Source organism: Globicephala melas, chromosome 5 (genome assembly GCF_963455315.2).
Source record: "Globicephala melas chromosome 5, mGloMel1.2, whole genome shotgun sequence".
Taxonomy (NCBI): domain Eukaryota; kingdom Metazoa; phylum Chordata; class Mammalia; order Artiodactyla; family Delphinidae; genus Globicephala; species Globicephala melas.
In genome coordinates, this window is record NC_083318.1 from 3,151,914 (window position 1) to 3,207,640 (window position 55,727).

A 55,727-nucleotide genomic window follows, 5' to 3' on the forward strand; every position below is an offset into this window, starting at 1 on the left:
AGAAGATAAAGGTAGAGACGATGGCTGGGAAGAGTAGAGGGTTTGCAAAGAAGTCCTGGGGCCTCGAAGAGGCTGAGAACACACAGGTGAGCCTGGACTTGGAACCATGGAAGGGAGCCAGGTGCAGGAGGAGGAACCGATGCAGGAAGCAGCACAGCCCAGCAGGGATGCCGCACCCCTGGGTGACCGTGGGAAGGATTAACCCTCAGCATGTCAGGCAGTGGAGTTGCTCGGTGTCTCAGGAATGCAGGTGGGCCTGAAGACAGGAGTGAGGATGCTGGGTCAGGAGGTCGGGAGGAGTGAACACAGAGAGGGATGCTTCTTGCTCTCTGTGGGACCAGCAGAGCAGGTCTGGACTGGAGGGAAAACAGGCGCCCAGGACTCCCTGCCCCTCAGTACACTGCTTCGCAGACTCCCTGCCTCTCAGTACACTGTGGTCTGGGTCATGACAGATCATCTAACAGAGTGGTGGTCTTCATAGTTTCATTTCAGTGAACGTAGGCATATACACAGGGTCTTGTTGGCCCCTGGCTGGTGCGGCCCTGGGTCCCTGAGCTCTTCACATGCACAGTCTTTTGTCAGGAGATTTGCTCAAAGCTCAGCCCTGGCTGATGGAGAGGGGGGCCTGGGTGGCAGACAGGAGGGCGGGATGACACGCTGTCCACGTGTGTGAGCAGGTTGCAGGTGGCGGGGAAACAGCTGCGCCTAAGCTTGACCCCCAGAGACTCAGACATATCCATCCCAGCCCAAAGGCATGCCAGCTTTGGGGCAGGAGCCCCGGGAAAGCTGTGAGCCAAGGGGAGTTGAGAACAGAGCTGGGTCTGTTTGGAAGTGGTTCATCTTCTGAACAAGGAGTTGGGGTACAACAGGTCTGGGTGTCTACTCTGGGCTGGACACTGAGACACGTCTGTGCATCAATGAAATAGAAAACAATTATACAATGGAAAGGGTCGACAAAGTCAAATCTTCTTTAAAGAGTAATAAAATGTATTATCCCCTGGTAAGACTAATCAGGATAAAAAGAGGGAAAGCACAAATGGTGATGTCAAGAATGAAAATGGGACATAATGGGAGAAACAGAGGCCATTAAAGAAATAAAAAGAGGAAATTATGAACAATTTGGTCAATACTTGCAAAATTTAGATGAAATAAACACATTCCCAGAGAAACACAACTTGCCTAAGTGACATAAGAAGAAATGGAAAACTCGAATTGTCCCTAATACACTAAAGAGGTTGAATCCATAGTTCAGACTTTCCCAAGAAGGTTCTTGGAGAAAACTCCAAGAATAGATGTCATGACCAGAAAATTCTATCACCATTTAAGAGAGAAATAATGTCAATCTTATACAAATTTTTGTAGAGAACAGAAAAAGATTAAACACTGCCCAAGTCACTTTATGAGGTCAGAATAATCGTGATAGAAAACTCCAAAGTGAACACCCGGAAAAAGGAAAATTATAGACCAACTACTAATGAACACAGAAAACTCAAACAAAATCCAGCAAAATATTAAAAAAGGATATTACACCATAATAAGATTTTGTCCAGTAGTGCAAGGTTGGTATAGCATTTTAAAATCAAGGTATTTCAGTACAGTAACAGAGCAAAGGAGGAAATCATTTAATCATTTTAGTAGAAGCAGAAAAGGCTTTTGTTAAAATTCAATATTCATAGTTTTTATTATTATTGCAAACTAGCAATAAAAGGAAACTTTCTTAAGCTGATAAAGATTAGTATAAAAACTTATAGGAAACATTATTTTTAATGGTGAAGTGTGGAAATCTCTTCTTTTGAGATCAGAAACAAGATTAAGATGTCCATTATCAGTTTTTCTACATAACACTGAACTAGCGGTTTTAGCCAGTGCAACAAGGCAAGAAAAACAAGAAAAACAAGTAAAATGTATTAAGATTGAAAAGGAAGAAACAAAACTCATTATTTATAGATGATGTTATTGCATATGTAGAAAAATGCTCTCTCTATATATATTGTTAGAATTGACAAGGTTGCTGGATATAAGCGCAGTATACAAAATTATTGAAAAATAAGAAAAAAACCATAAAAACAAGGCTATATATCAGCAATAGTCAGAAAATTAAAAAAATTTTTCAAAGATACTATTTACAACATCAAATGTAAGCTATCTACACAGAAAACGATATGACATTTTTGGAGAAATTAATGGAAATTGAAATAAATGGAGGAATAGCCATGTTCATGTAGAAGAAGCCTGGATGTTATAAACGTCACCTCTCTCAAAGCTGATCTGTAGAACCAGTGCCATACTAATGAAATTCACAAGAGGTGGAACTTGACAAACTTATTCTAGAATATATGCAGAAAAGCAAAGAGTCAAGGTCATCTAAGCACCCTTGAAGGAAAAGAACAATGTGGATGCTTGTACTGTACTCGCTAATAAAATATATCCTAAAACTAAAGTGATTTTGACTGGAGGGTGTTGGGACAAGGATAGAGGGGAAGAGCCATAGGACAGAAGAGTCCAAAAACAGACCAGGCATATATGGGGGCTTGGGCTCTGACAAAGGGAGAAATCATTGCATTTTATGGGACAATGATATCTCCACATGTCCAGATGGAAAAGGATGGGACTTGACCTCTCCTTTGCACCACACATAAAAGTCAGTTCCAGCTGGATTATGGATCTAAGTGTAAAATGTAAAATAAGAAATCTTCAGGAAGCTATCAGGAAGGTAGGGATCCTGAGGTAGGAAGATACTTTCTAAGCCAGATATAAAAAACATTGGCTAGGAAGGAAAAGATGGGTAAATTGGGCTATTGAAACAAACCTCATCAAAGGATACCGTTTGGAGAGTGGCAAGGCAAGCTACAGAGACAGAGGAGGTATTTTCAGCACACAAATCCTGAAAAGAGCTCATTTCTACAGTGTATAAAAGAACCACCAAGCGATAAGAAACAGGCTGTTCTGGAGAGTAACGGGCAAGACGTGAAACGTCCTGCACCAGAGAGCACAGCTAAATGACCGGCAAGTGTTTGCAAAGCTGCCCAGGCTCCCAGGGCTCACAGATTTGCAAACTGAAATCCAGAGCGACTGCTCCGTGGCCACAGAATGCCTCACATTCGAGGCTGTGGCTGCGTCAGGCGCTGGCGAGGGTGCGGAGCAGTGAGAAGTCTCGTCCACGCGGGGGGCGGGGGGGTGCACGTTAGTAAAACCACTTGTTTTTGTTTTTGTTTTTGCGGTACGCGGGCCTCTCACTGCTGTGGCCTCTCCCGTTGCGGAGCACAGGCTCCGGACGTGCAGGCTCAGCGGCCATGGCTCACGGGCGCAGCTGCTCCGCGGCATGTGGGATCTTCCCGGACCGGGGCACGAACCCGCGTCCCCTGCATTGGCAGGCGGACTCTCAACCACTGCGCCACCAGGGAAGCCCAGTAAAACACTTTGAAAAGCTTATATTTCTACCCAAATGGGATATGGGATACACATATACCAATGGGATATACGTGCACCCAATGACCCAGCCACTTCGCTCCTAGAAAGGCACCCAGCAGAAATGTTTGTCCAGTCGCTGGAGACATACACACAGGCTCACGGCTGCTTGGAGATGGGGCACAGCCCCGAGCTGGAAACAGCCCAGGTGTCTGTCACCAGGAGACAGGTACTCGTGGACCGGACGCTCTCCAGTGACGATGAGCATCAGTGACTAAAGCCACACATCACCGTGGATGAGACAAGCAGCATATTTGGTAAAACACACGAATGAGGACACATCGTGGGATCCCCTTTTTTTTTTTAAGAAGATGTTGAGGGTAGGAGTTTATTTATTTATTTATTTTTGCTGTGTTGGGTCTTCGTTTCTGTGCGAGGGCTTTCTGTAGTTGCGGCGAGCGGGGGCCACTCTTCATCGCGGTGCGCGGGCCTCTCACTATCGCGGCCTCTTCCGTTGCGGAGCACAGGCTCCAGACGCGCAGGCTCAGCGGCCATGGCTCATGGGCCTAGTTGCTCCGCGGCATGTGGGATCCTCCCGGACTGGGGCTCGAACCTGTGTCCCCTGCATTAGCAGGCAGATTCTCAACCACTGCGCCACCAAGGAAGCCCCGGGATCCCATTTGTAATAGTGAAAGATGCACGTGAAACTCAACTTGTGTTTAGCAATGCAGGCGTAGGTGATAAAACTTTAAAGCAAAGGGAGGAAATGATGACCCTAAAGTGAGGAAAGGAGGCGGCGTCGTGGGAGGGACTGCAGGTGCTGTGGGGGCTGTCAGGCTGCCGCTCTTGACAGGCGGTGGTGGTGGTGTGCGTTTGTTTTCAGATGATGCACTCTACCGTAGGCGAGGGCCCTTTTCTCTATGTGTCACACTTCACAGGAAAAATGATTCTGAAAAAACAAAAACGTTTCAAGCACGTCCTCTCTCCATTTACCCACTGCGCCGTTTTTAGAAAACATTTACTTGAGGAAACATTTCAACCAAAACGAAAAAGACATTGATAGAAGAAGACGACACGGAATTCAAGAAAAGTGGGTATCCTGACATGTGGAATGAAAAGAGATGTGCACAAGGACACGGCACACCACAGAGGTGCGATGGGAGCGGGGCGATCGCGTGCGTGTGTGCACGCACATGTCTGTGTGTATATTCACGTGTGTGCCCTGTGCACACTCATCTGTGCTGTGTGTGTGCACACGTGCCTGCGTGTGTATATTTACATGTGGCCGTGTGCATAGTCACGTGTGCAGTGTGCACGCGTGTGCTGTCACATCTTGTTCTGTTTACCTGTGTTTGGAGGGGCCGGGGCTGTGAGTCTGGGAGTGTCTGCAGAGGTGGATCAGGGCCAGACTCTGCCCTCGCCTCTGGACCTGAGAAGACAGAGGGCAGCCGTTTGTGGGACAGCGTGTGGCTTGTGACCACCGTGTGTAGAGATGACGGACGTCAGAGAGGACTTGGGCAGCCGGAGGGAGGAGGGCCCCTCTCAGTGGGTGAGGGGTGAGGGGTGAGGTGAGCGGCTCACCACCTCTGAGGAGCCCTGGAGGGGTGGCCCCAGACTGCGGGGGTCTCCTTTGAAGTGAGGCGAGGGAACAGGATGGAGGCCAAATTGAGGAGGACGGTCCATTTCCCCGGGAGGCTCTCCTGGCCGGAGGTGTCCCCAGAGCCTGGAGCGGGTCCCGGGTGGAGATTGGTGACTCCGGGTGTGTAAAGGGACAGCACGTGGTCTGCTCCATCACACCTGCGGGTGTAGGGAGGCTTGTTCCCGGGGCTCAGAGAAATCCGTGGCAATGAGGAAATTGGGGCCATTCTCTGCCCCCCCCCATCGCCCTTCCCCTCCCCTCCCCAAGTCTCCACGCCCCTGGGTATCTGGCCTTCCCTGATATGGAACTTGGGGACCTGGCTTGCAATGACGTGGCAGGCACGGGCCCCCCACTGTTAGAGCTCAAAGGACCTCGGTTTCACGAGCCCCACCTGAGTGGAGTGTTTTCCCTGAGCACCTGCTCTGCTGCGGGCCCCGGGCTGGCTCTGGGGACGTGGCTGGGACTTCAGAGAAATTCACAAACTCCTGGAACCGGCCTTCTGGGAAAGGAAGCGGTCAGTACACAACTGAACAGTGGGACAGACTGGATGCGGGAAGCAGGGACTTCCCTGGGAGCTTGGTGTGGCCAGGCTTCCTGGAGAGAGAGGATGAATGGGCTTTAGAGAGGGTTCAGGTTCCTGCTGTCACGAATCACCATAAATGCAGCGACTTCAAACAATGGAACTTACTGTCACAGTTCTCCGGGTCAGTGTCACTGCTGAATTCCAGGTGTGTGCAGGGCTAGTTCCTCTGGGGGCTCCGGGGAGAACCCATTTCCCCATCTTTTCCAGCGTCCAGAGGCTCCCACAGTCTTCAGCCCCTTCATGTCACCCCAACCTCGCATCCATTGTCTGCCCCTCCTGCCTCACTCTATAAGGACGCTGTGGTCATGTGAATCCCTGCCGGAGAATCCAGGGTGACCTCCCATCTCACGATCTGCACCTGATCACAGCTGCAGGGTCCCTCTGGCCACGCGAGGTGACATGACGGGTCCCGGGGGGTATGACGTGGACACCTGTGGGACCATTTTTCAGCCTACCATGGAGGGGATGGTCAGTAGAAAGAAGCAGGCACAGGGCAGCCTGGGAGAGCGTCCAGGGAGAGCGAGCGGCTCGCACAGAGGCAGGACGGGGGAAAGTGAACGGAGGGAGATGAGAGCAGAGCCAGATCCCGAAAGGCCTGATAAACATGCAGGAACAGCGGGGCAGCCATGGGGGCTGCGGGGAGGCGGGGAGGCGGGGTCCACACCTGTGGTGGAGGGCAGGGGGTGACTGGAGGTGGGACCCACCCTACGGAGACACAGAGCTGGGCAGTGTTGGCAGGTGGGCCCCAGCCGGGTCGCCCCCAGGCACGGCTCAAGGCGGGGGTATCAGTGCCCGGTCCTCTGCTGTTTCCCTCGCACCTGTGACCCCTTCCAGAATTTCCGTCCTTGGCACTGTGTTCTGGACCCACTAATCCCGGAGGGGCCCACGGAGGAACTCTGGGAGGAAGATGTCATGACCTGCAGGTCTGTTGCTCACAGAGCTCCTACCCCGGAACGCTGGCTCTGGGAGCTCCTGGCCCGGCCCCACGTGCTCGGGCACATGGATGTCTGTCCTGCTGCAGCTGTGGCCACAGCTGTCTGCTCCGGCCCAGCCCTGTCCCCTGCAGGCCAGCCCCCAGCTCACGTGTGACCCCAGGTCCTTTGCCTCTCTGGGCCTGAGTTTCAGCCTCTGTGCGATGGGTTGTTTGGTAAGCTGTGATGCCCCTTCCGGTCCCATCCTTCTAGAACTCCAGGTGTTTAGGGAGGGACCCCGAGGCTAGAAGTGGGGGTCGCCCTCCCCACGGGGCTCTTACCTTCTCAGCATCTTGTTTACAGCTCCTGGGACGCAGAGCAGGGGGTGGGCTGTGAGCTCAGCCACCAGGGGTTGCGTCAGGAGCCTGGGGCTTGCACACGGCTTGGGCGGCAGCTGGCGGGCTCTGAGAAAGCTGTACTTCTCCAGGGGCAGCTGGAGCAGCCGCGGAGAGGCCAGCTGTGCCCAGCGGGGGCGGTCAGGGCTGAGTGGCTGGCGGAGGGCAGAGGCCTTGACTGCCACAGAGCCCACCGCCGCAGGGCCAGCTGGGGTGGGCGAGCAGGCAGTGCCCAGCGTCAGGCGAGGTGTCCCTCCTCCCGGAGGTGGCATCCACAGGCCTCCCTGGATGCAGGAGCGTGGAGTCAAGGGCCCTGACAGAGGTCAGCCAGGGAGGGGCTGAGCCGAGCCCACGGCCCAGGCCCAGCTGACGCCTGCGCTGCGAGCCCCACCTCCTGCCTCCCGTTTCACACGTGGACAAGCTGAGGTCACGGAGGGAGGGGAGCCCTGTCACCCAGGGAGCCGGTGGCGGGGAGCAAGCGGATGTGAAGTGACATTTTGGGCACTTTGGGGCCAGACCGTGCGTCAGGAGCCTCCCGTGTGACAGTTGTTTTCGGCGGTGCCACGCCGCTTGCAGGATCTCAGTTCCCGGGTCAGGGACTGAACCAGGCCACCTAAGGGAACGCGCTGAGTCTGCCCTATGTGACGATTAATCCAGTGCTTACTGCAGCAAAGCCGCTCTAGGGACAGATGGGTCTCACCCGCCCTCTCTGGGCAGCGGGGCTGCGTCCCACGTCTGCCCCCTTCCTCCCTCCCCTCCAAACCCGAGGGTCTCTGGGTGGCAGTGGAGAAGGAGGGTTGCTGATGAATTGGTCACCGTTGCTGCCTGCAGACGCCACGCCCAGGGAGCCCAGTCCACCCCAGCTCCACAGCTCAGGGGAAGACGGCTCCATGAAATGCCCAGAGGGGGCCGGCGACCCGTCTGGGGCACTGCAAGCGTGTTATCCGACTGGATCTACTGGGCAAGTGCTGGGCACGCCCGACGTCTGTCTCTCAAAGTCTCAGGCAGGAGGGGCTGTCGGTTTCCCCCACGTTGCCCCACCTCTGAGGTCACCTGCAGCTGCGAGGGCTGGGCTCGCTGTCAGCGTTACCTCCAGGACCTGCGTCCCTCCGCCTTTGGCCTGGGGGCTCCCCTTGGGCATAGCCCCCTGGAACGAGGGAGGGTGGGGTCTGTGGACGACCACCCCGCTTTCCATTTTGCACAGCTCTTCGGAGGGTCTCGGCCGGGTCCGCCCCGTCGCCCGAGCCCACCAGCTCAACACCGCAGGCCTCCGTCGGCTTCTCTCCCTTCCCCACCCCCGCTGCTGTGCTAAGGGCTGGATTGCGTCCCCCAGATTCATACGCTGAAGCCCTACCCGCAGCGTGATGGGAGGTAGAGTTGGGGCCTTGGGGCTGAGCATGGCTCGGTGAGGGTAAGGACTCCATGGTGGGATTGCCGGCCCTGTGGGCAGCCCCCCGCCCCGTGTGTGCACAGAGAGCAGCAGCCTCGCCAGCTGGGAAGCCGCTCCCGCCAGGAACCGAATGGATCCCCTTGATCTCGGACCCTAGATCCCTCTCGGATGCCTGGCCCTGGTCAAGTCTGAGGCTCTACTCTCAGCGCCCTGCTTCCAGCTCACCCTCTGCCCAAGTCCAGGCCCACGCACCAGCTGGCCACACTCAGCATCTCCAGTGGCCGGCCATGTCCTGGACTGCCGCTTCCACAGCCTTCCTCCTTACTCTCAGGAGGGACCAAGTGGCCGCTGGGCACGTGCTCAGAACGGCTGAAGACGGAGAGCAAGGACCACGCTGCGCGGACCGTTGCAAGTGTGCAAAGCAAGGGGCCTGCCCGGTGGGAGCGAGAGCAGAGACCCCAGAGGGTGGACAGACTTCGGACGTTCGGGCTGTTCTCGGTTGAGGGGTGGGGTGGCACGGGGCCTGCTCTGTGGGGACGCTGTGGCCCACCCACTCTGGATGGGAGGGGAGGGATGGGGGCTGGCTGGGAGGCAGGCAGCCCCGCGGCGTGGGCTGAACCAGGCTCTGGGGCCGTGCTCTGACGTTTTCGGAGGATGCTGGCACTGGGATGGGCTGTAACTGTGGAGTCCAGCTCAGGGTAGACGGGAGGGGGCGGGCGGACCGGCGGGCAGTGGGGACCACGGCTTGGTAGGGGTTGGGAGGTGCCTTGCAGGGCTGCTTCTATGCCTGGCCCCCTCCTTCCCCAGCAGGGCCTGGGTACGGCCCAGGAGTGGGGACTGAGAAGGGTGCTTAGTTCACATCATCTGAGCCCTGGGATTGCAAAACTGGGATGGTGAACCAGATCCCAGAGCCCTCATTAAAAAGCCGCCTGTGACAGTTTCTGGTTCTCTTCTGAGTGTGGGTGCTGAGTGATTCTTGGTCCGATTTCCCTTCCCCCAGCCAGCCAGCTGGCCACACTCAGCATCTCCAGCGCCCGGCGTGCCTGTCTCCACGCACCTCCCGTGAGCCCTTCTAGGTACTGAGCGTGATTCCGGCTGCCGCCATGGCCGTCTGAGACCACCTCCTGCAATTCGCCCCGTGGCGGGTCATTTAAGTCTGGACCTACTGAACCCCAGGCTCTCGGAGCTCGGAAAAGCTTGCAGTCTGCAGTCTGAGGTCACTCCCCCGCCCCACCCCCGAGGCAGAAGGTGGCAGCGGTCACACAGAGGCCGGCTGGCGGCAGACCCTGCCGCGCTGTAAGGTTTGGAACCAAGGGAACTTGATCCTTCCGGGCCGGTGGTCCAGAACACAGGGCTGGGCCCCTCCCTCTCAGCCCTGATGGGCGCCCCTCACCCTCACAACCCCACTTGTGACCCTGGGAGCTGGCCCTGGGCAAGTTCACAGCTCCCGCCATCCCTGGGCAGCCCCTGCGGTGTCCCTGGGCAGCGAGCTTTGTCTCTCCTGTTCTGCCTCATTCCCTGTTGCTGGGTGGTCTCTGCAGTGAGGATGACACAGCACAGATGCAGGGAAGCCTTTATCACACGGCCTGGCCGGGCACACACTGCACGCTCAGCGGACTCGCCGCTGCCAGCCAGGCGCCTCTCCAAGGGCTCTGCCCGACTGCCAGGAGTTCGGAGGTCTCAGGACCCTGCTGCCTGGGGGGAGAGGCCACGACACGGGGAAGGGAGGGGTCTTGCCAGGGACCGGGGGGCTGGGAGCAAGTGGGGAGCCAGGGCTGAGTGGTGGGGCGGCTGGGGCGTGGCGATGCCTGGGTGCTCCAGGCGGTTAGGCCCGGGTCTCTGTGCCCACTGATGTGTCAGCTCTGGGTCAGGAGAAGCGGCACAGCGGCGGGTGGGCTGCCCCAGACGCCCCTGCTGGCACAGGACCATGTGCTTGTAAACTTTAATTCCCATACAGTAGAGAAACATACAGTACAAGCAACATGGGGGACCGGCTGCACCTGGAAACAGGCTCCCCGCGGAGAGGGGGGCACCTCGCCTGCTCCTGGGCGATGCCGTGAGTCCCGCTGCACAGAACAGCCAGGGGAGGTGTAGCCGGCTCAGCCCTCCCCTCCCCTCCCCCCCGCAGGTCCCAGCTTCCTCTGCCCTCCGCCCTCCACCCCAGGGGCCCCTCCCGGAGGACGGGCGGTCTTCCAGGGGGTCAGACACGCTCTGCTCCCTGCCAGCTTCTCTTGTGCCTGGGAAGGCGGACCTCATCGCCAAGCCCTGGGGCTTGGCTGGACGGCCAGGGGACATCCCGCGGTGCCAACTCCGGGCCAGAACCGCCACACCTGACTCCTCAAGAGGAGCAGATTAGCCGGGCAGACAGCCCTGGTCATTCAACATGGTGGGCGCTGTGCTATTGGGTGTGGGAGGCCAGGGAGGCGCACCTGGGAGAGAAGGAGGCTGGGGGGCTGAGACCTGAACAGGTGAGAGTCAGTGAGGGGAGGGGTGGGGCAGCGGGCATTCCAGAGAGAGGTATCCTATCAACAGGTGCAAAGGCAGGAAGGCGGGAGAGAGGATGGGACTTCCTCCGGGCAAATAGAAGAGTTTTCTAGATCTGGGAACTTGGAAGGGCCCTCAGGAGCATTTGGTGGGCGGGGGGAACATTGGGCTGCCCCCAGGGGCACCGTGATGCTGGGGCCAGTCCTCCCAGAAGGCTGAGATGCGGGCCCCTGGCCAAGCCCAGCCCGTGGCTCTGGCCCTGGACGGCCGGGAGGAGGCCTCTGGCTCTGCTGAGGACCGACCTCGGTCCTTTGTCCTGACCCCAAGGGAGGCAGCGGCTCCGGGCGGAGCCCGTCTGCTGGCCCCTGTCCCGGCTGCAGGCTCCGGCGGCGATGGAGGGAGGGGGCCCCACCCTCACAGGACGACCTCGGGCACGATGCTGAAGAGCAGGTCGTCGTTCCCCCGCCGCACCTGCAGCAGCAGCGGCGACTCGGTCAGGACGGCTTCCTGCAGCTCGCTCGAGTCGGCCAGAGGGCGCCCGTTGACCTTGACGATGATGTCGCCATCTTGGATGCCCCCTCTGCCAACAGGAGAGACACGTGGTCACAGCACCGCCCCGAGAGGCCCGGGCCCGGGTCTGGGCACAGTGGGCTTTAACAGCAGCACATTAGGAAAATTCATTTCAACAGGGAAGGACACGGCCCTGACCGCAAGGCTCTCACAGCAGACGGGAAGCACTGTCCTGCAACGGACTAGCGCTTTCTCGGTCTACTTCTGTACATCAGAAGGGCTGGGGTCACGTTCTGGCTGCAGCCTCCCTCGCTGGGCTGCCTTGGGCCAGGTGCTCTGCCCCTTCGAGCCTCTGTTTCCACATCTACAGCCCTATGTGGGAACATGATTTGCAAATTACGAGGCCCAGGGGGTTGATTCTAACGTAAGATTTTCCCATCAGAGACAGAGCGAGCTGGGCTGGCCCCCCCTTTCTGCACCTGACTCGCTGTGACCTTCCCCTCCCCCCAGAGGGCGGGCGGGGTGGCACCGTGGTTAGATGCATGAGTGATAGCGCCCAGATCCACACACGTGGGCCGTGTGACCTCGGAGGAGCGACTTTGCCAAGCCTTAGCCTTCCCATCTGAGCAATGGGGCGAGAGCAGCAGCCTGCGTGTCCCGGGCTGCAGTGAGGATTGACTGAGATGAGGCACGTGGAACGCACAGCTCACAGGCAGCCTTGGCCGGCGGCAGCCACCGTCGCCGCCGAGCTCCCGTCTGGCTCTGGGGTGCCCTGCGTGCGGCCGCTCTCGGTGACCGCCGTCTGCTGAGTCGCGGGGTGCGGCGACTCGGAATAAAGAGCCTGAGCTGCGGTGGTTACTCTTTGGCTCTCATGGATTCACGGAGCGGTATTGCCACAATTCTTACCGCAGGTCGGCTGCGGGCTGAGCACGTGTACTGTGTTCACGGCGGAAGGACATAAGGGGTCCGCGTCTTCCAGCCCAAGACACAAAACAGAAAGGAGGCGTCCTGTTGGGTTGCAGGGGCCCCGGGGGCTGGGGGGCCCACCTGCCCGGCTCCAGTCAGCACTCTGCCCTCACCCTTTCCAGCAGCCCGAGATCTCAGCGTGGACCATCTCCAGCTCCCGGGGTTACAGTTAAAAGCGGGATCTGCTGCAGCCCGCCCACTGCACAGATGCAGCCCTGAGGCAGAGGAGGGGTAGGCCTTGCTCAGAGCTGCTCCAGGGCACAGATCAGCCGTGCAAGTGCGTCAGACCCCACCCACCGCACTGCCTGCCTCAGCCCACAGTGCTGCAACAATTGACCTTTCTCTAGTAGTTGGTGGTTTCCAAGAAAACAAGGCTTTATCTCATCTGATCTTGACAATGTCTCACGGGACAGGAACAGTAGGCTGAATCATGCCCGTTTTGTAGATGAGAACACTGGCCCAGAAAGACCCAGGGTGGCCCACGGGGCTGGTGAGAGCCAGGCTGACGCAGCTCGGGGTGACCTCTGCTACTCTGTCTCCCCAGACCCAAGGAAAGGACGTTCTGGGCCAAGGAAGGGCACGGCCTTCGCCTCCCCAGCCTGCCTCTGGCCTAGAGGACTGGCCGGAGTCCCACCTGCTACTCCACATTGCGTCATGCTGCCAGGAAGCTAAAGGTCGTGCGCATCAGTGAGGCCCAGCCCAGGCCCTGCACCCACCTGCCCAGCCTCCCTGCTTCCTCCGGTGAAGCCTACCTCTGAGAAGGTGAATTTGGGACAACCTCTTGCACATAAATCCCACTGCTGACCTCCGGGAAGTCTGGGTTGCTGGCCTTCAGTTCCTCCACCAAACTGAAAAGGCAGTTCCACGGTTAAGGCACTCCTTCTGAGCCTCCAAACGGACTCTTCCTTCTCTCCACCACCCGGGCCAGACCAGGCGTCTCCTCTGGGCTCCCACCTTGCCCTGTCCTGCCATTGACCACTCTGGGTTGTCACTGATCCTTGCCTGTGTCCCCTACTCAACACAGGCTCCTCAAGAGAAACCTTGGTGAAGGTGGATGGTCAGAAGTGTAGAGAGGGGAGGGTGATGGACAGACGGATGGGAGGATGGGGGGGAGGAGGGATGAGGAAGGAAGGAAAGGTAGAGGAGGATGAACAGACACTGGGTGAATGGTGCTGTGGAGAGACAGACGCCTGGACGGACGGTGTGACGGATGAGCGGGTGGGTGATAGGGAGACGGAAAGAACACCTTTAGAAGACAAATTGGCATATCGGTCTTGATTCCGAATTGCTTTCAGACCTATTCCCTAGGTGAACAGTTGCTGAAACAGGAAGAAGGTCATTTTAGGGACTGAGTGGGCAGGAAGGTGAGTCAGGTGAGCTTACCTCTTCCCAGAGCTCCCCAGTGCAGAGACCTCTTCCTTCTTCAAACCTTGGACCTGACGTTGCATTTTCCTCCCTTCAGCTTCCTTTCCTTCCTCTCTCTCCCTCCTCTTCCCCACCCCCTTCTCTATTTCACTCACTTAGTATTTCCAGGCACCCACTCTGCTGTAGACCGGGTCCTGGGAGGGGTGGGGGGAGCAGACAGATGAGCAGGACCCAGTCCCTGCTCCCAAGGAGCTCATGGTCAAGGTTGAGGACGGGCGATTCTGACACCACGGGACCAAGGCGATGCTGGCGAGGGAAGCACAGCTTTGCAAGAGAAGAGGAGGCGCCTGGGGAGGTAGAATAGTGTCCCCCCCCCCCAAAACTGATGCCCACCTAGGGCCTCAGAACGTGTTTGGAAATAGGGTCTTTGCAGACATGGTTGGTTAAGAATCTCTAGATGAGATCAGCCTGACTTAGAGTGGGCCCTTAATCCAATGGCTGGTGTTTTAATAAGAGAAATAAGAGGGAGACTGGACACAGACACACAGGAAGAAGACGCCATGCGATGAGAATGGCAGAGCCTGCAGTGATGAAACTACAGTCCAAGAAACACCTGGAACCACCGGAAGCTGGGAGGTGCAAGGAAGATCCTCCCCTGGGGCATCCGGGGGGAGCGCAGCCCTGCTGACACCTTGATTTGGGACTGTGGGCTTCCAGAACTGTGAGAGAATGAACTTCTATTGTTTTGAGCCTCCGAGTTTGTGGTAATTTGTTATGGAAGCCACAGGAAGCTAATCTGGGAGGCTTCCTGGAGGAGGGGCACCTGAATGGAGTCCTACGGAAGCCAAAGGAACCTATCAGGCAAAGGGGGAAAGGCATTCCAGGCAGAGGGACCGGCCTGAGCAAAGGCTCAGAAGCCTGAGTGTGTCTGGCCTGCCGGAGCACCTGCGGGTGGCCGGGCATGTTGGGGCCAGGGTCTGGGAGGAAGCTCGAGGTGAGGGAGGAGAACGGAGGGGTGGCAGGGGGCAGCGTCCTTCAGCACTCACCTGGGTGTGATGGTCCGCATTCGTATGCCAATGAAGCGCTTCTTCCAGTCTAGAAACCGAGCACGTCGGGACTTGGTTAGAGCCTCCGTGAAAGTCTCTGTCCCCGCCAAGGAGCCGGGCAGGGGCAGAAGTCCCCCACCCCCTACACCTAGTAGAAGGCAGCGGGAGCCGCCTTGCTTGGACCAGCCCAGCCCCCTTGTGATCAGGCACCTGGAGTTTCCTCTCTCTAACTGGCTGTTCTTGAGGGGCTGGGAGACGTCCTGGCTCTAATCTTGTGGCTTCGTGCCCACCCTCACCCTCTCAGGCACCATCCAACCACCTCAGCTCTGACATCTGCTCTCCTGCTCAGCCCCACGTCCAAACCCCAGCGCACAGTGGGGCTCTTCTCTCCAGCCTCCAGCCCACAGGGTCCCCAAAGTCACCTTCCTCTGGTCTGAACTAGTCACCTTCCCCAGCCTTCTCCACAAATAATATATTAATTGATAACACCCAGTGAGCTCTGACCATGCGGCAGGCCCTCTGGTTGGAGCACTGTACACCTAATAGGCTAAGATGGTACCTCTATGCTCCCAGCTGCCCCAGCCTATGACTTAGACCCAGAAATAGAATTTACATATTTTAAACCATAAACAAGTTTCAGTACATTTTTAAAATGTCGTATCATAAAAATATGCTCTCTGGCCACAATGGAATGAAACTAGAAATCACTAATAGAAAGGTATCTACAAGATTCCCAATAACTTAGAAACCAAATATATATTTCTAAATAACCCATCTTTGTTTTGTTTTGTTTTGTTTTTGCGGTACATGGGCCTCTCACTGTTGTGGCCTCTCCCGTTGTGGAGCACAGGCTCCGGACGCGCAGGCTCAGCGGCCATGGCTCACGGGCCCAGCCGCTCCACGGCATGTGGGATCTTCCCGGACCGGGGCACGAACCCGTGTCCCCTGCATCGGCAGGCGGACTCTCAACCACTGCGCCACCAGGAAAGCCCCTTTGGCACTATTTTTAAAAATTAATTCAAAGCACATAATAGTCCTAAGTCTAAAACCTCACAAAGTAAAACTTTTGGAAGAAAATGTAAGAGAAAACCTTCCTGGACCTTCGGTTAGCAAAGATTTCTTTGATATAACACTAGACTCACAACCCATTTACAAAAATTGGTAAATTAGACTTCATCAAAATTTACGAAACTTCTGCTCTTAAGAGAATGAAAAGACAAGCCACCAGGAGAAAATATTTGCAGTTCATTTATCTGACAAAGGGATCCTGTCCAGAATGTATAAAGAATTCTCAAAACTTAAGAACACGAACAACTCCAATTTTAAAAATGGGCAAATTATGTAAACAGACATTTCACCAAGGAAGATGGATGGATGTTCCAGATGGTGGAACCCTGGAACATGGGAGATGTTGGGAGATGTGGGAGTTGAGGTCAGAGCACATGGGAGCCCTGACCCCATCGATCTGCTGGGCTTTGGGTTTTGGGTTCTACTCCCAGTGAGGTGGAGCCTGAGGAGGGTTTGCACAGAGACACGCCACGGTCTGCCTTAAATTTTGCAAGAACCTCCTCTGGCAGTGGGAAGAGTCTGTGGGGGGCAAGGGCATGGACAGAGGAGCAGAGAGGAGGTGAGTGTCCCTGGTGGCTGGCTTGGGGGGTGGAGCTGGAGATGGCAAGAGAGCAGTAGGGGACGGACTGATCCCCAAGATAGGGCCAGCGGGGCTGGCTGATGGATTGGACGCAGGTGGAAAATCTGGAAGGATGGAGCTGCCGTAACTGAGAAGGGGAATGGGGATGGGAACGCACAGCTTGTGTGTGGGGGGGTGACAAGCAGTTGTACATCTGAGACTAGGGTTTGGGGAGGGGGTCAGGCTGGAGATGTAAATTTGGGGGAGTCACTCTAGGTGGCACTTAAATCCACAAGACTGGATGAGGTCCTCAGAGGAAAGGGGTGGGGCCCGGCACTGAGGCCTCAGCCCTCCAACCTGCTCCCGGCATGAGGACCGGCCACTGGTCAGCTTCGCTCACAGCCCCAAGGTCACGCTTACCAAAGAGGAAGAAACCCGCGGCTTCGAGAAGCGTAGCCCAGGGTCACCCGAGGCCAGTGGCTGTCCTGTTAGATCTCCTGGGGCAGGAGATTCCTCACCCTCCACCGACCCCGGAGCAGCGGGCCACGCCCACTCGCGGGCTCTCCAGAAACAGAATCATAACTGCAACCCTTCGTCTTCCCGTCCTTATTGGAAAATCACCTAAGTGATGCGTGTCGCGTGCTGGAAACAAGGCTTGGAGGGAGGCTGGGTGCCCTGTTTCTTTCTAAACATGTCACGGAACCACGCTGACCCAAAGTGAGGCAAGTCCATCAAAGACGGTAACAAAACAACAATGCGGGCGGGGAGGGCAAGTGATGGCCTGAAGGGGGCGGATGCTCTCGGGGAAGGAGAAATGCACCCAAGGGTACATTTTCCACGGTCAACCGTGCGCCCCATGAACTGACTCTCACTTCAACAAACAAACAGACACGAGAGCGATGCTCACACCTGGGCTTCTCGGCATCAAGACTAATCTCTGATTTGCCCAAGGGCCCCCATCCCAGGAAATGCCCCTCACTCACCCCACCGTCCAGCGGGTCCTATTGGCTCCAAGTTCAAAATAGATCCCGGACCCAACCAGCCCTCAGCCCACAGCTGCCACCCCCCGAGCCTGGCCACCAGAAAGGCTGCTGTGGGCCCCTAACTGGTCTCTGGCATGGACTCTTGTCTCCCCAAAATGGACTCTGTAGATTACTTTGTATCCTGCAACTTAGCTGAGTTTTCTGACGGGATCTATTTGTTTTGGGGTGTTGCCTTCAGCATTTGCTATATAGAGTATCATGTCATCTACAGAGTGACAGTTTTCCTTTTTCCTCCGCCACGAGATTCCTCTTATTTCTTTCTTTTTTTTCTTTTTTTCATTTAATTATTATGGCTAGGACTTCCTAGACCATGTTGAATGACAGTGGCGAGTGTGGTCAGGGTTAGACTTATGTGTAAGCATAACTGGCCCTCTTCCCCTTCCTCCCTCTCCAACTCTCTGAGGCTTCCAGGAAGGACAGGACAAGTCCAGGGTCACACATGACTCAGGGAGTCGAGCTGAACCATTGTTTTTCTGCCCCTCAGTCCTGGGCGTAAGTTTGCGTACCTTCCGGGCGGACACACCTAGGATGGCCCAGCCCACTAACTCAATCACCCGCTGTGGGTACACGTTAGTCCTAAGGCTGGCTGAACCCCCAGACACTCCTGGGGCCACTCTTACCTTGAAAGTCCCCCAGAGGCCTCTGCCCCCCAACCCCTAGATGGAAACAAGAAGTGCACCTTAACTAACATTCCCTCACTGTAATAAAAAGATGTCAGTCTTAAAGAAATTTAGATTAACTGGGTTTGGATGATTTGGTATTTTTATTTAAAAAAAAAAACCTAAAAGTGAATATCAGTCAATTTCAGAAGGCTTTAAAATTATAAATTCAGTCAATCAGCTAAAACTTGTTGGGCTCTTTCATTAGTCCACATGTCCTCAGGGAGGTGACAGCTCTGGGGACAGGGGACGAGTGTTCCCTGGGGCCTGGGGGGAGGTCAGTGCTGATGGGGACAGTCCCCGTACAACAAAGGATGGGGATAGTCCCTGTACAACAACAGAGGAAGAGAGAAAAAAGAAGAGGATGTTATCACCCCACTTCCAACAAATCAGTCACCTCACAGCTCAATCTGTGCCAAGTACAGCCCCACTGATTTCCAGGAAGGTGGCCAAAGTCAAAGGCACCCCTGGAGCAGAGGAAAATTAAACTGGAAAACTTGGTTATTAGAGAAAAAACCAAGCGTGGTACGAAGGTGCAGCCCTGGATCAAGTTCTGAGCTTCCTAGCAGCCAAGGAGAAAAGGGCTCAAGAGGTGAGATGATCCCCTGGCCAACAGAAGCCTTCAGCTTCTTTAAGGAAGACTGGCTGTGCCCTGGCTTCAGGCTGTCTTCACATAAGGGACACGGATGAACCAAACGGGGTCCTCAACTGCGGTTCTTCATGGGACCAGTCCTCTTAGCCCTGGTCTGGGCTGTACTGGAGTCTGTACACTTGGCTGGTGGGGGCGTGCAGGATGGGGCAAGCATGAAGAAATCCCCCTGCCCTCAGTGGACTGCTGGCGAAGGGGCTGGGAGGAGACAGGGAGCAACGTGAAGGTGTGAGCGGTAGGGCTGAGTCAGGTCTGGGCGCTGGCCACGAGGGGTCATGGGAGACAAATTGGGCGGAAGGAGAAGTTGCTCAGGTGAAGAGAATGGTGGGAAGGTGGAGGCCGCCAGGAAAGGTCCTGAGATCAGAAACGTGGCCCTCCTCTGGAGAGTGGCTGTGACCACCGACTCTGGGAAGGTGGCTGGCCTGTCCTTACTAGGGACAGGGGACAGTCACCTGGCCTTGTCAAGGCCTCTCCCAGATGGATGCTCGTGGCCATCTGGGAGCAGGCAAGGTGGGCGGGACGTGCCCGTGTGGATGGGGGGAGGAGATGGAGGATGAGAAGAGGGTAATGTCCAAGGATCAGGACCTCGGGCTCTGCTCCCCCGGAGTAGAGCCTACGCTGCCCGGCAGTCTGCATGGCCAGAGGGCTGAAAGAGGGAGGACTCGTGGATGGGCAGGTGGATGGCTGGAAGGAAGGAAGGGTGAATAGGTGGATGGATGAACAGAAGGAAAGAGGGATGGAGGGAAAGAAAGAAGGAAAAGGAAGGAAGAAAGGAAGGCTAGATGGATGGATGGATGTATGAGTGGGTGCACGGATGGGTGGGTGGGTAGAAGAATGGATGGTTGGATGGGGGGTGGGTGGGTGAAGGGGTGGGTGTGTTGGTGGGTGAAGGGATGGGTGTGTTGGTGGGTGAAGGGATGGGTGTGTGGGTGGGTGAAGGGATGGTGTGTTGGTGGGTGAAGGGATGGTGTGTTGGTGGGTGAAGGGATGGTGTGTTGGTGGGTGAAGGGATGGGTGTGTTGGTGGGTGAAGGGATGGGTGTGTTGGTGGGTGAAGGGGTGGGTGTGTTGGTGGGTGAAGGGATGGTGTGTTGGTGGGTGAATGGATGGGGGGTGGGTGGGTGAAGGCATGGGTGTGTTGGTGGGTGAAGGGATGGGTGTGTTGGTGGGTGAAGGGATGGGTGGGTGGGTGGGCAGACGGGTGGGTGGGTGGGTGAGTTGATGGAAGGAAGGAAGCACTGGGTTCTGACAACTACAGAGCAGCCCAGACAAGCGAAGCCCAGGTGCCAAACCCCTGGAGGTGGGAGGTGAGGTTGATGCTCGCCAGCCAGAGGGGCCAGTCTGGAGGGGTAGGGGTGAACGCGGCCATGAAGTGGAAGTCCTGAAAGAGGCTGAGGTATCCCGGGCCGGGGGTCTCGGGACATCAGGACGGGGTCAGGAGTGAGCGTGGGCACACAGCACCGCAGGATCTCCTGGCCCGGCGGGAGGCTGTGGGCTCAGCCCTGGGACAGCCTCCCTGCCTCCACGTGGGAGCCGCGTACCTTTGCCGTGCTTGTCCTGGAACTCCGTGAGGAAGCGCGTGATGCGGTCTGAGGGGATGGCGAAGGAGATGCCGGCCGCAACCTTGAGCGTGTTGATGCCAATGACCTCGCCGTCCTGGGCAGGTGATCAGAGCGGGTGGTCACTCGGGGAGCCCAGGCGACCTCTGCCCTCAGCGGCAGAGCGGCGTGTCCGCGGCTCGGCTCCCAGAGGGGACCCTGGCCATCAGCACCCTCCCTGAGAAGCTCCGAAAAGGTGCTCTGGGGTTCACACCTGGGTCAGGGACCCCCACCTCTCCCGCCATTTGCCTCCAGAGCTGACCCCGCCCCCATCGCTGGAGAGTGTCGGCCGGGGAAGCTTGCAGTCTGCCCCTGAGAAGCAGAGCCCACTGACCGAGGACACCCCCAGGCAGCATTCCAAGGGGCTGAGGCCAAGAGGGACGTGGTGAGGACTGTGGGATCCCCCATCCCCGCCTTCTAGAAGCAGGGGGCGCAAGTGGGCCCAGGGCCGCCCCAGCACCCCCCTCCTTTCTGTCCCTTTGGAGCTGGGCTCCCACCCTGCCCTGCCCTGCCCGCCACGAGGCTGGCGTAGCTTGGCCGGATCTGCAGCCTGAGGCCTCTCTCCTGGACCTAGCCCCTCCCTCAGCCCGGCAGGCACCCCTGCCCTGGCTCTCCTGTTCACCTCGGGGGTGACGTCTGCACACGACACCCAGGCCACGGCCTGGCCTGGTCACCAGGGGTCCCCTCTGGGGCCTGCCGCAGAGCTTTGGACAAAGGCATACTTCGCCTGCCTGGTCCCCCAAGTGCCCGTCCCCACCTGTTCCCTAGGAGCCGTGAGGTGGGAGGACCAGGCCAGGAGAGGATCCAGGGACGGAGAGTCTCTCATGGGCCCTGTATGCCCATCCCCCTCCGCCTGGACCACAGGGCGTGGCCTCCTGAACTCTGGCCTGAGGTCCTCCCACACGAGCTTTCCTGAACACCAGCGCTATGGCCTCAGCACTGCTGGAAGAGCCTAGGGCTTGTCAGGGCGCGGGGAGACGCAGCCTCCGCGTCAGGACGTGGCGCACCAGCCTCCCTGCACTGTTTCCCACCTGTTGCTCCAGCAGCGACACCTGCCTGTACGCCTCCACCCCGTGCCCGTGCTCTGCCCTCGCCCTGGAATATCTTTCTCCTGCACGTCCCCATCCACCCAAACCCTCCATCTCCACAGCCCAGACGAGATGCTCCCGCCTCCAGGAAGCCCTCCCGGATCCCACGTCAGCTGCCAGGTCCCCTGGCCCGGTGTCCCTCTGGAGCCCTCCCTACTCCTCACACCGTGCTTGGGTGTGTCCCTCCTGACCCCGTCCTTGGATGGGTCCCCTCCCGAGTACTGCCTGAATGGCAAGGCTAAGGCGTTCCCCTGGGATCTGGCACTGGGGGAACAGGCATCTGTGTCTTAGAGAGGGCTGGACCTCAGCTGGTCTGGTCTATCCTTACACGGCCCAGACGCAGGGACCAAACCCAGGGAGCCTGGGTGCCGAGGTGCGTGGCACGCCCATCTCGTCTCCTGTCAACACGACAACAGGGGGACCCAGAGGGGGTGACTCGTCCCCAACCTGTGTCCCCTGCCCCAGGTCCACCACAGGCACACAGCCCCGGCCTGGGCTGCTGTTCTTGGGGTGTCCCTCACTCCTCTGACAGCACCAGCTCCCCTGGGGGTACGGGGCAGCACATGCTCGGGGTCACATCCTCCTCCTGGGCCTCCAGGCTGTTGGCCGTGTTCTGGGTCCCACGCCTGCCTCGAGGCTGTGCCCCACCCGCCATGTGAGCAGAGCCCCCGAGAACCCGAGGCCCCTGCTCTAGGGGACACTTACCAGGTTCACCAGCGGTCCCCCGGAGTTCCCGTACTGCAGGGGGAAGCAATTCGACATGAGCTGTGCCCTGAGCCCCCCGACCCCGAGGGCTCCTGAAGCTTTTTCTTCCAACTACCGTTCCAACCAGCACAGAAACATGTAATCGAATGTCATCCCCCGACAACGTCGAAAGGCCTCATCACTGTCTCCCATTTCATAGATAAGAAAACTGAGGCCCACAAAGGCCAAGTGCACGGCCGTCTGATCATCAGGGTCTGACCTGCCCAGGGCTGTCTGCACAGACCTCATGGGCTCCCTGCAGCCTCACATCCACAGGGGGAGCAGCAGCTGGCGGACGCAGGATGGGGCACCATTTCTCACCCCGCCAGCCTCGAGGAGTCTCTCAAAGACTAACGCTTCCAGAAGAGGGTCTGAACCATGGCAAAGCCAGAGAGGCAGGCGCCGGGCGTCAAAGTGCTTTGTGAATGCAAAAGTTGCCATCCAACATGATAGTAATAATAACAATAATAGTAATAATCAATGTTGGCCGGGCTGTGTATTTGGGCAAAGGTATTCCAGGGGCCTTGGCTACGCCTCTATATCCCTGAAGGGCTGTCCCGGCCCAGGGCAGCAGCCTCTAACTCCCAGGGCCAGCCTGGCACCCATGGGTAGAAGTCACAGGGAGTCAGAGCTCCAGAGCCCGTGGGTGCGTCCGGGGATGGAGAGGGCTCTGGGACAGGGCCCCGTGGCTATGGTGGACGCTCACGTTGATGATGGCATCCGTCTGGATGTAGTCCATGTCTGAGTCCCGGAGGCCCAGCTCCCGGCCGTCCCGCTGGGCCGTGCTGACGATGCCCGTGGTCACGGTGTTCTGCAGGGCGAAGGGGCTACCAATGGCCACCACAAACTCGCCGGGCCGCAGGTCTGCCGAGTGGCCCAGCAACAGCGCCGGGAGCTTTTTCTGGGGGGAGGGGGGAAGGACACGGGGAGGGGGGGCTCAGCTGTCGGCCTTTGGTGGGACCAGAGCCAGATCACGTCCAGGCCCCCGGCAGGGTGGTCCCTGGAGCAGCTGGACAGAGCCATCAGTCAGGGCTGCAGACCAAGGAAAGTCTGGCTGCCCCGTGGTGGCCACGAGACCCAGGGCTGGCGTTCACAGAGCAGGGGCTCAGCCCCCCAGTAACCACAGGTCTCCCTAGGGCGGGCCTCAGGGGTCTGTCATAGGGAGACTGCACAGAGGGTCGAGTGGGGTACGGCCTCCAGGGTCACTGAGCCCAGTGGTTCAATGGTCCCAGATCCCTCTGAAAATCCGACAAAAGCCATGGACAGCAGCGCCCGGAAAATGCACACACTGACGTGTGGAATGGGGTCTGCGCGAGCCCTGGAGCCCAGTGGGGACCCACGAAACTGGTTTTGGAATCTGATGCAGCTCAACCTGACCTCCCAATACAGACACACAGGGAAGCTGAGGCCAGACAGATAAAGTGACTTAACCACGCTCTGCATCCCCGTCCCGCCTCTGCACGCCGAGGACACCCGCACTCTCCTCTCCTGTTTTCTCCTGGAGCCAGCGGGGCCTCTCTGTCTGTCTGTCTGTCTGACTCTGCAGCTGGACTGGGAGCTCTGAGAGGGGCCGTGCCTTATTTGTCTCCATGTTCTGGAAGCTGCAGGGGGCAAGCTCAGAGGAGGAGATGCCCGTGAGCTTGGAGGGTTTCCTGGTTTTGATGCTGCACCCCTCATGTCAGACGTCACCCCGGGGGGAGGGGCGGCACGTGGGACCCCTCAGCACCACTTCTGCAGCTTCCTGTGGGTCTGTCCTTATTTCCAGATAAAAGTCTTCTCTACAAGGTGCTGGAGTTTCCCCACCAATGGTGCGTCAGTGACAAAGGCAACTGCAGGAAGCAAACTTCCAGGTGAACTAAATAACATGAAATCCATGTGCTGATTGTGCAGGGGAGTAAAGCTTCTAAACTACACAATGGAAAAAGGAAGAGAAGCCCCGGAGATGGCCGCGCTCAGATCCCAGGGCCCTCGGCTAACTCTGGAAGTCGGGGGGCAGGCTCCCGCACCGTGGACCCTCGGCACTGTGGGTTCCATCTGGCCTCTGCTCCCTGCTCCCATGTCAGGAGTCTCCCCTTTTTATGCAGTGCCACCACGTCAAGTAAGAATTTTCCCGTTTTTCATAGCAGCTCTCGACAAAGGTGGAAAGGTAAACGCCTGTAAACGGAGCGAGGGGACCTCCGGGCGGGTTAAGGTGACCCCAAGCGGCTGTGCCCACGTGGGAGACGTGGGGTCTCAACGCGCCACCTTCTGTGCTGCTGGACGGCGAAGCCTCAGTGAGTGGCACGAAGGGTCCCAGGTGGAGGAACGGGGCGCTGCAGTCGGGGTGAGGACCCAGAGGGACAACGCGGGTCGGCAGCTTTCCCCAGAGCTTGGTGTGATGCCACGTGCAGGGCTCGGAGGCTAAGAGGCAGACCTGCCGTCATGAGAACCGCTGCAGGCGCTGGGCATCTCTGGGCACCGGGGCACCTGGGTCTTACTGACTCTGCTGGCATCTTTGGCCCCAGGTGGCCGCTGGGGTGCGCCCCTGCCCCCCCTGGGACTGCAGTGCCTGGAAGGGGAGAGACCCAGAGACAGCCAGACCTAGGGTCTCATCCAGCTCTACCTCTCCCCACAGGGGTCCTTGGGCAGGGGTCGCAAACTGTGGCCCTTGGGCAAATCCAGCCCAATCCAGCAGCCTCTTCTGTAAATAATCTTTTCTTGGACCACAGCCCAGCCAGCTGGCCTGTGGCTATTTTCCCAGTCCAGTGCAGAGCAGTTGCTACAGAGACCACAGGGCCCGTGAAGACTAAATCATTTACTACCTGGTGCTTCACAGAAGTGTGCCAGCCTCTGTCCTTGAGCACATCCCTCCTCCCCCAGCCCCAGTTTTCTCATCTTTGAAATGGACATGGTGTTCCCAGACTCAATAACTACTGGGAAAGGGCTCAAAAGTGGGCAAGGGTCTCCGTTAGGATAGCGGCGTGGAGCCGCTAAACCTCCTCTCCCGTGATCGGGTAAGAGGACACCTCCGTGCAAAAGACCGATCATCTCAAGTGCTGGCAGCTTTATTCAGAGAGAGCAGAAACCAGGTTCAGACTCAGGCAAGCTGGACTCGCCAGCCCAGACGGGCCGCCCCTCAGGGGCCTCACGGCGTAGGTAGGGCACAGGTCACCGTCGGTGAGCCCGCAGTGGCCCACAGAGTCGTGACCACAGCGCTGGACGACAAGAAACTCGCTGGAAGGAGTCTAGGACTTAGCTGAGTGGGCCCCTTGGTTAGACTGACCTCGGGCAATCACCTGACTCCCCAGGCCTCAGTTTCCCCTCTGAAATAGCCGAACACTGGCTCCCCTCCCGCCAAGGGCTATGGTGGGGATTGGGGGCTGTACACAGGCTGGCCTCCCAGAAATGGCCAGTGGGAGTCACGGAGGAGCACTGTGGCCCCGGGGTGGGTCTGCCTGCTCAGCTGGGGTGCCGATGTGGAAGTGGGGGGATGGAGGGGGACAAGTATCCCAAGTGCTCCCCACTGGCCTCTGTCACCCCCACGGGGACAGTGGCATCCCCAGGAATGGGCCCGGGAGGGACAACGGAAGTGTCCTGGGCCTCGGAGACCCTCCATGTGGGAGTGGCTACGGGCGGCACAGAGCCAGCTCTGCCCTGCACGGGCGGCTCAGGGGAAGCGCAGGGCGATGTCCGGACGCCCGGGTTCTAGTCTGACTAGACCCAAGACTGGGGACATATCGCCGGTCCCCGGGGGTCTCAGTTCCTCCGAGCGTCCGACGGGAGGGCTGGGCCAGCGCGTCTCAGAGCCCTGGGGTCCAGGAAGGGCTCCCCTCCCCCGCCGCCCAGGAAGGGCCCCCCTCCCCCGCCGCCCACTCACCTTGGGGTGGATCTTGATGGTGGCGATGTCCGACTTCTTGTCGATGTCTTTGATGGTGGCCTCGTAGGTGTCACCGTTCTGCAGCTGCACCTTGAGCTGCTGCCGGCCCGAGACGGTGTTGGTGCTGGACACCACGTGGGCGTTGGTGACGATCAAACCAGCCTCTGACATGATGAAGCCTGAGCCGCTGGACAGGGGCACGTTGCGGCCGAACAGAGGGTGTCTGCAGGGAGGCGAGCGGCGGGCGCTCAGGACTGGGGCGGGGGTCGGCCGCAGCGGTGGGCCGGGGTCGAATCCCAGCTGTGCCACCTCCTGGCTGTGGCCTCGGCCAGGTCATAAAGTCTAGACCCGTTTCACGGCCACAAAGAGGGGCCCACGATCTGCGACTCGCCATCCGCGAGGATGAGTCAGGAGGCCCGTGAACGTCAGACCCGTGACGACACACCAGGCGCTTCCTGCCCTGGAGCCAGACAGACCATGATTCTAACCTCAAGTCCAGCCCCCACGCACATCTGCCTGACTGTGGGCAGGAGGCCGGCCCCTCTGAGCCTCAGTCTCCCCATCTAGGCAATGGGCTAACAACACCGGCTCCACTGAGCCGGGGGCCTGCAGGCAGTTGGTCAACAAGCAGGGCTGCTCCTGGCATAGGGAAGATGCAGGATGTGCACCGGGCCTCCGTGGACTGTCACACAGCAGGTCCCCAGGGAATGTCAGTGTCCCAGATCTCTGGCTGCGTGGAGAGAGGGTCTAAACACTGAGGGGAGCGTGCTCCCACCTCCCTCGGGCGCCTCCCCACTGCTGCCTACCCTGAAGCCCCAGCTGGCGCGAGGAGCAGAGCTGGCGAGGCTCCGTTCCGTGAATTCCATGCCACGTGCCTACAGGGGGAGCCCTGGACGTGGCAGGGCAGGGACACCGGCCTTAGCATCTGCCTCCGTGAGATGGGATGGAACAGGTGATGCAGCTGGCATGGAGCCCGAGTCAGCATCCTCTGGTGGGGGACAGCACCCCGCCGCGGCTGGAGCCCTCAGAGTAGCAACCTCAGCTCCCAGGATGCCCGACACAGCTCGGGACGCCCCCCGGGAGGGGGGTCGGTCGCCTCTGGGACCCCAGGGCAGGGACTGCGTGGAGCAGATCATCGGGGCCTGAGGCTGCTTGGCAGAGACAACGGGAGGGAAGGAGCAGGGATGGCAGGGACGTCTCCGGGGAGTGGGTCTCTAGGAGGTGCAGAAACACCACCTCAGCATCAGCAGGACCGGGGACAGCTAATGTCACCAAGAGCTCCCTCTGAGCCACGGACCAAGTCATTTCGCGCTCACAGCCGCCCTACAAGGTAGGCAGGTGGGGAAACAGGACCAGTGACATGAACCAGCTGCCCGGGGCAGGCAGGGAAAGGGCACAGCAGGGGTCTGAACCAGGCAGCCTGGTCCCTTGGCCCCTCTGCAGGGTGACCAGAGCATCTGTCCACTCACGCCAGCAACCAGCTTCTGCCCCCGCCTCGTTCCATGTGGGCCCCTGAGTGGCAGCCGCACCTGAGCCCCGCGGGGCTGCCACGTGTAGGATTTGTCGAGTGTCTGCAGAAGGGCCCCAGGCAGCCCAGGGCCTCCTCTCCGGCTCCAGGGTCACAGCCAGAGGCGCATGATTTTCTGGTGTCCGGGATCTCGGCCGCCTTGGCCTCACCACGCGGACATCAGCCTCCAAGGCTGACATGGAAATGGCATCACCGCCTGCCCTGCTGGTTTGGGGGTCTGCTGCCTGGGGCTTTCTGGAAAGACGCTGCCCCCTCCAAGCCACCTGCAAGGCCAGGGACGTGCCACTCACATGTCCAGTTGTCATATCCTTAATGACACGACTCAGGGTCTGGGGCCCGTGGAAAGGACAGTGAGGGGTCAGCGTATCGCAGGGGGATGGGCTCAGCTCTGAGGTCCAAGAGACTTGGGGCAGCTCTGCAGCTCTGAGCCTGGGGCAGTTCCCCGGGCCTCTGTTTCCACATCCAGAAAATGCGAACGCGGGAGCCCGCCTTACGGATTCATGGGAAGGTGCATAGGCTGTCAGCGCTAAGGGACAGGCTGCCTGGTCTCTGCCTCTCCTTTAGGAGGTGGGCACACGGCAGGGCTGTTTGGAGCAGCATAGGAACTGTAGGAAAGGCAGCCCGCGCGGCGATGGGCACACAGCAGGCGTCTGACGACATTGCTGAGCTCACACCATTAGTCTCCCCCGCCCCACCCCGCATGGAGCATTCAGCGGTGAGCACGGTCCCTGCCCTCCAGAGATGGGGGGCAGTCCTGCCCAGTGACGAGGGCTCCCACTACCCAAGCTCCACGGCCGGAGAGCCGGGGGCCCTGTGCTGGGGCCAGGAGTCAGGGCACGAGCAATTCTGCCCACTCCTGGGAACCCCCAGGGCCACCTGGTCCTCTGTGCCTCAGGTGGGCATAATGACACTGGCCGGCCTCCACCACTTGGGGAGAGTGCTGTGAAGACAAGCAAGGCCCTGGGGTCGTGGTCGAGGCCTCAGTGACCGTCCCCTCGGGCAGCGTGGCACACGCTGCCTCCGACCCCAACAGGATGGAGTGGGGTTCTGACCCTGTGTGTCTCATCTGGGCTGCTACTGGCCAAAAGGTTAGGAAACCCGATGGAAGAAACACTTTAAATTTGACAAAAGTCACGCTCTTCGTGTCTTCTCTTTGGGGGGTATAAGTCAATTTGGGACTAGACCCCAGGATTCCACAGGAGCCAGCGGTTTGCAGTACCCCTGTGACACCTGAGCAACCCCCGACCTCCCACCTGCTCGTTCCGCAGCCCGGTCACCTGAGAGGTGCTCTCTGTCTCCTCAGGTGAGGGGGTCAGGGAGGGGGCATCCCCCGCAAGGGCACCAGCAGCTCGGCAGTCTGAGCGAGGCCCGCCGGACCCCACGCCCGCTCTGGTTTCTGCTGCCCCCCAATGCTAGAACTGAGTCTACATTGGGCCCAGCAGATGTGGGGGAGACCTTGGAGGGGCGAGAGGGGCTCCACGTACCTCAGGAAGAGTTCTATGTGGACCACGGCTGGCGCGATCTTCTCCACCACGTCAGCGATGAAGTTGAATTTGTACCGCGCACTGGTCAGCTGGTGGAGACCTGCACTGGCAGGAAGAACCAGGTGCTTTAGTGAGGCCCAGACATCTGGGAAGGGGGGCTCACTTGCCCCACGGATGGTTAATGCTGAGCTACCTCATCTCACATCGCCAGGCCGGCCAGGAGGCTCAGAGAGGTCAGAACACTTGCCCCGGGCCACACAGCACTGACGTGACACTCAGGCTGGATCTGGGCTAGTCCCCCTGGGCCGTTGCCCTTTCTCTCAGATACAGCAACGTCCTGGCGTGAGGAAATCGACCCTTCCCTTTGCCAGCTCTGGCCTGTCCCTCCAGGCCTTGGGCTACTGCAGTGGCTGGACAAGGTTACAGCAGAAGCCCCTGGGTGGTCCCTTCTGAGCTGCACGCTCCTGGCCATGGTGTGGCCCCCATCTGGGCCAGGTCAGCTGCCGCTGTCTGAGTCGCCAGGGCCCCGACCCTGATCTGTGCCTAACTTAGCCAGGCCCCAGGCTGGCTCACCAGGCAGCTCACGACCTTCCCTGGAACATTCGGCGGCTCAGATTTCTGCTGCCGTCAGCAGTGAAGCTGCTGCTCGCCAGGACCACAGGCCCGAGACGTGTGGGTGGCACAAGGCCCACACCCCTCTGGTCTCCCTGTTCGGGCACGTGCTGGGGTCTCCCAGGTCCCCGCCAGAGACCGGCGCTGTCTGGAACCCACGCTGCCCAGCCCTGCTTGTAAGGGCTCCCAGGGCCTGAAATGAGTCCTGGGCTGAGCACCATTGGGCTCCAGCTGTGTGGCTTTGGGCAAGTCACTTACCCTCTCTGGGCCTCGACACCTCACCTGAACTGTGAGACCAACGGTGCCTCTCCGCCCCCATCCCCCAGGGAGCTGTGGGAATAGGCTGTGACTTGCCAACTGTAACGCTCCCTGCCTCGGCAGGGGTGGGAGGGGCTGGGGCGAGCCCACCACCCACCGCTCCCTGATGTTGGCGAACAAAGAGGGCTCGGCCCGTAAGGTCCAGCTTCGCAGCTGGTGTCTCTTGATGGTCTCTGGGAAGTGACTGAGCATCAGGATCTAGAGAAAATCTGGTTTTCCTGGTTCTCCAAAGGGACGGGAGGGAGCAGGCTGGGTGCAGCACAGGCGCAGGGGGCAAGGCCACAGTAGGTGCCGCATAAACATCGTGGACAAATGCGGTCCCCATCCGCAGCCCGACTCATCTCCCCAGCTGTCCAGGGGGGCAGCCCTGGCAGGGGTCATCAGCTCCATCCTAAAGGTGGGGAAACCTGAGGCTCAGCTCGAGAACCAGGCTCCTGACAGGGGCTGCAGGGCTCCCTTCCTTAGGGCCCTCCCCTCCCCACTGTGGCCCCCCAAGGCCCTGACTGAATTAAGCCTGAGCTGGGACTCGGGGCCCAGAGGAGAGCTTGCCTTGGGCTCCTCAGTCCGGGGAGGCGAGCAGGGCCCACCCCACGGATCCTGTGATGTCTGTCTCTCAACCAGCCTGTGGGCGCCGGTCACGGCGGGCCCAGCCCCCTGCGGTCAGCCTGAATCAAAGGCCGCCTATCCGGGGTGGCTGGAGACTGGCTGGGAGACGTGGCCCACTGCCGGCCACCTCGTGGCTCCCTGATGATCAAACTGCGGCCGCCAGGGACCACCGTGCCCAGAGCCCTCCTCCCAGAGGCAAAGCCCAGTGGAGGGATGGTGTCTAAGATTCAGAGGTTGTGTTTGTGGGCAAGGCCCATGCCGGGCCACGGCTCTGCCTCTCCCAGCACACGTGGGTGTCAGGCACGTTTATTTCCACGTGGATAGCCAACAGTCCCTGAAACTCTGGAGGAGAAGCTACCTGTCAGCTAGCCCGTGGGGCCCGAGCCTAGCTCTGCCGGCCCAATCCCAAGGGCACTGGGAACCTGCATTCATGCTCTATCTTAAAGGCACAGGGAAGGAAGCCAGCCACCAACCTTGTTGCCCCTTCCATCCCCGGCAGGGCCCTGGTGACTTCCAGGTTCTGCTCTCTGACAAGAAGCTCCCCTGCTAGGCAATCCCCACATCACCAAGGTCCCGGAGGACCCCAGGCAGTGGGGAGGACTCGGCACCAGGCCTGGATCTACTCTGGCCAAGGCTCGGGCCCACCATGCCGTGCTGGAACGGGCAAGCCCAGGTGGGTGAGGCCAGGTGTCGCCCCTCCCTGCTCTGTAAGCCGTGGGGGCCACTTACCCCCAGTCTCTGCTCCATCACCCACCATTCCCACGTGGACCACTCCCCAGTTTTCCCTACCACGATGCTCTGGCCTGTCCTGGATGCAGCTCAAATCTCACCTCCTCCAGGCAGCCCCCCTGGCAGTCTTCTTCCCGCCCTCCTTGGGGCTCCCAGCATAATGCCTCACCCACCACACTCAATCTCATAGGGATGCTGAGTGCCTTCCGTGTGTGTGCTCAGTGCTGGGAACAGGACAGTGACCAGCCAGGCACAGCACTGCGTCACCAGTGACGGGACAAGGGGAGGCCCAGGGTGAGATGGGGGAGTCCAGTGGCACCCCTAATCCAGGCCTGGAAGAGCACACCAGGAGGGGAACAGAGATGCAAAGACACAGCCTCACGCACGAGGGCAGCTATGGGTGGATTCGGCTGACTCCAAGCTGGGCCCAGTGTGAATAAGACAGAGGAGGGGTGAACACATCAGATCAGAAGAGGCTGCGTTGCCACGCGACTCCATCCCAGATCTCAGGGACTCCAAAGCTCTAGGCGCGTCTGTCCAGCCCCTGGCTGACCCAGCGCAGGTCCCGCAGGCTGAGCGCCCCGAGCTGCCCAAGCGGCCGAGGAGCCGACCTGGCCACCCGCAGATCTGGACGGCACAGCGGCCTCCCACCAGATGCTTTTCTTTCCAATGTGGCCTCTCCAGAGATCACTTAAAATAGGTGACCCTCAATTTCATGATTTAAAAACGAAAACCCTCTGGAAAGTATTCACAGGCCAAAGGCTGGCGGGAAACACATCAGAATATTTCACGGTGGGTATTTCGGGGCCAGAGGTGAAGTCACGAGTGGTTTTGTTTTCTTTTGTGGATTCTCCAAATGTCCTCCCGTGAGCAAGTTAGCTATAGAAAGAAACAGAAGAGAGAGAGGAAGGCCTGGACGGGCTGTGAGCTGGGCTGGGGTGTGAGACAGCGAGAGGCCGGACTGTGTTTCCCAGCATCCCCGGCAGGGCCCTGGTGACTGGCGGGCTGTGGAAGCTCCGAGGGGAAGCCGGGCTGGGCTCACCTCCCACCCAGGCACCAGCTCCTCCGGGACACACACATGTCCGGATTCCCCGATAGCCCAGCTGTAAGCAGCATACGTGAGCCCCCAAGGCAGCCCTTGAGAGGGGGCACGGGAGGGAGGGCCTGACCCTAACCCAAGGACGAGGATGCTCCGCTTGACCCCATCCGGCCCAGCACACAGTAGGTCTGCAAACACCACCACAGAGAACACTGTTCAGCCTGTTAACCAGGTTTTGGGGGGAGCAGCCTCACAAGAGCAGCGTCAGTGTGTCCCAGGAAACAGGCCAGAGACAAAGATGGTTTAGGGTGGAGACAGGCCTGGAGCTAGAGCCCCAGGTCCCATGGACTTCAGAGCGCGCGCCCGCCCTGACCCCACGGCCTGGGGCTCCCCTGCGGAGCTCCTGGGTCAGCCGGCGGGTGACACAGGCCCTGCCAGGCCCTGTCTCTTTAAGCTGGCGAGGTGGGTGGTGGGGAGGAGGTGGGAGGCGGGCAGGGCCTGCTCCCTGGTCCTCTTCCCCACACACAGATGAATCATCCCATGAATCAGTGGGAAGGGAAGACGTGGTTCCCACTGCCTCTTTCCACATGAAAACCTTGGGCCCCACGGCTGGGAGGCAGACGCTGTTTATTTGGGGGTTTTGACAACCCCCATCCCCGCCCTCACACTGTCCTGGAGCCAAAGTTCTGAAGTCAACAGTCAGTCTTGACCAGACTCAGCTGTTAGCATTTCTTTTGTTTGTTTTCAAAAATGAGCTGCAATCCACAGGCTTTGGAAGTTCTAGTCAGGAAGGACTCGACACAGAGCAAAGCAAACAAGGCCAGGTGTCCAGCGGTGGCGCCCTCCCGCAAGAGGAAGGGGCACAGCCAGGGCGGAAAGGGACGGGGAGAAGGGCTGGCAGGGAGCCAGGCGGGGCCCGGGGCTCCACCTCCCACATGTCTGCGTGTCAGGGCTTCCGGCACAGCGGCAGACTCTGAGAGAGGACCCATGATGTGTCAGCTCTGGACAGTCACAACTGCCATGGCACGGATGGGGAAATCGAGGCCCAGGGTGGGACAGTGACTGGCCCAGACACCCCACAGGGCCACTGATCCTGCTGCACGGGTTGTGTACTGCACAACTCCAGGACCATTCTTAACAAACATCACAGCGTGACTACCTCCCTTGGAATTGTGCAGTGCGCAACCTGCACAACCGTGTGCATCACCCGTCCAGCACACGATGGGCAGAGCCAGGACCGAGACCCAGTTCTTTCCTCTAACTCTGAGGTCACTGCCCCTTCTTCTATTGCCTCCTGCAATCAGAAGACACCGCCCCCCCATCACCCAGTAGTTAGGTAAGAGCTGGGAATGGAGGGGCCATCCGCAGGTGCCCACAAGGTCCCAGGCTGCGCCCATCTGTCCATAACACTGACTACAGCCTGTAGGCCAGATGGCAACCTCTCAGCAGGGCTTACAGACCTGGGTGTCCAGGTCCAATTTACATCTGCAGCCTTGCTACTGCCACACGCCCCCGACCCGGTACCCTCGGCTCTGGTTCCCCAAGCATGTGTGCTCTGAGTGTCCCCCCAAACCTTTGTAATCAGTCCCTCCCTCAGCACCGCCAGGCCCAGGCCAACTCACCTCCCCTGGGGAGCCTGACCTGACTCAGTGGGCTCAGTGACCGAGCTCACTCGTCTGGGGCCCAAGGCACCTGGTGACCCCTCCCAGACCTGTCCTTCAAGACTGTCCCCGTGGGCTGGGCGCCCCTGACCCACAGTGGTGAGCGGAGAGCAGCAGGGGAGCAGGGGAATTACCAGGGGCTCCCCCACAGCCTCTCGCCCTCACCCCAGGCCCCACCCACCACCCACAAGGGGCAGGCTTCAAAGCCCCAAGAGCCGTCTTCCGGGTCTGATTAGTTCCCAGGACGGCTCCCTGCCTGTGTTTTTCTTTTTCTTGAAAACATGCCTGTCCCCGAGTGAACTGTCTCCCCCCAGCCAAAGACAGCGGTTACAGCTCCCGGGGGGTGATGCTGCTGTCCGCGACCCCCAGGCTCCCGTCTCTGGAAGCCAGGGCTGAGGGCTGCAGCCGGAACTCCCTCTCTGTGAGCCACGCCAGCCGGGGTTCTGGGCACTTATGATAGCGGGGAGTTCTCACAGCAGTTCTGCAGGGCAGGAATCTTCACCCATTTTACAGGTGAGGAAAAAGGCTCCGAGAGGTCAGGAGACCCGCCAAGGCCTGCAGCCAGGTCCCAGACCCCCGACCCCCGGCACGGCTCTCTCCCCGTGCTGGTCCTCAGCCAGGGGCACTGGCTGTCCCACCCCCAGAAGAGCCCAGCCTTGGCCGGTCCTCAGCTTAGGGGCCAGCCTGGCTTTTCTGGCTGTGAATCCCACTGGGGTTGCAGCCAACCCTGTGGAGGAGAGGGCTCGGCTATCAGCTCGTTTGTGCTTTGTCAAAGGGGCCCCACAGGCCAGGCAGGACTCCGGGATGCCCACAGGGCCGCCCAAGCCACGGAAGCCAAGGTGGGGTCAGCCCCTGGTTCTCCTCTTACAGGAAGCCCTCCCTGCCCTGACTGGTCCGTCAGCTGACTCGTCTGGGTTCAGGCTCCTCAGCTGTGACGTGGGTACTAAACGAGGCCAGTGGAACCCCCGTGGGCAGGGCCTGGCACGTGGCAGCCGCTCCACAAACACTGCCCTCCAGATCCTTCCCGTCCTCCACTGCCCCACCTTCCTCTCACAAACTCCACTTATGTCAGATACGTCCATTTGTCAGGATTTAGGTTTATTCCCACTAACGCCTATTAATTAATGCTTACATCGTGCAAAGCACTTGAAATTCATTATCTCGTTGATTGTCAATGACCCAGTGAGGAGGATCTGTTGTCCCCATTTCACAGATGAAGAAACTGAGGCGTGGAGAGCTTAGACTTGCAGCGTCTCTCCACGGGAAGTGGTAGAGCTGGGACTCACCCCTGAGCAGCCGGGAACGGAACTGGGTCCCAGTTGTGGCTCTGCCCATTATTTGCTAGAGGGGCTAGAGAATACAGTTGGGCAGGCTGTGCACTGCTACCCTCTGCACCAGACCGGGCGTTCAGTTTGGGATGCGCACACACCCACACGTCCTGGCCACATCTTTGCTACACTGAGGACAAGGGGTCTGTGATTCTATTCTCTTTCCAACCTGTTTATTCAACACCCTTATCAAAACCAAGCAGGGAGGCCACTTCCTCAAGGTGCTGGAGGCCTGCCCGGGGTACAGGACACTAGACGCACAGGCAGGAGGACCCGGGTTCAGCACAGCTGTCCCTCCCCAACTGGTGACCTTGGGTAGCCCGCTATACCTTGATGAGTCTTTTCTTCTAAAGGGCCGTGACGAAAACACCCAGACACGATGCGTGTTTAGCCCAGAGCACAAGGTCTCGCCCTTGACCCTGGTAAAACCTGGTGGCTTCTCACCCTCAGGGCAGGCCCAGGAGGAGGCCGCTTTCAGACCCTCTGGCAGGACACACCGGCTCACCTGGTCAGCCGCTGGCTACTCCGTCATCCAGTTTGCATGAACCCCAGGCTTCCAAGGAGGCCAAGTGACTCTCTGCTTGGCCTCATTTCCCCAGAGCTCCCGGCAGCTGAGAGGTACATACGTGTCAGGCCAGGTGGACGCAGCCAGTGGGTTGAGTCTGCCACACCCTTGCTCCAGCTCACCCAGCACAGTGCTCGCAGTGTGACCAAGTCAGGGCAGTTCATCCCCAGAGCGGCTGGGCGTCTCTGCTGGGTCCCCTCGGACGTGGACTTGAAGGCAAGGACGGACCTGGATTTGGACTGGGTGGGGGTGGAGCTCCACAGGCCCCACAGGTCATGGCGGGGCCCCCAAAGCCTGGAGAGGTGATGAGCCTGCTACCCTGTCCCAAACCTAGGCCACCCCTTCTCAACGACACAAACGGAGCAATACTGCTGCCAACACACGGACAGGGCTACTCACCAGCCAGGCTCTTGTCACAGAACCCCGTGCCCCACTAGACACCCTCCATGCCAGAGTCCCCCACCAGAACCTGACCACAGCTCTCCGAACCCGCTGCTCCAGGAGAGGCCCCGCCACCCACCCTGACCCCCTACCCCCATCAGTCATGAGATACTAATGCTTCTGGAGCCTGTCCCCCTCGGCTGTCCCCCTAGCTCAGGCCTCATCAGTTCTTCCTCCTCAGGGCACCAGCCTCGCACTAGCTGGGCCCCTGTACCCACTCTGTAAACCTGTTACCCATAAGCCTTCAGGGGTCCCTCACCTCCTAAAGATGGGTCACCCTCACAGCTCCTCCATCTGGCACCAGCTTACGCTCAGCATTTCCTGCTGTCCTCCTCAGCACAGGCTCTCTTTGCATCAACCTCTCCATGGCTGTTTAGACGCCACCTCCTCCAGGAAGGCTTCCCTGATCTATGTCTTTCCCCATCCCGGAGATGGGTTCTCCCTCCCCTGAGTTCCACACATTGTCATCTGTCCCTCACAACACAGATGAGCAGGGATTTCACAAGGACTCAGCTGGTGGGGGTGATGGTGGGCAGGCTGCAGAGGCCAGGACGTGCTGAGCCTGCAGGCTGCATCAGAAGTCCCGCTTGGTCCCAGCGCCAGTGGTCCCAGAGTCACAGAAGGGCTTTGGGCTGGGGAGACGTGCGTCTCATGCCCGCCCCCTCGGGCCACCGTGTGGAGGTGCATGGGAAGGGGAGAGGCCTGGGAAGACAGACTGGACGGGGTGCTGTGGGATCCCAGTGCACCTCCAGACCAGCTCAGTGAGCGTGGAGGGCGAGGGTAGTTCCCAGGCCAAGCCCTGGAGGGAAAAGCACAGCTGCACAGCACCCCGGGCCTTAAGCTTCTCTTGGCTGGACGCCTCGCTCTTCACGAGTCCCCAGGAGCTACCAGATGCTGCAGTTCAGCTCTGCTGTCTGGGCAGGGGGAGTGAGAGGAGTGCGGATGCCTGATGAGTCCTGAATGCAGAATTCTGAGACCCACAAGGCCCCAGGAAGCTGCCAAGAGGATTAAAAATCGAAAGCCAACAAAGCGCTTAAGTAAATAGAGCTGAGAGCCTCTGTTGGCACCTGCACTGGGGCTGAACGATGAAAGCTGATGATTAAATGCCACGTTGTGAACCGCCCAGGGCTTGAGATTCTGATTTAACTGCACGCTTGAAGGCCTATTTGTCTGCAGCTGTAGGCAGAGAGCCTGTGAAAAGGGACACCTCTGCTCTCCGCAGACCCTCTGCACACAGTTCTCTGGGTTTTACTCTTCCATTGATAGCTATTCACCCACACCGTGTGGTATCTGCCTAGCACAGACATGGGAGTACACAAGAGCTCCACGGATAGGTAGTGAACCCATCATCACTGGAGGTATGCAAGGAGGGATGCCCACCACGTGGGCCAGCCTTTCATTCCACAGCACCTACTGAGCCCAGGTGCTGGACAGACGTCTGTCTGTGGTCACTGAGCTACTGTCCTCTTCTCACCCTCCTGTTTCCCCCACTGTCAGTTTCTCCAGGACACAGATGGGGTCTGCCTCATTACAGGGGCCTTGTTACCAGCCCACGGCCAGTGGGACACACAGAGAAGGTGCTTCACGGACGTGGACTCCCTCAGTCAAGAATAAAGGTTTCAAAATGCCTAGACCACCTCCAACCTCCCTGCTGATCCCCGGCACCCTGGAGCCTGATTCTAACAGCACCCACTACTTGGGAGAGCTGGCACTGGGAAGGGGACCACAGACACCACCGAGCTGCAGTGGGCAGGCGCCAGGCCCACCCTGAGCCCTCTGCCTCCCAGACCCACCAGGCGGCTGGTTCCGAGCCCCACGTCAGAAGGTGCGATGGGTGCTCAAGAAATGATAATGCCCATCTCCATGGCATCGAGTGGCACCGTGCTCCCGGTCTCCTGGGCACGATCCAAACACAAGGCTGACCTCATCGCCCTCACTTCTCTTAAAACCTTTCCATGGCTCTCCCGTACAATCATGGCTAAGCCCACATAACGCTTCCCAAACCGGGCTCCCCGGAACCCCGGTGTGCCAGGAGGTCACGCGTGTTCTGCCAGGAAAGGGCTCTGTTGAAGTTCTCTTGGGAAACCCTGGGTTTTATCGTTTGGTGGGTTTTTTCTTTCCTTGCTGTAGGTTTTCTCAGAAGCTCTGATGGACTCAAGCGGAGTGTGAACCCCCACTGCAGGGCCGGCGTTTACTTTCCCAGACTTCTGGGGCCGCAGGACACTTATTTTCAGAATCCCAGACATGACTCGGGAAGCCTGGCCTACAGGATGAAGCCGAAAACACGACGTTTATGGGCCACTTGTGGTCCTGTCCCAGCCAAGCCGCCCAGCCCTGGGTGTCTCTCACAAGCCTACACGTGCACGCGCGCACACACGCCTCCCCTGCACAACATCTGCTCCGGGCTACGTGGCTCATCATAGGCACAGAGCCCCACATGGTGGTTCCCGCTGCCTTCCCTTCCCCGAAAGCCTAACCCTCCCGCTACCTGGAAGACGTGTCCCCATCCTTGGGGATTCAGCTTAGAGGCCCCTCACCCCTGAAGGTTTCCCGGCACTCCAGGCAGCCGTGCTCCCCACGGCAGAGCCTGTTCTGGTGGTCAGCATCTCCTGGTGGGCAGCTGCGGGCTGGGGGCACACACCGCGGCCTGAAAACTCCATCGCCGTGAACTCCGGGCCCAGCGCAGGCTGCTGCACTCAGAGCACCTGCGGAACCGACGCCGGAGCCTGCGTTCCCGAGAGGTGCCCCAAACAAATAAGGGCACAGTAGGGTTTGCCAGCATTTTCTTCCACAGAGTCAACCTGTGTGGCAAGAAGCAACCCAGAGCCAAGTCCAGGTTAGGGGAGGCTGTTCTAAGGTGTGACGGGACTGAGAAATTTCCTACCCCGACGGCAGGTCCCCACGGAGCTCCAAGCAGTCCAGAGGCTCCACAAGCCCGCTCCCCATTCCTAAACAGCCCTCAGGTGACATGCGTTTTAAGCGCAGGGCAAGACAAGAAAGGAAACACCCCCTGTCACTCAATTGGTGTCTCTCGAATATCAAGACTGGATATTTAAGGCCAGGAAGGATCGCTTTGCATCCGACACCCAGGCAGGCAGGGAGATGGGGACCAGGGGAAATGAGACACAACATGGGTAAGTTGTGATGAGGCCAGAGGCTGGAGAGATGTAGAGCTAGACCAGGCCCCTCGGGGTGGTTAGGAGAGCACCGGGTTTCACTGTTGACTACTTCTGTGACCTTGGGGACAGCACTTTACCTCTCCCAGCCTCAGTTTCCCCACCTGGAAGACCAGAAGGCTGGTTGGATGATTTCTCAAAGAAACCATCACTTGTGCCCGGGGAGTGTGGACAATGAGGCTCCGCCCCGGCTCTGAGCCTGTTTCCCCAGGAGACCGCTTCATTCCACCCCCCACCCCCGCAGTGCCAGCGGAGCAGCCCAACCGAGAGCGCTTACCCGATGGGCAGGCGCCTTTCTGCAGCTGGCGCACGGGCGTCCCGGAGAGCTGCAGCGCGCGGCGGCTGGCCGCCTGCAGCGCGCACACGTTGGCGTAGGTGTGCCCGTCGGTGCCGCACACGGCGTGCGCCCAGCGACACCGACACACGCCGCGCACACACTCCAGGCTCTCCCCGCACGGCGAGTCTACGGCGCGGCCGCACGGCTCGCCCTCGACGGCGGCGCACACCAGGCAGCAGTTGCAGAGGTCGGGCACGTAGCCGCCGGGACAGCGGGGACTCGGGCACCGCGACACGTCACAGCGCGCGGGGCACGACGTGGCCAGGGGCTCCCGGGCCAGCGCCAGCGCAACCAGAGCGGCCAGGACCAGCGCCCGCGCCTGCATGGCGGACGGGCCCGCGGCGGGCGGCAGCGCGGGGGACCGGCCAGGGGCGCACCGAGGCCGCTGCTCCGGGCGCCGACGGAGGGAACGCGGGCGGGAGCGCGGCCACACGCGCCGGCGGCTCAGGCGGGCGGGCGACGGGACCGCACAGACATGCCCGGGGCGCGGAGAACGCGGGGCACTGGGGAGGCGCCCGCTCCCTCTGGGCAGACGGTGGCGGGTAGCCGGCCCCGCCGCGTTTAAAGGCGCCGGCCTCCCACCCGCCCTCGCTGGAAGGGGGCGGCCCGGCCCCTCCGCCAGCTCCGCCCCGGCCCAACCGCCCCCGCCCGGCCTTCCGGGCCTGGACCCACCCGAGACCGAAAGCGGGGCCTGCCTGGTCTGGGAAACCGGTGTGATGGACATTCTGCGACCCCGCCCCCCGGCTAGGGGCCTTGGGGAGGAGAAGCCACCAGTGTGCGGGCCTCCGGCACCCCTGGGGATCCCTGAGCTAGCCGAGTTCAAGACTGAGTTCCAGTGACCTCAGCTACTCCCCCTCGCCCTCCCCTCCTAGAAATGGGCCGTCCCGGCTCCTCCCCGCCGCCTGCCTCCCCTCCCTCTCCCCCTCCCCCCCGGGCCTCCTCAGCCAGGAAGCCCTCAGGACAGGCCCCGACCAATCCACGTTGGCGGGGGGGATGGATGTCACGGCTCCCCACCTCCACTGGGGACAGACCTTCCGGAAGTGCCGCCCCCACCCCCTGTCCTCAGGCTTTAGGGCTTGGAGGATGTGCTCCCCCAGGCTCTGGACAGGGCCTGTCTGGGGGCAGCCCCGCCCTCTGTGCTCTGTGGCCCTGGCAGTTGTCTTACAGCTCCGTGCCTCAGTTTCCTCTCCAGGAAAGGGGAAGGAATAGCACTCGCTGCCTCATAGGACGTAGGGAGAGTCCCACGCAGTGGATGGTGGAGGAATGTCCGCAAGCACTTTGCGCGTCGGCCCGTGGGACCGGGAGGCTGCTCCACCCTCCTGATTATTCCGCACACGGTCTCTGAAAAGCCACTTCAGACCCAGGCCCTGCCCGAGGGCCCAGAGCCTGGTGACCATGATGTCATCAGGGTGACGAGGGCTGTGGGGATCCGAGGAGAGGGCAGGACCCTCCTTTGGAGGTGAGCTTCAAGAGGGTGTAGGGTCTGGGACTGCCCTGGTGGCCCAGTGGTTAAGACTCCGCGTTCCCAATGCAGGGGGCCCGGGTTCGATCCCTGGTCAGGGAACCAGATCCCGTATGCCGCAACTAAGGGTCCTGCATGCCGCAACTAAGGGTCCTGCATGCCGCAACTAAGACCCGGTGCAGCCAAATAAATAAATAAGAGGGTGCAGGGTCTGGATGCGGTCATGGGCCTGGGGGCTGGCGGGGTCCAGCCAGGAGCTCTGCCCCACCTGGGCAAGTCAGAATGGCGACCCATTCGGCAGAGAAAGCCCTCAGGTGCAGACCCTGGAGTTGGGGGTCTGTACCCTCTCTGGCAGGCCCTTCAGCCGCCTGGTGAAGTCTGGAGAGCCCTGCTCGGAATGATGTCTTTTAAATGCATAAAGCAAGCGGCACAGCATCACTAGGGGAAGCAATGCTCTGATTAATCCAGTTAGTTAAACATATAGATCCACGGTGTGTACGTGGCTTCTCTGTGAACCGCTTGAATAAGATCTGGCCAGCAGTGGGACAGCCGCCCAGATTTCAGAGCACAGGGGGGCTAGAGGTGCCTGCAGCCGCTGCAGCATGGGGGGAAACGCCTGTGTTCCTCTCGGTGACAGGGTCACGGGGCCCTGTGGCTTGGGCCTGCTTCACCATGGAAGGACGTGCTGGGCTGCAGGGAAGGGGATGGTGAAAATAAAGATTTTCTTTTTCATCCGCGTTTTCAGACACCCAGGTTAGGAACCTCTGGCTCAGAGGAGGGAGAGGGAACTGGGGTGGGGGGGAGGGACTGTGTCTGTTCCCTGAGGGCCTTGGCGTCCTTGAAGGACTGGGCACTGCTGAGAGGTTAGACGGGATGTGGCCCATCTGACAGGTACGCTGGAGGAAGTGGCTCAGGCTGGGGTACAGAAGGGGAGCTGGGGGCCCTGAGAGGCAGTGGCCATGAGCGTAGGGTTGAAGGTCAGCAGGAGAACGGGCCGCAGGAGCCTGGGTCTTCCCTTTCTAAAAGGCCCTTTGACAAAGGGCGATGGGATATGCACTTCTGCCTCGAGAAACTGGGAATGCATTTTGCTTTGAAGATGTGGAGAATTTCAGGCCTTTCTTGGAATAACCCAGAATGCCAGGGGTGGGGGACCACAGGGCTGGTCTGGGCCTCCCCCAACCCTGGCCAGGGCTCCTGGCTTGTCTCTCCTCTAGGGAGGGTGCAGGTCTGAGGGGCAGAGGGAGTGGCCCACGGGCCCAGGACATCCTGGGGGACCCAGAGTAGGCTCCTTGGGGGGCCTTGGCATGCCAGACACCCAACCCTGCCGGGATACTGCAGTGCACAGAAAAGCAGAGACCTGGGTAGGACCGGGAGCTCATTTCTTCTAAAGCTTTTGTCTACAGGTGGGGAAACTGAGTCTCAGAGAGGTCCTAGGCTGGCCACAGCTGCAGACCAGAGCTCTCACAGCCCTCTACAGTTTACACGGGACAACGCCTGCTGTCCTTGGGCCCTGAGGCTGTTCGGGTGCTCTGCTCACATGATTTGATGCCATATTCACGGCTGCCCTGGGAGGTGGGTATCGCGATCCTTGAAGGAAGCTCTGGGATGCACGGCTCACAGTGTGTGGCAGCCTGGGACTCAGTCCATGCCCTTCCCTCAAGACCACACTGCCCCCAACGGTCACCTGATTTGACCTTTACAACTGTCTCGCAAAGGGGATATTTATTCCCCTTGTACAGATGGGGAAACTGAGGCCCAAAGTGAAAGGGCCCATCCGTGGCTTCCCTTCTCCCCTCTGAAACTGGGGTGCAGTCCCTGGGTTTCCTTTGTTTTTGCCTGAAATAGGCAGGCCCTTCTCACAGAGGCTGCAGTGAGCATGGCTGGCCCGGGGCCCAGAGTGCTCTGTCGGTGAAAAGGGAATCTGTTTCCAGATGTTCCTGCAGCTGCCGGGGAGACGGAGGGAGCAGCGCCCCCTGCTGCTCCGACTCCATCCTGCCTCTGGGTGCGAACCAGGGCACCTTCAGTGGCTTCCCCGCCTGCTGCGGGAGCCCCTCCCGCTGGATCTGAGTCTCCCCCTCCACCCCACCGTGGGTGAACGTCCTCGGAGGCCTGGGATGCTCCCAGGTGCTGCTTCAAGGAAGGTGGAGGCTCTTCCTATTACTCCCCCTTACCCCCCACCGTTGGTACTTAAGGCCTTTTACAAACAAGAACAAGATAAAAAGGAAGGAAGAGAAATCAATTAAAGCAAAAAAGAGTGAGAGAAAAATAATGGGAAGCCAGAGGTGGAGCTAATATCCAAATTCTTGTCACGAGATGCTAGTTCTTAGCGCATGCCTGTAAATTTGGCCCCCAGCTTCCTGGTAGCCAAGGCAAAGATGGAAACGTGATGTCCGTGTTGACGGAAGAAGCCATTCTCCAAAGCAGCCTGACTTCTCACTACTAAGGGGAGAGAGGTGTCCCCAGGGAGCCTCAGGAAGGATTCTGCAGGAGGGCCTGACACCTGCCACAGCTGGTTCCGTGAGGCTCCCCAGAAAATAGCTCTCAATGGGAATGAGGGGCAAGCCAGACTAGGGATCCTGCTAGCAGCTGCACTCCTTAGCAGGTGGGATTCAGACTGGCCCAGGGGGAGCAGGGGAGCTCTGCAGTAAGTGCCCAAGCTTGGTGGAACGTCCTAGAACCTCATTCAGGACCTGGAGCAGGTGATACTGAACTTGATGAACCTGATGAACTCACTCGTGAGAACGCCTTCCCCATGTAACACACTATACCGCAGGGAAAGAGCTCCACGAACCTTTCAGTGCACGGGTTGGGTCAGCCCATGTGACTCCTGGCACACAACACAGCAGGGCGAGAAGGTTCCAGAAAAGGGAGCGGCCCATGAGGACTGAAGTCCATCAGACCCATGTCAACAAGGGCCGCAGACACTCTGCCCTGGGACCCTCTAAGAAAACATAGGCCAGGGGGCCGAGGCATTCTCCCCATAGCCTGGCGCCCAAGGGCCCAGGCGGGGAGACCGGTGGGGTTGCCTGGCGCATCCCTGAGCACCGGCAGAGCAGCGAGCGGTGGGCGGAGGGCAGTCGTGCTCCCTGCAGACTCTGCCTCACGGTCACCATCTGGGTATGGTCACCATCTGGGTAGTGCCTGACTCCGCTCCAGATATCAGCCCCTCGCAGAGAGGGGCAGTGTCTCATCTCCCCAGCGCTGGCCAGGCTGGGCGTTGGCCAAGGTTACTTACACTAATTGGAATGGAATTGAGTCTGTCCAGGCGGGAGCCCTGGGGGACCTCCAGCCCAGGCCTCCATCTCTGCAGAGTTGGACAGCCGGCCGGACCTGGGTCCTCGGGTCAAGCTCTCCAGGCTCTGGGAAGCCTCTGCCCTTTGACCTGAACTTTGTCTAAGGCTTCACGTTGGATGAGGTCATGACTTAAGTCACTTTGGGGACTTCGCATCCCGACCGCACCTCGGCCTGCAGTAAGACTCGTCAGCCCACGTTAGTGGGTGACTCAGAGGGTGGGCCCCCTGCACAGGGTTAGGGTGGGGAGGGGGTCAGGGTGGGTGGGACCCACTCTGTCTTCAGCCCCCAGCCCCTTGGCCCTTACCACACTTGGAGGAGGTGAGTCTCTCTGAGAGAGAGACTTCCCTCCTCACCCCTGTGTCCCCCCTGGCCCCCGGCCTCCAGGGACAGAGGGGGAGGGGCAGGCACCAGCTAGCACTCAGGACTGCTCTGGGGACCCTGGGGAATAGGTGCTACTATAATCCCCATTTTGCAGGTGGGGCAGCCAAGGCACAGACAGGTGGGGTAAGGTGGCCAAAGGCACAGAGCCTGCCCGACACGCGCAAGATATGGGCCCAGGGTGTATGGCTCCAGAGCGCGTGCCCACGGCCAGTCCACTGCGTGGTCTCGGGGCAACCACACCATGACAGCACGCACGGAGGATGCTGGGACAGAGGGAAGCCTGGGGGCTGGACGGGGTCCACTCTGGGGCCCGGGGGAAAGGAGGGCCTTCCCTGAGTGGACTCTGAATGCTGGGGAGGGGCTTGCTGGACAGAGCAGGAAAACAGGGAACCCCAGGAGAGGGTGCAGGGGTGCAAAGGGGGCCAGCAGGGTTAGGGAAGGCAGGCCTTCTCTCTAGGGCAGTGGGGACCCCTGGAGGAGGAAAAGTAGCAGCACAACATGGTCAGCTGTTCTGAGACAACTTGCTCTGGCTACATGAGGGCCTGGATTGGCCAGAACAGGGTGTGCAAAAAGTAAGCGACCTGGCGGGGAATTCTGCAGAGATCCAGGTGCAAGGTGATGCCTTGGCCCCAAGTTGTTGAAAGCCCCACTCCAACTGGCTTCAGCAAAAGAGGGCTTATCGGTGCACCTTCCTGGTAGGGGCAAGGTGATCTAACGTCAGGTGTGGCCTGATCCCAGTCCCAGGTGGCAGGAAGGTAAGTCTCAGAGACTGAGCTGAAGGAAGCTGCACAGTGACCGAGACCAGCAGGTCTGGGTATTCCCTTCACAGAGGTGGACGCTCTGCTTGCACACCTCTAGTGACGGGGAGCTCACTACCCATCAAGGCAATCCTTCCCGTTGTTAGAATGTTCTTCCTTCAATTGAGCTAAATGCTGCTCCTGTAATTCCCATCTCTGGACTTTGCTGGACTCCAGGAGACTGTGGAGAGAACATCAGTTCCCTTATCTACAAAAGAAAGCTTCAGGGACTTCCCTGGTGGTCCAGGGCTAAAGTGTCCGCCTTCCGATGCAGGGGTTGTGGGTTTGATCCCTGGTGGGGGAACTGAGATACCACACGCCATGGGGTAACTAAGCCCATTCACCACAACTACTGAGCTCACGCGCTTCACTGAAGATCCTGTGTGCTGCAACTAAGACCCGACGCAGTCAAAAAACAAAAATAAGAGTAAAGAAAATTTAAAATAATAAAGAAAAAAAGAAGGTTGCAAACATCAAAGGCTGGTCATCACGTTGCTTCTCTATTAGTTCCCTTGTGACCTTGGGCCTCAGTTTTCTATCTATCTAGAGAATGACAAGAAGGAAACTTCCTCCTGGGGTTCCTAAGGACCAACAGAGGCAGTACGTAGGGATGTAAGATGGCCCCCAAGGTTCCTGCCCCCGGTGTACACACCCTTCCTATGCCCCTTGAGTGTGGGTGGGCCTGACCTAATCAGGTGAGCCCTTAAAGGGGCCTGGGCCCTTCCTGAAGGCAGAGGCTCAAAGTGTAGAGAGATTGGAAGTGTGAGGGACCCATGGAGGGGGCCACAAGGCAAGGACCTGGGGGGACCTCTAGGAGCTGAGTGGTCCCCAACCGACAGCCCACAAGACAGTGGGGACCTCAGTCCTACAACCGCAAGGAAATGAATTCTGCCAATAGCCTGAAGGGCCTGAAGATGTCTTCCCCGCTGGGCCTCTAGTCGGGGGTTGCAGGCAGCCAACACTGTGTGAGACCCTGAGCGAGGACCAAACAAGTCGTGCCGGAGTCTTGCCCCACAGATACCACGAGACAATACATGTGCGTTGTTTCCAGCCACTAGGTTTGTGGTGATTCGTTTTGCGGCACAGAAAATGAATACAGGAGGTGAAGGCTGCGTAAGTGTGTCGGTAACTCTGAGGGGTGGAGGGGTGGAGGGGTGGAGGCGTGGAGGACAACAGCCTGGAGGAGGGGAGGCAGCCCTTGGGGCCAAGCCCCAGCCCCGGAGACAGCCCTCCTGGGCCCCACCTACTGGCCCAGCTCTGCCCCGTCTCGGGGAGTTTCTTTAAGTACCACAAGGCGGGCGCTAGTTACACCCACCCCTTGGGAGCAGAAAACTAAGCTAGGAGAGGTTGAGTGGCTTTCCCAAGACCCCGCAGCCATTAGGCAATGGACCCAGGGTTAGAAAATAGTCGGGTCTGAACCCAAAGTTCATGCTCTTACCCCAGCACCACACTTCTGTTCCATGCCCATTTTATAGAAGGGAAAACTGAGGCCCAAGAAGGGGATGTGGGTTGCAGAGATGCCGGGCTAATTGTTAACAAAAGGTCACATGATTGAGCCTCAAAGCATCTGTGTCTGGTCCTCACCACATCCTCCCACTGACATGCCCGTTTCACAGATGAAAAGAGCGGGGCACAGAGGCTCAATAACTCGCCCAAGGTCACACAGTGAGCAAGGGAGCTACAGAATCGGGATTGGAACCCAGGCAACGTGCGTCTCCTACAAAAGCTGGTTTGGAACCAGCAGGGCTGCGTGAGGGCCAGGCAAGGAAATCTGAGAGGAAGGAGTGGGTAGACGTCATAAAGGGATCCAGGCTGATTGAAATGATGAAATCAGAGCTGTCCGGCCAGCAGGCCTTGGTCCTTTTCCCTTCTTTCAAGACAACAATTCTCCGGTTTGACTGTCTGCAGCCCAAGCCCTTCTTGGAAATCACCCTGCCCCACCTCAACACTGACAGGAGTTGGACGTGAACCTCCCCCTGGACCAGAGCGGCCCACCCCACTCCTGGGAGGGCACATCCTGTCCGTCCTGTCCAGCAAGGCGGCCCTCACTGGACAGCCGGCTCAGCCCCCAGCCAACGGAGCAGCTGTCCGGGAGGCTGCTGGGCCTCTGTCCACCCTCTGAGGAGCCGCTAGCCTTTCTTTCAGCCCCTGGGGCCCTTCTCCATCCTCGCCGGAGCTGGGGGGCAAGTTGATGCCCAGAAACAGTCACTCTGGCCATCCAGGGTGTCACGATGGGCAGGCTTGTTGGGAGTAATGGGCAGGGATCTGGTGCCCCTCTCCCCTCTCCCCTGGGCCACACTGCTCTCCGGGACCCCTGAGCTGTGTCCACACGGTCCCAGTGGGCTGCTAGACTGAAGGTGAGCCAGAGAGGAAGCACTTCAGGACTGAGGGTGAGGGGACCGCCTGCTGGCCCTCTGGGGCTCCTCTCCAAGCTTTCATGCTGCTAATGGGACACAGGTGCTCCCGAGGCCCCCGCCCCATCAACGGTCCTAACGTGAAACCCGTTCCCACCATGCTCTGTGCCCAGGTGTGGTTTAACCCCCGGGCCGGGGGGTCCCTGTGCAGAAACTCTTACCATCCCCATGTTTCAGGCCTAGGGAGGTGAAGCGACTCACCCAGGGCCGCACAGCTGGGCCCTGGTTTGTGGGTGGCCCGTTGGAGACTGAGGTCACCCAGTCACAAAGATGAGCTGCTCCGGGCCAGAGGGAGTCCCACAAGAGTCTAGAGTCCCCACTGAGCGTCCTCCTCATGGGCTTGCACCCCTTCAGGGATGGGAGCCCCTCCCACACACCCTCCAGGGCAGCCCACCCCCCTTTGTTCCCTGACCTGGCAGAACCTCACACCCATGTGTCTCCCGCCAGGCCGGGCTCCCCGCGGCTCCCTCAGCCTCTCAGCCTGGACCCAGGGCAGACCTCCCAGCACCCACCCTGTGACAGTATGAGCCCTGGAGGCAGATCCCGGTGCTTTCTGAGAACCGCTTCCCATTTTCCCAATCGGCTGGAGCCTGGTTTCCCGTCCTCCTCATGAAACTCAGATGGGTCTGAACCCAGGGCCGTTCAAGGGTGAGCCCTGATCGGCTGAGCTCGTCAGTATATCCCATCCCCCTCCATGGTGGTTGTTTCAGGGGTGGGTCCTTCACCCAACGAGAGCCTATCCATGTAAGGTACCGTCGGCTGACACTGTCAGGAAGAAGCATTTCCTTCTGCACAGACACCTTCCCTCAGCGTGGGAACCAGGAAAAGTGAGACTGGCAGCCACCTGATGACCTTGAGGGGACAGTCTGCCTTGAAATGGAGCTAACTGAGGAGTGGAACTGGGAAAAGGAGAGAAAGCAAGCTGGTCTTGAGCCTGGATCATGCCATGCCTGAAGCTGTTTTTTCTAAGCCATCAGTCGATTGAGCGAGTAAATCCTCTGTAACGTTGAGGTCAGCTTCATCTGAGGTTCCTACAGTTCCCCGCAGCTTAGACTGTCGTACAGGGGCTGTGCCCAGCCAGACCCTGACAATAAACATAGATTCAAGAGGAGAGCTCAGCCAAGTGGCGGGGGTCGTGCACCTGTCACTTACAGAGTGCCTGCCGTTGCTGGGCACTGTCTCTTTCATGCCGCCATGACAAGGTTCCCTTTGTGCAGGTGAGGACCTGAGGCCAAGAGATCGCCGAGTCTTACCCAAGGCTAGGATTTGAACTTGGGTCTGTCTGACTCCAGAGCCCATGCCCTCCTCTGCCCCTAGGCAGTCCCCAGGCACTGCATGTGTGCTGGAGCCCAGAGCCTGGCCACACTGGACATCCAGAACCAGGGAGGCCGTGGGACTCCCCACCCTGTGGACCCCACCACGCACAGCCAGCCCGCCAAGTCCACTGGCACTCTCTGGACCGCGCATGTCAGGGGAGCAGCGCTAGCTGGCTCTGAGTGTCCCTGCAGGAGGCCTGGGCACGGCCTACGCCTGGCACTTTGGGAGGCAGCGCATGGTATAGCCATGAGCCAGCTCCAGGATGCAGGGGGCTCCAAGCTCAAGTTCTAGGCTCTGCCACGTCCTGCTGTGTGACTGTGTCAGTGCTCTTTCATCTCTCTGACCCTCAGTTTCCTCCTCCTTAAAATGGGCACACTGAGCTTCCCTAGTGGTGCAGTGGTTAAGAATCCGCCTGCCAATGCAGGGGACGCGGGTTCAATCCCTGGTCCGGGAAGATCCCACATGCCGTGGAGCAACGAAGCCCGTGCGCCACAACTACTGAGCCTGCGCTCTAGAGCCTGCAAGCCACGACTACTGAACCCACGCACCACAACTACTGAAGCCCGCGTGCCTAGAGCCCGTGCTCCACGATAAGACAAGCCACCGCAATGAGAAACCCGCGCACCGCGACAAAGAGTAGCCCCCGCTCGCCACAACTAGAGAAAACCCACACGCAGCAACAAAGACCCAACGCAGCCAAAAATAAACAAAAATAAAAATAAGTAGATTTATTAAAAAAAAAAAAAGGGCACACTTGGCTCTCACCCTCCTGTGCACTACATCGCTCTCAGCTGCCACCAGGTAACCAGCTGAACAGGCGGCAAAGAACCAGGGCCCCTGTCCCCACCTCTCAGCCTGGGTACCGCCTCCGCTAAGTACCTCAGGACTAAATGTACCCCACAACTCCCAGCCCTGTGGATGATGGTTTCCAGCCTAAACACACGCCCCTCACCCGCCCATCATCTCTTTGACTCTCATCCACTCCCCTGGCCCGAGCCCACCCCTCCCCTCTCTCCCAAACCCCGGACGTCTGTCCCCATCCCCACAGAGTGACTGTGTGACAGCACATCCAGTGACCTGTTCCCAGGACTCCTCACCTCAGGAAATTCCTCCTCCAGCCCTCCTTGGTCCCGGCTCTTATATCGCCAGAAACCGCTCCACCTCCGAAATCTCAGTTTCTAACAATGGTTTTATTTTATTTATCCATTTATTCTGGCTGTGCCGTGGGGCTTGTGGGATCTTAGTTCCCGACCAGGGACTGAACCTGGGCCACGGCAGTGAAAGCACTGAGTCCTAACCACTGGACTGCCATAGAATTTCCCCCCCTTGGTTTTAAAACAAATATAACAACTTCATCGGGATATAATTCACATGCCGTACAATTCACCCTTTTATAGAGTACGATTCAGTGGTTTTTCAATATATTCACAAGTGTGTACAACCATCCCTACAATTAATTTTAGAACACTTCCATCACCCTAAAAAGAAACCCTGTACCCGTCGGCTGTCTCTCTCTATTTCCCCTTCGCCCAGGCCCTGGTAACTGTTCATCTATTTTCTGTCTCTAGGGATTTGCCTGTTCTGGTCATTTCATATAAATGGAATCATACAACACGTGGTCCTGCTGTGACTGGCTTCTTTCACTGACCATCACGTTTTCAAGGTTCAACCATGTTGTTGCATGTATCGGTACCTGATTCCTTTTCATGACTGAGTAATGTTCCATTGTGTGGATATACCACATACTGCATTTCCATTTGTAATCCATTGTTATCCACTAATGGATGTTTGGGTTGTTTCCGTTATGGAAAACACTGTGAACATTCATATGTAAATTTGTGTGGCCATAAGTTTACAGTTCTCTTGGGTACATACCTAGGAGCGGAATTGCTGAGTCATATGGTAATTCTATGTTTAACCATTTGAGGAACTGTTTTCCAAAATGACTGCACCATTTCACGTTCCCATCGGCAGTGAGGCTCTGATTTCTCCACATCCTTGCCAATACCTTTTATTTTCTGTCTTTTAAAAAATTAACATAGTTATCGTACTAGGTATGAGGTGGTATCCCCTTGTGGTTTGGATTTGCATCTCCCTAATGGTGAGCATCTCTTCGTGTGCTTATTGGCCATTTGAATATTTTCTTTGGAGAAATGTCTATCCAGATTATTTGCCCATCTTTAAACTGGGTTACATGCCTTTTTATTATTGAGTTATAAGAGTTCTTTATACATTCTGGATAAAATCCCTTTATGAAATATATAACTTGCAAATATTTTCTCCCATTCTGTGAGTGTCTTTTCACTGGTATCCTTCGAAGCACAAGAATTTAATTTTAACATGAGTCCAATTTGTCTATTTTCTCTTTTGTTGCTTGTGCCTTTGGTGACATATCTAAGAAGCCTTTGTAACCCAAGGTCACAACGATTTATTCCTGCATTTTCTTCTAAGAGTTTTATAGCTTTGGCTCTTCCATTTAGGGCTATGATCCATCTTGAGTTAATTTCCGTATGTGGTGTGAGGTAGGGACCCAACTTCATTCATGTGCATGTGGGATGCCGTGGTCCCAGCACCGTTTGATTAAAAGACTATACTCTCCCCACTGAGCGGTCTTGACACCCTCTCACCTCCTCCACTCTGATATGTAGCACTTTGTCCATCACCTGTCCTGCTCACGTGCCCCTCTGCAACGGTTCTGAGTCCCAGACCCCCTGGAGACGACCAGGCCTGACCTTTCCCGTTTTCTGGAGTCAGTCACCGTCCTGGAGATTTTCCTCTCCCTTCCTTGGGCGGCTCTGATCTTAGTGTCCATTCCTCAAGAAGTCCTCGCGAAGCCTGTTCTCTCCTCTTCGCTCTCTGTCTCTGTCTCTCTTTGTCTCTCTACCTCTGTCTCTCTCTATCTCTCTGTCTCTGTCTCTCGCACAGGTTTTCTCCTGGAATATTTGAGGGCGAGTGGCAGACATGAAATCGCTTTACCTTCAATTTCTCGGCGCACGTGTCCTAAGCACAGGGGCACCCCCTGCATATCCACAACATAGTGAGCAAAGGCTCAGGTCTGGTTCTGGGGAACCCGACCAAAGGCGGGCTGAGGTGAGAGGGCAGACCGTCTGAGTGTCCAGCCTGAGGTGAGGCTGGGAACCCAGCCCAGAAAGGGGCAGAGCTGACATCTGAACCTAGGAAGACTCCACAGCATTTCGGCAGCGCCCTGGGGACGCTGCCCTCGAGGCTTGCAGCTTACGGGCGTGGGACAGAGGTGCTGACCCCGGCACTGGGACCCAGGCAGCCTCTTCGCCCTCCCCATGGCAGGCTCGTGTCACTGTCTGCAGCATGTCTCCCCCGCAGCTGGGCAGACAGGCAGGGACACCGCCCTGCCCCACCGTACACACCTGCCTTCCCACCTGGCGATGCTCTGCCTGTGACCCGCCAGGTGGTTGTTGGCTGTAAGTGTGTCCGGTGAGGGAGTCGAGGTGCAGAGAGACGGAGGTGCCGCTTATAGCACGGGGATGCCCGCTCCTTCCCAGGATCCAGACTCTGGGCAGAGTGCCCATGGCCAGGGCTGTGCTGCCCGGGACTGGACACAGTTCCTGCCTCCCAGGTCCAGCCAGAGGGCACTGATGGTGGCGCGGACGTCCCCACCGGGCAGCACTCAGCATAGCCGGAATGTCCCACCGCCTGGAGGAGCCTGAAGGAGGCTCTCTGTGGCCAGCGTGTGGGCAGGGAGGGAGAGGTGGGCTCTGGCCGAAGATTCCAATCAGGGCTCCTGGGGGGCAGGGGCTGGAGGGTGAGCTGAGGTGTGTCCTTGAAGGGTGGCGTTGGCCGCTGTGCGGCCAGGAGGGGCGAGGCAGGGCTGAGCGGGGATCGTGCCCATCCAGGCTGGTCCCAGTGGTGTCCAGCATTGAGCTCGGCACTTTTGTGGCACTTTGAGCTGCAGACACGATGCCCCTTCACCCTTAGCACCCTGTGTGGATACGGTCCGTGCAAAGCCTGCCAGGCTGTTCCCATCCTGCGCGCGGCCGGGGGCCCCTATAATTTCCCTGAAGGCTGGGCCGGGAGCTTCCCTGTCCCCTGTGAGGCCCCGGCGCTAGGCCCCAGCGCTAGGCCAGCTCCCGTCACCCCCCAGCCCTCCCTGACTTTGTGCAGACAGAGCACTTGGGCTCCTACTCTGGCCCAGCTGTCCTGGGTGACCTCACCTCCGAGGCATGCCCCCTGCCCGCACCCCTTCCCCCTCCCCTGCTCCGGGCCTGGCGCTCCAGTGCGTGGACTGGGCTCCAGGGCCTCCACGGGGTGTAGCTCAGGCCCCTCCTCTCCCTCTCCTGGGGCCCTGCAGCCCCCAGTTCTCTGCCTCCCAGCTTGGCCAGGCTCCCTGCAGTGACACATCTGTCTGCAGATGGATGCATTGCTTAATGCTACGGAACTGTACACATAGAAAAGATCTAAAAGGTGAGTTTTATGTTATAGCTATTTTACCAAGCCTCGTTTACTGGCAATAAAGGGCCTCACGCTGTGACGGAGTCAGCCCCCGCCATCCCACGTCTGTCACCTCTGCGCCACCTGGGGAGATTCCTGCTGGCAGTACTCACCCCCAGGCCGCTGCCCACACTGCTTTCCCTCCGAGTGAGCGCCCACTTCATCTGGGAGTGCCCTCTGTGTTCCCAACCCACGCAGGGTGCCTTTGGGGGACGGGGACACCTGGACAGACGGATGGACAGGGACGGATTCTTGTACAGGCAAAATGCTGCTCGCAGCAGGCTCCTAGGAATGTATCCCGAGGAGATGGACAGTTAAGGCTTTGCACAAACTCTGAGCTGTGATGCGTCCCACGGCGCTGTTTATGGCACTGAAAACCAGGTGTGACTTAACGCCACGTGGCAGGGGCTCTGAGGGATGGTGTGTCATGGGGCACGGCACTGGTATGCAGGCTTCCACTCAGAGCAAGTGGAAAGTGTCACTTTACCTCCTAGGGTGACAAAAGGGGTCACACCCCAGAGGGGCCCTATGATGCCATTCTGGTTAAACTTAGACAGGATGTATGCCTACACATCTTTCTATCAGAATCTGGAAGGAAGTTCTCTGACACGTGCACCACGGTGGAGGGACCCTGGTGATTTTTTTTTTTTCTTAAATTGGGGTATAGTTGTTTTACCATGCTGTGTTAGTTTCTACTGTACAGCGAAGTGAAGTGAGTTCCCTGTGCTATACAGCGGGTTCTCATTAGTTACATACTTTATACATATTAGTTAGTGTATCCATGTCAATCCGAATCCCCCAATTCACCCCCCGATACCCCACAGCCCCGCTTTCCCCTGCTTGGCGTCCATACGTTTGTTCTCTACGTCTGTGTCTCTATTTCTGCCCTGCAAACCAGTTCATCTGTACCATTTTTCTAGATTCCACATATATGCGTGAACATACGATATTTATTTTTCTCTTTCTGACTTACTACCTTTCTCTCCATTGACGCGTATGGAGGGTATAACTTTTAATAGTTGTTTCATAGAGATGTGTGTGTGCGCGCACGTGTGCACATGCATATGTGTGTGCATGCACGTGTGTGTATGTGTTGATGCGGCGTGTGTATTGCTTTGGGTGTGCAGGGGCCCACCTATGTGTGCTCACGCGTGCATATGTGTGTACGTGTGTGTGCGTGTGCAGGGTGTGTGTGCTGGGTGTGGTGTGTGTGGGCATGCTCTGCCTGGGTGTGTGTCGGCGTCTGCACTCTAGCCACTGTCCCGCCCAGCAGACAGTCCTGGTCCCCGAGGTGCATTCCCAGGGCCAGGAAGAGAGTTCTTCCCAGGCTTCCTGTCCTGGGACTCATTCCGGAGGGGGGAGGCCCATGGCCTCCAGCGGGGTCTGGGCAGGGGCCAGGGTGCTGAGAGCGCAGCACTGGTCAGTTTCCCGGGGACAGAAACTTGCTTTTCCCTTTGCTACCACAGACCAGAAGAGCAGAGCTTGGCAGGTCTCAGAAAGCACCCACCCGGAGTGTACAAGTGGGGAAACCGAGGCCCAGGGAGGGCACGAACTACGCCCAAATCAGAGCGCACGTGAGCGGCACAGTGGGGAGGTGGACTCGCGGCTCAGAGCCCTGCAGCTCCTGCCCCTTCAGCCACCCCCACAAGGGGTCCCTCCCCCGCAGGCCGGCCGCTGGCTGCGCAGGAACAACATAGACATGAGCCCTGCCCTCGAGGAGGTAGATCCAGGAGCATTTATTGAGCACCGCCGCGTACACCGCCGGGACAGGCCAGGGGACAAGTTTCCAGTCTGCATTTGGCCAGAGTCTG

At 58.7% G+C, this 55,727-nt stretch overlaps 1 protein-coding gene across 2 annotated transcripts; it reads right to left on the minus strand.

Moving 5' to 3' along the window:
- Nucleotides 1–10,475: 10,475 nt before the first annotated feature.
- HTRA3 (HtrA serine peptidase 3) lies at nucleotides 10,476–40,109 on the minus strand. 2 transcript variants are annotated; one of them, XM_030876821.2, is made up of 9 exons: nucleotides 39,725–40,109; nucleotides 28,973–29,072; nucleotides 25,961–26,183; nucleotides 22,811–23,005; nucleotides 22,066–22,098; nucleotides 20,216–20,330; nucleotides 14,698–14,746; nucleotides 13,039–13,134; nucleotides 10,476–11,390 (listed from the first exon to the last, which is right to left on the minus strand). In XM_030876821.2, exons 1-9 carry the CDS (start codon nucleotides 40,107–40,109, stop codon nucleotides 11,225–11,227), a joined length of 1,362 nt encoding a protein of 453 aa, XP_030732681.2. In that variant the 3' UTR covers nucleotides 10,476–11,224. The 2 variants fall into 2 exon arrangements, with proteins under 2 accessions (XP_030732681.2, XP_030732682.1); XM_030876822.2 differs by lacking the exons at nucleotides 10,476–11,390; nucleotides 13,039–13,134; nucleotides 14,698–14,746 and adding an exon at nucleotides 18,097–18,873.
- Between the last annotated feature and the right edge of the window lie 15,618 nt (nucleotides 40,110–55,727).

What these genes read in the sequence shown, in the direction of transcription:
- HTRA3 (XM_030876821.2), bottom strand. Translation starts at nt 40,109, where the DNA reads ATGCAGGCGCGGGCGCTGGTCCTGGCCGCTCTGGTTGCGCTGGCGCTG. An exon ending in AGACGGATGCCATCATCAAC is followed by an intron (nt 22,099 to 22,810) that starts GTGAGCGTCCAC and finishes TTCCCCCTGCAG; the next exon opens with TACGGGAACTCCGGGGGACC. An exon ending in GGGGACCGCTGGTGAACCTG is followed by an intron (nt 20,331 to 22,065) that starts GTAAGTGTCCCC and finishes TCACCTGCCCAG; the next exon opens with GACGGCGAGGTCATTGGCAT.